This window comes from Hippopotamus amphibius, chromosome 1, assembly GCF_030028045.1.
Source record: "Hippopotamus amphibius kiboko isolate mHipAmp2 chromosome 1, mHipAmp2.hap2, whole genome shotgun sequence".
NCBI lineage: Eukaryota > Metazoa > Chordata > Mammalia > Artiodactyla > Hippopotamidae > Hippopotamus > Hippopotamus amphibius.
Genome location: NC_080186.1, coordinates 80,287,056 through 80,353,615, shown reverse-complemented (window position 1 = coordinate 80,353,615; position 66,560 = coordinate 80,287,056). Strand labels below are relative to the sequence as shown.

Sequence of the window (66,560 nt, the reverse complement as noted above, 5' to 3'; positions counted from 1 at the left end):
TTTTTGGGGGGGGGTACACCATGTTCAATCATCTGTTTTTATACACATATCCCCATATTCCCTCCCTTCCTTGACTCCCCCTCCTCGAGTCCCCCCCCCACCCTCCCCACCCCAGTCCTCTAAGGCATCTTCCATCCTCGAGTTGGACTCCCTTTGTTATACAACAACTTCCCACTGACTATTTTACAGTTGGTAGTATATATATGTCTGTGCTACTCTCTCGCTTCGTCTCAGCTTCCCCTTCACCCCCCGCCCCCCCAAACCTTGAGTTCTCCAGTCCATTCTCTGCATCTGCGTCCTTGTTCTTGTCACTGAGTTCATCAGTACCATTTTTAGATTCCGTATATGTGAGTTAGCATACAATATTTGTCTTTCTCTTTCTGACTTACTTCACTCTGTATGACAGACTAGGTCTATCCACCTCATTACATATAGCTCCATCTCATCCCTTTTTATAGCTGAGTAATATTCCATTGTATATATATGCCACATCTTCTGTATCCATTCATTTGTTGATGGGCATTTCGGTTGCTTCCATGTCCTGGCTATTGTAAATAGTGCTGCAATAAACATTATGGTACATGTTTCTTTTGGGATTATGGTTTTCTTTGGGTATATGCCCAGGAGTGGGATGACTGGATCATATGGTAGTTCTATTTTTAGTTTTTTAAGGAACCTCCAAATTGTTTTCCATAGTGGCTGTACCAACTTACATTCCCACTAACAGTGCAGGAGATTTCCCTTTTCTCCACACCCTCTCCAACATTTATTGTTTCCAGATTTTGTGATGATGGCCATTCTGATCAGTGTGAGATGATACCTCATTGTGGCTTTGACTTGCATTTCTCTGATGATTAGTGATGTTGAGCATCTTTTCATGTGTTTGCTGGCCATCTGTATGTCTTCTTTGGAGAAATGTCTATTTAGATCTTCTGCCCATTTGTGGATTGGGTTATTTGCTTTTTTGGTATTAAGCTTCATGAGCTGCTTGTATATTTTGGAGATTAATCCTTTGTCCGTTGTTTCGTAGGCAACTATTTTTTCCCATTCTGAGGGTTGCCTTCTAGTCTTGTTTATGGTTTCTTTCGCTGTGCAAAAGCTTTTAAGTTTCATGAGGTCCCATTCGTTTATTCTTGATTTTATTTCCCTGATTCTAGGAGGTGGGTCCAAAAGGATGTTGCTTTGATGGATGTCATAGAGTGTTCTGCATAGGTTTTCCTCTAGGAGTTTTATAGTGTCTGGCCTTACATGTAGGTCTTTAATCCATTTGGAGTTTATTTTTGTGTATGGTGTTAGGAAGTGTTCTAATTTCACTCTTTTACATGTTGCTGTCCAATTTTCCCAGCACCACTTATTGAAGAGGCTGTCTTTTTTCCATTGTACATTCGTGGCTCCTTTGTCAAAGATAAGGTGCCCATATGTGTTTGGGTTTACCTCTGGGTTCTCTATTCTGTTCCATTGATCTTCCTTTCTATTTTTGTGCCATTACCATACTGTCTTGATCACTATGGCCTTGTAGTATAGTTTGAAGTCAGGAAGCCTGATTCCACCAACTCCATTTTTCCTTCTCAAGATTGCTTTGGCTCTTCGGGGTCTTTTGCATTTCCATACAAATCGTAAGATTTCTTGCTCTAGTTCTGTGAAAAATGCCATTGGTAATTTGATTGGGATTGCATTGAATCTGTAAATTGCTTTGGGTAGTACAGACATTTTCACAATGTTGATTCTTCCAATCCAGGAACATGGTATGTTCCTCCATCTGTTTGTGTCGTCTTTGATTTCTTTCATCAATGTCTTAAAGTTTTCTGCATACAGATCTTTTGCCTCCTTAGGCAGGTTTATTCCTAGGTATTTTATTCTTTTTGTTGCAATGGTGAATGGGAGAGTTTCCTTAATTTCTCTTTCTGCTCTTCCGTTGTTAGTGTATAGGAATGCAAGAGATTTCTGTGCATTAATTTTGTATCCTGCTACTTTACTAAACTCATCAATTAATTAAGTACTAATTCAATTTCTTTAACTGTTATGGGACCATTCAGTTTACCTATTTCATCTTGGGTGGGGGGTAGTTGGTAGTTGTGGGTTTATGAGAAATTGTTCCATTTTATCTAAGTTGTTAAATTTATGCACAGAGTTTTTAAAAATTGTTTATGGGGTCTGTGGTGATATCCCCATTTTAGTTCCTAATGTTAGTAAAATGTCTTCTCTTTTTTTCTTTGCCACTGGCCACAAGTTTATTGATTTTATTTATCTTTTCAAAGAGCCAAGTTTTAGTTTCATTAATTTTCCCCTATTTTTATGTTTTCAATTTCATTGATACCTGCTCTTTATCCTTTTCTTCTTTCTGCTTGTCTTGGGTTTATTTGTTCTTTTTCTAGTTTGTTAAGGTAAAAGCTTAGATTATTGATTTGAGACCTTTTTATTCTAATACTAGATTTAAAAATCAATAGCTTTTCTTGTGGCTCATGCTGGTTTCTTGTATTTTGTTAATTTGTATACATGTCTATACTCTCCTATTTTAAACTCCTTGAGTACAAGGATCTTATCTTGTGTGACAAATCTGGGCCTATCTAAGTATCTTGTACTATATGTTTGGTATTTCATAGATGGCTTGAATGGAAGGATGGATGGATGAAAGGAGAGTAAGTGAAGCCGACGAACAGAAATTATTTCAAAAATATCTTCAATATTAAGAAAATATACAGCAGGAGCTACAGGAGTCAATAGTGTCAAGGGAAGGAAACAAAACAATTCACTCATGGGGAAAACTGGTAAAGCCAATCTAAGCTACTTCTGATAGGGAGTATTCAGAATCTCAGTGTGGTATACAGTACACTCACAGCATGTTGTGTTCAATTGTACATAGTGGATGAAACAGAGACTCTCTTTCCTAGACAATTCAAGAAAAATATTTCAATTTGTTACATAATTTAACAAAACAGTAATTTGAAAATAATTACCTCCATGATTTTCTCAATTCCTTATTTATTTGTGTTATACCCAATATAATTTCCTGTTGTTTATTCATTGGTAGAGCCTCAGGATAGCCTTCTTTTTCTTATTCTGTCTCTTGCTAGCCACCTGAAGTCACGCTTTAGGCCTCTAAAGAATCAGGCCATGAGTTTCTTGTCTAGACTTCTCCATAAAATTAAAGCATCTGTATTAATTTCCTACAGTTGCTGTAACAAATTACCACAAACTAAGTGGCTTAAAAAAACACAAATTCATTTTCCCCCAGTTTTGGAGGCCAGAAGTCCAAAATCAGTAATACTGAGCAAAATCAAGGTGTCATCAAGGCTGTGCTCTTTCCAGAGGTTCTAGAGGAGAAAGCATTTCTTGCCTCTTCCAGCTTTTGGTGGCTGATGGCATTCTTTGATTTGTGGCTGCATCACTCCAATGTCTGCCTTTCTGGTCTTATTGTTTTCTCCTATTCTGTAGTCAAAAGCTCCCTCCTCCTCCCTCTTATAAGGACACTTGTGATTGCATTTAGAGCCTACCTGATTAATCCAAGATAATCTCCTATCTCAAGATTCTTACTTATATCACAAAGTCCTTTTTTGCCAAAAAAGATAACATTCATGGGTATCTTTTGGGGGGGCATTATTTAGCCTACCACAGCATCTTGATCCCTTAATCAAGAACACTTGATGAAATGAGATAACAGAAGACATTCATTACCTCTTAAAAAATGTCTTTCATAACCTGTATTTTAAAAAAGCTTATCTTTTGTCATTTAAATTATTAATATTTGCATATCAAATATTCATATAAATTAATTCAGACTGATATCTTTTACAGTAGATTCCAAAAATGAATTCTAAGGGAAAAGTCCAATTTATCATATATCAATCTTTTTCACATAGACCTTCATGAATAACCATTTGACGCTGAAACATGAGTTCAGAAACTATTCTTATTTTGTCAAGGAACAAACTTAATTTCAGAATTACTGACTACAAGGACTTCCCTGGTGGTCCAGTGGTTAAGAATCTACCTTCTAATGCAGGGGATGCGGGTTCGATCCTTGGTCGGGGAACTAAGATCCCACATGCCGCAGGGCAACTAAGTCCATGCACCACAACTTCTGAGCACGTGAGCCACAACTAGAGCCCTGTGTGCCACAACTACAGAACCCACACGCTCTGGAACCCATACACCAGAACTAGAGAGAAGGCCAAGTGCAGCAATGAAGATCCCACATGCCACAACTAAGACCCAATCAGCCAAAAATAAAATAAATAAATAAATAAATAATTTTTTTTAAAAAGAGGATATCACTGACTATAGATATCCATTAACTTTTATTCAAATAAGTTTTAAGCACCTGAATAACTTACAGATGCAAATAGGATATTAAATGGTTTTATATCACTTATACATGAGGGAACAAGTCATTTCAGCAAATTATAAGTAGATCAAAATTTAACAATGAACTAAATCTACAGCCACAAAGAACCTATGTTTTAGGCTTAATAAAAGAACAAAAATGACATTTTCAGTGTTGTTCAGTATTAATTTGTATGGAGATATGGCATCATCAATTAATTATTTGACAAATACAAATAATTGAAAATTCTTGTAGAAGATTATCTACAACTTACCTATTCAATCAGATTTCCCAGAATTGAGAGAGCTCCTTATAGGCCTAGTAGACTTCTTGGGTAGGAGAGAGATCTGGGTGACCATTCTAGGCCAAAACTGGAGACCATTCCAATATTCCTCAATATAGACTGTTCTGCTATCACTTGACACCACCAGATAAGAAGTTGAGTGTACACAAATAATGAGTTGTGTTTTGTTTTAACAATATGATACATGTTTTTATTGTATGTCATATAGGGTCTTTCTAAGGCCTTGTCTACATATTGTTAATGAATTACTTTTGTTTTTTATTTTGATAATCAGTTTCTGTATAAGCCACATAACTTGTGTTAAATAGCTAATGCCACCTCACCATCCAAAGTTTCTGTTATAAATTCCATATGCATATTATTTGCAATTTGTTGAAGTCATCAAAGATTGATATCCTATGGAAAACACATTCCTTTAAATTATTATAGTTGGAATGCAAATGATGATTTGTGAAGGGTAAAGGTAAAGCTGCTTTAATGAACACTGTATTTGGAAATGGGATTTGACCAAGCATTATACACTTATCTAGCAATGATTTAACCTACCTCCCATTTATACACACTTGTATATGTAGACAGGGAAATCATTCAACTCTTTCACAGAATTGCCAACTGCTTGTTCCTAGATCAAACCTAAAAAAATTCCAGATAATTTGGTTTATAGGAAGGCTCCTAAATAGCATATTAATAACTTACTTAAGAAGTAAATCTTCCTTGCCTTTGAATGTAACCTAGTAGGTTTGAACTTGGGTTTATGGAAGGCTGGATAACACGTAAAAGAAACACACCTAAATCTTCCTGCTGGGTTGATATTCGTAAAGAAGTTCTTTTTAAAAGGTAGAAAAGCCTAACTTTTTCACACCGCAGTTCTTGGCCTTTAAAGCCTGGAGTTTCTCAGAGCTTGGTGTTGGACTCTCTCTTTTTTCTGTACTCTCTATTCTCTCCCTGGATGATCTCATTCACTCTCATGTTTTCAAACGCCATCTATATGCTAATGTGTTATAAATTCATATCAGCTGGCCAAGTCTCTTCTAAGCTCTAGACCTCTATATCTAACAGCTTATTGTATAACTCCTCTTGGATGCATGACAGACACCTCAGACCTTACATGCCTAAAACAGAATTCATGATTATACCATACTACCCTCCAACCCCACATTTTTTATAATAGTCCCAGTCCCAGATTGCCAGGAGACACCACTACTCCTTTTCACTTACTCTAGACATATAGTCTATCAGCAAGTTCTGTCGACTCTACTTTCTGAAAATATCTTGAGTCTATTCACTCCTATGCATCTCCGTTGACTTCAACCTAGTACAATCCACAGCAGTTTTCCACTTGCCCATTTGGTTTCATTTCATCCACTTCCATTCATTCATTCACATAGCAGCCAGAGTGATCTCTTAAAAACGCTGCTACGATCATTGTATGCCTCTGCTTACAACCCTTTTGGCATGCTACAGCAGGGATGAACTTCAAAGACATTACGCTAAGTGAAATAAGCCAGACACAAAAGGACAAGTATGGTAATGGTTCCACTTATATAAGAATAGAATAGTCAGATTCATAGAGACAAAGTAAAATGGTGGTTCCCAAGTGCTGAGAGAGGGAGGAATGAGAGGTTATTATTTAATGGGTACAGTGTTTCAGTTTGGGGTAATGAAAAGGTTCTGGAGATATTGGTAATGGTTGCACAATGAATGTATTTAATGCCACTGCATGTGCTTAAAAATGGTTAAAGTGGTAATTTTCATAATATGTATATTCTACCACAATTTTTAAAAAAATCCTTTTGGTTGCTCATTGCTATTATGGTAAAGATCCTAATGTCTGACACCATCTGGAAGGCCTGACATGATCAGGCCCTCTACCCCTCAGTTTCTATGCTACAGTTACACTGATTGCCTTTTAAATCCTTGATGACACAAAATTTCCTTACTTCAAACCTGCCCCCTTAACATTCCCTCTCATGGAACGAAATGCTCTTTCCTCCCTTTTCACCTGGCCAACTACTACTCATCCTTCCAGTCCTCAGCTAATACGTCACCTCTCCCAGGATATTTTCCCTGAGTCCCTCCAATGATAGATCCTCCTATTTATGTTTTAAAGCACTGCACTTTTCCCAATTATTCACTTTTCACAAGTATTTGTAGCACTTATCACAATTATGATTTGTTATTCAGTATTTGTCTCCTCTAACATTTTACAAGCTCTTTGGGACCAGAGACCATTCTGACTTGTTCCCCTAACACCTTTTAAAGAGCTGGTGCTTAGTATCAGTTCAAAACATATTTGTAGAATGCATGAATCAATACATGAATGAATGAGTGCCATCTAAAGCAAAAAGGATAATTCAATGAAATAACATGAGAATTACCACTTAAAAGAGGTAATAAAAAGAAAAAAATGTATTTTTATTATTATAAAAACAATACAAATTCCCTATTCAAAGCATGGAAAACCCAGATAAAGCATAAAGAAAAATATAAGAATTACCCTATCCCACAATCCAGAAGTAATCACTGTTATGTATGTTGCTCTATTTCCTTCTAATCCTTTGCGTGTATGTATTTCTAAAAGAAAGAAATTAAAACACTCAAGTAGGATAACACTATATATACAATTTTGTTTCTTTTATGTTATACTATTTACTTAAGCCCATAATATAAGTACTTCTGAATTAGAATATCTTTTGATAAATCTTTAACAGCATCTTGGATTTTTATTAGAATTAATGAAAGTAGATATACTCTATAAACATGAAAAAATATGAATCAGAAAAAAGATGAAAGGGGCACATATCTCACCATAATCTAACTACAAGGAAGACAACTTACTTTTTCCATAACAACTTATTATTTTCAAAACTCCATTCTGCTCAGGTGGCAGAGACTTTTAGATTTCTATGAGTAGATACAAATCTCAGTCCACAGAGTTAGGTGTTCAGGAAATAATATTTATTTTTCTAGAATTCATCTTGATTTCTATTTCATTTGCCTGAGATAACCCATCTGGGTTATCATTAGGTACAGTTAGCTTATATAGAACCAAACATTGGGGAGAATACTTGGCCTCTGATACCAAATGTCTCTGGAGGCACACAATCATCCTGTCAAATTCTTGGCCATTGGTCCACACTGCCAAGAACTCTCATTTCTATTTGTATGGGCACTTCAGGTCCAATGGCTTTTTTTCCTACTTCAGTTACCACCCAGGAGGGAACAGGAATCCTTCTGCTGTTTTTCTCAATACTACAACTTGGAAATCTCTGTAAGTCAGTTTTTGAGTGCAGGTAGAACATTTGAATATGATGGGGTAAAACTTCCATGATTGTTATGTTATGTGGCAAAAGGGAGATTATCCAGGTATGTCAGATCTAATCACACACGCCCTTTACAAAGTAGGGGTTTTCTCTGACTGATGGTGGGGGAGGCAGTCAGAGACTGCAGCTGTGAGAAGGGCTCACTGAGGCAACCTCTAGGAACAGAGAGTGGAGGAAACAGCCTGCAAGGAAACAAGGACCTCAGACCTACAACTGCAAGGAAATGGACCCTGCCAACAACTTGAATAAACTTCAAAGCAGATTCTTCCCAGAGCTTCCAGGTAAGAGTGCAGCCTAGCCAGTATCTCAATTTCAGCCTCATTCTACATGTATTATGAACATTCAACCCAGCCAAACCTGCCCAGACATCTGACCTATAGAACTGTGATAATAAATGGGCATTGTTTTAAGGCGCTGACTCTGTGGTAATGTGTTACACAACAAGAAAAATAATATAAAGGGATTACATAAAGTCATGATTACCAGGAGGTGAGGATTGTGGGGACCACCTGCTTGCAGGAACCCAGTCAAGATCAGCAGAGTCCTGCCCAGATCCGCAGAACCACCCAGTTAACTCGTAAAATCATGGGCAATAATAATAAATGGTGAATGTCTAAATTTAAGAGTGGTTTGTTACATAGTTAAAGCTAATTGTTACAACTTCTGAGGTGAGAGAAATATGGAACAATTCCTCTTAAATGAAGAGCCCCATCCTAGCTCCAAAGATAGGTAAGAATAGAGAAAGAGCATGAGATCTGAAGCTGAGCCCACCACTTTATAATAATGAGTTACCATTTATTGAGTAGGTATTAGTACTGTGCAAGGAGCTCTATATGCAGTATGTCATTTAATCATACAACTCTGAGAGGTAGGCATTTCTAAGACTCAGTGATTCTGTGTTATCTTTTCATTTTGTGGAGTCTGGTAACCTTGATTACATTCACCATTCTATTCTCAATCCTCTATAAAATGAGGTTGATTATACTACTTAATTCACAAGATCATACTACTCTGTAAGCTTTATGAACTTCTGTGTAAATATTAGAAATCATTACCAGCTGTCTGGATTTCAGTTTTCACATGTTATTTACCCCAGAAGTTTATCTGTAATGACTGTATCAAAACCCGTATCTATATCCACATAACACCTATATCAACATGAATGTGAACAGTTAATTTCTGAGAATCAGTAGTCATTTGCATCATTCAACTTCCCTGCTGGATCAAAATATACCAATTAACCATTAAATGGCCATGAATATAATCAAATTCACAGGTTAATGATAAGCTCTGGCTTTGGAATTGGGGAAAGGGAGTTAATATTTTTTGACCTTTATGTTTGGGCCTCTGTGTTTCTGGCATCATGCCACCTGATTTACTTACACCAGGTGGTTATGATTGAATATGTTTGGGCCAGAACATGGGTAGTTTCTAAAGTGTCTCAGGTGAGTCTACTGTGTATCCATGACTGAGAACAACTGACATACAAAACCCCATTAATTGTTGTAGAAATTCTTTAAGATAGGTTTTGTGTCCATTTTATAGTAAAGAAACATATGCACACAGATATTAACTAGCTTCCCCTGGTTAACACATCTTGTAAATGATACATTTTTCAATCAGAGGAGACAATCACTCTCATCAAATCAAGGGAGATGCCAAACCTACAAGAAAGACTGAAGGTTCCTACTTAACAATCAAGCCTCTTTCATTGACTCTGTATCCTCCAATCCTTTGTGACCACCTCAGTTCTTCTTGACCTCTTCACCAATTTTCTGCTATATGAATAACTGGTGGTAATAATACTCAGCCTTACCTTGTATTTGCATATACATTTATAAAGCCTTCCCTGTACATTTACTAGTTAAACCTAGTGACATGCAGGAAAATCACTGTTAAGAGTCCTGGTTTTGGAGCCACACCCACCTGAATTGGCCTCCTGCAAGTACTTATCTCTGTGGCCTTGACTAGTCATTTTAATATTTGCATCTCAGTTTTGTGAGCATAAAATAGGGGAAAAAAATAAAACCTGTACTTTAGAAACATTATATTCAATAAACACTATATTCAATAAATTTTACCTATTGGTATACCCACCCTAACCAATGGAAGTGTGTGGCCCATTAGTAAACAGGTGGAAAGCAGTAGGTTGAATTAGACCCTTGGAGTTGACTCCTTTTTCTAACACAAATACCCTAATATTTCGAGAGAGAACAGAAAAAATGAGTCAAAATCTAGCTAAAGCTGACATTTCCATCCCTCAGAACATGTTTCCAGAAAGTTATTTACACATGAAACTCCAGCTTGGCCACAGAATGATGTACAGATCGTCCTCCACTTATCATGGGGTTACCTCCTGATATACCCATTGTAAGTTGAAAATATTTAAGGGGAAAACTCATTTAATACACCTAACCTAGCAAACACTGTAGCTTAGCCTAGCATACCTTAAAGAGTACTTACTGTAGCCTGCAGTTGGGCAAATTCGTCTAACACAAAGCCTATATAATAATAAAGTGTTGAATGTCTCATCTAATTTATTGAATACTGTAGTGAAAGGGAAACACAGTATGGTTGTATGGATACAGATTTGTTCTACGTGTGTTGGTTGTTTACCCTCCTGATCAGGCTGACTGGGAGCTGGGGCTGGGTTCGCTGTCACAGCTCAGCATCGCCAGAGCACAGAGTACCTACTGCATATTGCTAGTCTGGGAAAAGATCAAAAATCAAAATTAGGAGTACGGCTTCTAGTGCGTGCTTACTGCTTTCAAGCCATCATAAAGCGTTAAAATCCTACGTGGAATCTTCCCAGGTCTTCTAAGTCCGGCTGTCCCTACTTCTGTTTTTCCCACTCTGCCTCAAGTCTTTGCCCTGTGACTCGGTCCCTACCCCTAGCTCTGCTCTTCCACTTAGGGGAGGGGCCATGGATTTCACTTTACACTGGATTGGTTTACGAGGGGAGGGTAAATCAGAGAGGCTCCACCCATCCCACAGGAGGCCTGGGGCTGGGCATTCCTTATTCCCCCTCCTCTCGGACCTGCTAGGAGGTGGGCTGGCCGCGAAGGGAGGGCCCCGTCCGCTGTGCCTTTAAGGAGGCGGGACGAGCGCTGCCCAGACAGCCGGCGTTGCCCGAGCCCGTCCGCGCCCTCGCCCCAGAGCAGCTGCAGCCACAGCCTCAGCCGCGGCCGCCCCTCGCTCAGCAGAGTCCGCTCCGGCCCCAGGAAGCAAGTCGCCACCATGGTGAAGATCGTCACGGTTAAGACCAAGGCGTACCAAGACCAGAAGCCGGGCACGAGCGGGCTGCGGAAGCGGGTGAAGGTGTTTCAGAGCAGTGCCAACTATGCCGAGAATTTCATCCAGAGTATCATCTCCACCGTGGAGCCGGCGCAGCGGCAGGAGGCCACCCTGGTGGTGGGCGGGGACGGCAGGTTCTACATGAAGGAGGCCATCCGGCTCATCGTCCGCATCGCCGCCGCCAACGGGGTAAGGGACGGGCCCGCTCGGCAGGCGCCCTCGCCGCCCGCCCGCCTCCTGCCGCGCTGCCGCGGGGCCACTTCCGCGCACGCCGCCGCAGTCTCCACCCTCACGCTCCTCTGCGCTCCCGCTTCCCGGCCCGGGGGCCGCGCGGAGGTCGCCCTGGGCCAAGCAGTGGCTACGCGGCGCCGCCGAGCTGCTCTTCTGCCCGCTCCTCCTATCCCTACCCCCACCTCCCCCGGATGGGCAGGAGGCGGGGAGGTGCGGAGCAGGGCTTGACCTTGGGAGGCCCGACCCTCCGCCCCCTGCCCTTCCCTTCCCTGTCCTCCTCCCCCGTCCCCTCCCCGGCCGCCGTCCAGGCCTCTGACATTTACATGAACCTTTTCTGCCGGTGAAGATACAGTTACCGAGCGGAGCGCAGTCGCCTTAACCGGCAAAGGTTAGAGGCCGCCGCCTTGCTCAGGACTCCTTTGCATCCCGCCGCGTTGCCTGCTATTCTCGTCTGGGACTGGCGCCTCCCGCTGGCTGCGAGCCCCGAGGCCTTGGGTACCCGCCCCCCTGCAGTGGTCAAGCGCCGCAGATCCGAGGCGGCGGCCGCAAAGTCCCTTTCCCCATCCCTTAGTTTGCGCGGACGGAGCTTCTGCCCTCTGCCCTGGCGCGGCCCGGTTGCTGGGGCACAGGCTTTTGAAAAGGCTCGTCTTTGCTCGGTGTTGCTTCTGGATCTGTTCCACCGAGCGGGCTGGAGCTGAATTTTCATTAGAACAGAAACTACCTACCCAAGGGCGCTCTTATGTAAGCAGTCCTGGCCAGCCAGGAAATTAGCGCAACACCTCGATTCCGCCCACACAGCTAAGGAACGTTAACTGACTTAATTGGGCAGGTCCACTCAGGTGAAACTTTGAGGTCGATTTTTCAGTAAACCTGCTACGCATGCGAAAAATGTGGATTTATAAGATAGGTAAATCGGGGCTGATTGTTCACTCACTCTTATAAAAAAAGTTATCTAACGAGTTTTTTTTTTTTTTTTTAAGGTTTCTTTCTATATTTAAGATGAGATTTGACTTATACTCACCTCTTCTGGAATTCATTCCCTTTAGTAATATTTTTATCCATTTTAGCAGTGGTTTATTTCTCTTATTAACAAATTGAGTGCCATTTTGCCAGGCTCTGTGGAAAGTACTTCACTTGCAGTATCTCATTTATCCTCCTGTAGCCTTATGAGGTAGATGCTATTACGGGCATCTTCAAGATGCCAGTGAGAAAACCGAAGCTTGGGCAGGTTAACCAGGAACTCTAATGGCAGCACTGAGAATCGAGTACAGATTTCCTGCCGATTTCAAGGACTTGAACAGTTTCTGGGAATGAAGAGACCCTTGAGTCTAAAAAGATCTATTTTCCAGTTGTCCCTCAAATCTAAACTGGGAACAATCTGCATCTGCCTCTCTGGGTCGAATAGTTATAAGCATCAGTGAGGGAAGATTGTCTGGATTTGTTTTCTTTATGCTCCTGAGTTTTCAGACAATCTCAGATTCCCTTGAAAGAGGAATGACAGAAGAATAAACAAGAGCTGTATCCCAGTATAGCTCTTGTTCATTTCCCTGTTATCACCTGTGTTGAATTGCATTTCTTCAACAAATACTGAGCCTATACTCTGTCCAGAGGAATGGGTGGAATAAAAAGATGATTTAGAAGCAAGACTTGTCCCTGAGGGGCTTACAGCATAGTGGGAATTTAAGGGGTCCAACTGGAAAACTTGGGAGTAGTGTAGGATGGAAGAAAAGAATTACTTAAGACTAAAAATATATGTTCTTAAAACCTCGTCACCCTTTTGCTACTACCTTATTGCTCTTCCCCCCTTTTAGCCAAGCTTTGTAAAAGTTGTCTGCATTCACCATCACAGATTTCTCACCTCCCATTCTCTCACCACCTCACTGCAGTCTGGCTTCTGTTTCTTCCACCACTCCATTGACATTGTTCTTGCCAAGGTTGCTGATGACCTTCTGGTTGCTAAATCCATTGAACCCTGTTTAGGCCTCATCTTATTCGACCTTCCTGTTGCATTTGGCACTCCTGACTTTGTACTCTTTTAAAGTTTTCACTCCCTTGTCTTGATCACTCTCTCCTGATTCTACTCACACTTTTTGAGAGTTCTTACATGGACTGCTCACCCCACTGACACACTAGTTATTCCCTAGGTTTCCATCCTTAGCTCACTGCTCTCTGATTTTATTCTCTCTCTCTCTCCTCACCAGGGATTTAAATATGCTAATCCTTCTCTTCTGGTGCAATTCAGATAGCATTTTCAGAAAGTTTTCCCCAGCAGCCCCTCTCTGCCACTCTCCTCCCTTAACCGATCTTTCCCCATACATACCTCTAGAATAGATGAAATTGTTTATGTGTGATACTGCATTGTACCCAGGACAATGCAGCATTCAATGAATCCTTGTTCTATTGCCCTGAATTATGAATTGTGAAGTATATGGAAACTACTTCAAGTATATCCCAGCACTTAAAGCCAGCAAATAGTTTACAGCCAATACATTTATTCTCATTAAACATTTATTATGTGCTAACTGCTTATCAGTTATTGTGCTAAGTACTTGGGATAGAATATATTCCTGCCCTCAGTAAATACATAGTCTAGGAGGAGACAGGAGTAAGCAGACAGCACACAGCACAGCACGTGTTAGGTGTTGTGAGGGAGTTATGTGCCAGATGCTGAAGGGGCAGGAGCATGGCGGGCTGTACTTGGGAGCGGAAGGGGAAACGAAAAAGTCTTCAAGAGGGGTGGTAGCGGGATTGAGGCTTCAAGGATGAGTTGGCGTTTCTAAGGTGGATGTGTTGGGGGAGGAATTCTAGGCAGGAAGAATAAAAATCATAAGGGTTGGGGACAGTTCTCTTGGGCAAGTTATTCAGTTTCTGATCCTTTCTCCCCCTTGTCTGTGAGACTAGGAATGATGATACACACCCAGCAAGCCTCTTGCAAGGATTAAATGAAACAACATAGTTAAAAGTACCTGGCAGCCCCTTCTCACCTGGACACTGTTTGAATGACACTTGTAGGGAAACCTCAGGATGAGTTTGAGGGAGGACTTTCTGTTGTCAGTGTTCTGCTGATATGGGGACACTAAGTTAATCATACCCAACCTGATATTAATGCCCCCACCCCCACCCCGATCTCAGTGTCGTCTGCTACCATCCTCTGACTCTCAATGGCCCCAATCAAAATAGAGGGATGCCTTGTTAGTCAGACCTCAATTGGGTACAAGCAACAAAAGCTTAGATTAGCCCAAGCAAAAAAGGAGGGAATTGGGGGTACCTTCCAAATGCTCATTTATTGCTTAAATCTTTCCCCAGACTGAAAGTGTCCTCAGCCACTCCCAGTAGGAGTCTAGTATTTGGAGCACAGTCCTGGGGTATTAAACAACTTCCTTCTGTTTACCGTCTCTTGCATTCCAGGAACAGAGGGGGCAGTGCCCAGTCTCTTTTCCTGACTTTGTGACTGTGGGCCAGGGACACTTGAAATATTTGCTGTAGTGAGAAAGTAAAGCCATATGTGCAGAAGTATCTTGTAAAATATAAAAGATGAGGTGTGTTTTTAGTGTGGTTGCTTCCTGTAGAGTGTGAAACAACAGAGTTGGAGGGTGGGGCTGTCTCCAACCTACCTCTTCAACATGCTCTGCTCTCTCATACCTGGTTCCACCTGGAGCATTCTTCTCTCCCCTTCCCCTTCAGGTCTGGGTTTAGTTGTCACTTCTCTGCTCCCAATCCCTGAGTCAGGGGCACTGCTTTTCTGCTCTCATAGCCTGTCTCGCCCACCCCCATAATAGCACTGGCTGCATCTTATAGTGGTTGTTGGTTTGCTTGTCTGTAACCCACCTGGCCTCCAACACAAACCGTTTTTGTTTTTTTTTTTTTCATTTAAAATCACTATTTACTAAGCTACTTAAGCATAAAAACCTTCTTGACTGTAGGTCTCAAGTAGATGAAGACTGGGCTTGTCTTCTTCTCTGCTTTATCCCACGAGACCACTGAGATTAACTTCGAGTTCATCTTGAGCTCCCCGCCAGTGTCTGTGATCCTCACACTGGCTGGTTTGGTCCCAAAGTGGTTACTCACCCCGCTGATTCAGCCCATTGAACTCACACAATGTAGTGACAATTTCAGCTCACTCTTTAGCAACACAGGTGTTTGTAAGCATATTAGAGTTCCATATAAGAGACTAATATTTCTTCAGAATCAAATCCTTACTCCCAGATCATACCATGTGGTGACTCAGGAGGAAAGTCACTTACCGCAAATCCTACCCCCAAATCCTACCAGGTGGGGACCTGGGAGGAAAGCACTCCTTGGGCAGAATCATTCACACTCATCAGCAGGCAAAAACAAATTCATCTATCAATTGCCAAAATGAGCTGTATGATATAATCGATAGGAAAACAGGATCTCACCCTCCCTGTATGCCATTAACAACGGTTTAAAAGGAAGAAGCCAAACTTAACCCTGGGAACATTTTTATAACATATGGATACTCGTATCAACCCTGGGCTGGTGGAAACTGGTATTTCCCAGTTTCATTCTGGGGTCCTCTTGCAATCTCACATGACTCACTTGTATATTAAAAGCTCTGGAAGTCCTACTTAACATTGCCCAATCCAGTTTCCCCAAACTTTTAACTAGGATATTATAACAATCCCTGAAACTACTTGCTTTGGGATATACTTATTGATGGAAAAAATCAACTGAATGAAGTATCAGAAGATCAGAGTCCTGGTTCCAACTCCGCCATTTCTAGCAGGTTAGACAAGTCAGCCAAATCATTCTGTACCACCACCTACCTGTACCATTTCTTCTTTTGAGAAACACTTTGGGGTACTGGAAGAGGAAAAGGAAAGAAATTGTTTCCAATACAAAAACATAGTGTTCACAGTGTTTCAGACTCATTGGCCTGACTTGATTGGCAGTCATCGTTGTATTTACTCAGGGCTTCACTCACCTTTTCTATTTTGTGCCTCAGGGACTCACCTGAGTGGTGATTCGGGTAAGCATTGGGAAGGGGGACCTCCAACAGTTGAAGTTAAAAATGCAACAAAACCCCAAGGAAAAGGCACCCCCTTTTCACCCTTTCCAAACATCCCCCCCTCCCCACCCCAGGGCTACTCCTTTGTGGCCTGTCCCCTTTGAGGACACCAGGTAAGAAAAGTCTTCTCCAAATTCTCGCAACTGAAGGCAGGCCCTCAGTTACTTGGCACACTCAGTAATCATTTTGAAAAGGTGATTCCCCACTTTGAGCACAGCTCCAATGGCCACAGAATGACTGGGTATGTCTTTGTCAAGTTCAAGGAAATTTAAGGGAGAATGAATGGATCATTGAAACTTGCCTGCTTAACTTTCTTAGGTGTGTAGCCCACTCACATCTTCCTTCTGAAAGCTCTTCTAAAGTCTGAAAGGGTCCAAAATATGTCACTGTGGTATTAAAAACTATTTTGAGCTGAAGGCATTTGAGAATAGGCATTTTTCTGAACTCCTTTCTCTGCTTAAAAGCAGAGGCTCCTCAAATGCCATAAATCCCCTCCCTGGGGGAGAGTTTCTGGAAACCAGGGAAAATTGACTCAGTGCCACACCTAAACAGACATTATCACAAAATTATAATATCCCCTACCCATTCCTTAAAGGCCCCATTTATCTTTCTGGAAAGTCATTTGTTTTTCCAATTCCGATAACCACAGTGAGAGTTCTCATCTAGATAGAGTTTTGAAGGCTGGAAACATTAGCTTTTATTTATTGGCCTCTATGCTTTGTCCCTCCCCTTATTTCTCCATCAGCTGGTGGGCACTTTAAGACAGTAGGAAAAGCTAGCCTGGGTAAGAAGGCAGTATGCTTAATGGGTTATTTGCTGGTAGGCTCATTCCCACCATCTGGCAGAGAATCCCAGGAAAGATTTGAGGCCACAGCCTTTTTTTTTTTTTTTTGCTATGTCTCCTGCTTCCTGGGTAGCTGTTTTAGCTTGGGTACAGCAATGGTCTTCATCTCAGCTCTGTAGTGCACAAATTACTGAACTTGGGCAACATGGTATACAAGCCACAGTCAAAGAAAACTTTCTCTAGCAGAACTGTAACCTCCATTTCTACCTGCAGACTGGCTGGTCCTTGCCTGAGCTCCTCTCTGTATTGTGGCAAGAAGCAGCCAACAAATACTCCTGTTCTGAATTTCTCTAACCATGTGTGTAGAGCTACAGGTTTGGTTGGCCCGTGGTCTGCCTTCCAAAGTAGCAGTGGTAAAAATTTTACCACGGCCATAAAAAGTATACCTATTTTAGATTCTATTTTGCTACAGAACACCAAATTTTATCATTAGTTGAAAACGTAGGTTTTGGCTGCTAGAGCAGAGTTCTAAAATAAGTTGCTTAACATAAAAGTTCATGGTAATAGAAGCCTTTCTGTAATAGACAGGGTGCGGGCAGTCCAGGGCTGGCGTGGTGGCTCCCCTGTGCCAGAGGATGCCCGGTTCTTTCCTGTTGCTGCTCAGCCTCCCCTCGTGAGTTGCCCTTAGCTACATAGTCCAGCATGGCCGCCTACCACTATGTGGTCATTCCAGCCAACAGGAAGGGGAGGAGGAGGGAGGGAGGCACATCTTTCTCCCAGGCTGCATGGAATCAATTTCATTCCTGTCCCATTGGCTGAAACATAGGCGAAGGCCTCCTCTCGCAGCACGGGAGGCTGGGAAATACAGGCACACCTCATTTTATTGCACTTTGCTTTATTGCACTTCGCAGCTACTGCGTTTTTTGCAAGTTGAAGATTTGTGGCAACCCTGCGATGAGTGTTTCCAACACCATTTGCTCATTTCGTGTCTCTGTGTCAAGTTTTGGTAATTCTCACAGTATTTCAAACTTTTTCCTCATTATTATATTTATTATGTGATCTTTGAAGTTACTATTGCAAAAAGATAACTCACCGAAGGCTCAGATGATGATTAGCATTTTTTTTACCAATAAAGTAAATTAAGGCATATGCATTTTTTTAGACATAATGCTATTGCACACTAAATAGACTTCAGAATAATGTAAACATAACTTTTGTATGCACTGAGAAGCCAAAAAGTTCCTATGACTTGCTTTATTGCGATATGCACTTTATTGCAGTGGTCTGGAACAGAACCCGCAGTATCTCTGAGGTATGCCTATAGCGATGTTATTCTGGGTGCTATGTGTGAGGCTAAATATTGGGGGTGTCATTCTGAATGAAAGGGAGAGTTGATGTGGAGGAACACCCCACCGCCCTCATCATCCTAAACATGCTTTCCACATTTAGCGAAAACCACTCAGTCATTTTCAAGTGATAGAGTTACAGAGGGAATGTAGAAACTGAATTTGATATCACTAACTAGATTTTTTGGAAAGACCTTGACTATCATGTATTCCAACGACAAGCCTAGAGAGGAAGCTAGGCACAATCATTCTCATTGTGGAGGACTTTTAAAATACAATGACTTTACGGAGATATAATTCACACACCACACAGTTCATCCATTTGAAGTGTAAAACTCAGTATTTTTTAGTGTATTTACAGAGTTATACCACCATCACCACAATCTAATTTTAAAATATTTCCATCACCCTAAAAGAAGCCCTGTGCATGAGCAGTCAATCCCCCTTGCTTCCCTACACCTTCAGTCCTGAGCAACCATTGCTGTACCTTAGGCCTCTATAAATTTGTATGAGTAGATTTTACACAGACTGACTGTCCAGTTTTGGTTGCCAGGCAGAAGAAGTTATATCTGCCAGGTGAAGCCCTGGGAACGTGAGAAGCAAAGGCAAAGAGTCCACATTAAGAACATGAGTTAGTGTCCTATGCTTCTGTACACACTGTCCTAGCATTGAAGATAACAGAGTCAGAGAGAATGTCCTCATCCTCGAGGAGCCTCCAGTTGAAGGAGAAAGACTGACACAAAAACAGATAATCACCAATAAGTTTTATAAGAGCTAATACCTGAGGAAAAAGAGATGGCTGAGGATGTTCAGGGCAGGGACGCCTGTCCCAGCTTGAGGAGGGATGTGTGTTTGGGGTGGGGGTGGGGGGGGTGGGTAGTGTGTCCAGCAAAGGCTTTCTGCAGGAGACGAGTCTGATTTTTCTCAGCGGACTCCTTGTCCAAAGCCGACCAGGCTGTCAAAGAAAGGAGGAGAAATTTCTCCAGGAGAATAGCTTCTTCATTTTCATGAGTATAAGCAATCAGATTTCTTTTTTTTTAACAAACATATTTGAACTTATATATCCAAATTAGTATCGTGCTCTGCCAGATCACCGCTCTGGGAACCGTACACTTATCCCAGTGATGCATCTAGTGCGCAAAGCATTTTGAAACTCCTCTATGGGAATTATTTTTCAGCGAGTCGGTTTATGGGTCACCTAGGGAAACCAGTCACATTATTTTATAGTCATGCCTCATTTTTCACCTAAAACGATGTAACAAGATTTGATCACCCACTTTATTCATTAGACATGGCTCCAACCAATTTTCGTCTCTTTCCAAAGTTCACAGATATTCTCAAAGGATGAAATTTGTTATGACTGAAGACTTGCAAAGAAAGTGCCACAGACTGTAAAGACGGTTGCCCGAAAAAAAGAGTTCCAGAAATGTTAGTGCAATGTCAGCATTGTTTGGATACGCATGTTGCTTCCCAGGGTGCTTGTTTTGAAGGAGAAATATTAATTTAGATAAAACTACTCTGGTGTAACTGTTGAAAATGAGTTACGTTTTATACTGTTCAAGCACACTGCCCTGTCCAGAAGGTTTTAGAAGACAGTTCATGCTGAGGGAGATTCTGGCGTTCTACTTTCCTTCTGCAGTTTACCGCCGTGGCCTGGGGATCCAGTTCTCATCCATCCTGGTAAACAGCTCAACATGCTTTGGTGCATTTAGAAGTTGTACACGATAGGAAGGTTTGTGAAAGCCCAAGTAGACAAAATGATAGTGAGCCTGGAAGGGAGTCCTGTCAGCTCAAAGTCACAAAAACCACAAACCTAGATGTTAAGCCTGTGCCCACCTCAACTCTGAGAGATGATCCCATGATTGCAAGGAGGCCAGAAAATGGAGCTGGGATGGCATAACTGGGTTGGGGTGGGGAAAGAAAGACCTTTTGCTTTGGTAATAAAACTATTATGTTATGCTGCCCCCATGGGGACTTCGAAGAAATGCATTCCGTGGAGTCAAATGAAATCCATTTAAAAAATGAAGCAAAAGGGAAATAAGTGTAGGAAACTCGGATGGGATTGGGAATAAGGTTGGCTCCTGTCACAAAAGCCAGCTGCCTCTCGGACCTGAGCCGTGCAGTTGGTGCCAAGTGCTCTGAGGTCAAATTCATGAGAAACATGCTTATCACACAGTTCACCATAGCCTTGTACCCAGTAAGCAGATTTGGTACAAAGAGAGTAAAAATATCTGCCTTAAAGATTAATGTGAGGATAAAGTAAAATTTGTGAAGCAGTCATCACAGTGTCTGACGCTGGAAGTATGTCGCAAACAGAAGATTCTGATGATTCTAAGGATTATTGTGATCATTCCAAGCTCTGAAGCCAGTGGAGGGGCACGTGGGAGGGACTTCTGTGTCTGCCATCACCTCCACCGTCTACAGGTCCTGTCCTGTCTCTCTCTGTACATGATCCCTTGAGTTTGATCTGTGAGGCAGAGGTTCACGGTTGCTCTAAGTGTCATTCACAAGCCCATTGATCTGAGGCCTTCACCTCACTGGAGTCGTGAGCTAGCAGTGAGTAGTTGAGGATGGATCTGTGGAATGGTTACCTGTCCCAGGCCAATGTCATGCTACAGATGGGAAACTGCAAGAGATGGATGCTGTCATTTCTGTGAACCTCCTGGACCACATGGATTTTCTCATTCAACAAGCACTGCTGAGCACTCTTTATGTGCGAGGCACTGTGTGAGATGGCTGCAGGTACAGAGATGAATAAGACAGAATCTTCGTTCTCAGGACTCATGCTAGTAGAGGAGAATCCATAAGCAGTTACAAAAATATGGTGTGAATACTAGTGTATTAGTTTCCTCTTGCTGCTGTGACAAATGACTCCAAACTGGATAGCTTAAAACTACAGAAATTTATTTTCTTACCGTTCTGGAGAACAGAAGTCTGAAATCAAGGTGTTGGCAGGGTTGCACTCCCTCTGAATTTCCAGGGGAGAAGTTCAGGGAATCAAAGAAACACAGAGTCACTCAACCCCATCTTGAAGGGAAAGGGAAGAAGGAGGATGTCTTCTCTTCCCAGACAAGGTGATCTTTGAGGCAAGTGCAGGATGATAAAGAGGAATCAGGGAGACCTTAGTTGAGAGTGAAGTCAGGGTGGAGGCAGGGCACAATCACTGGTTTGATGCATATACCTAATACCGTTGTTGTTGTTGTTGTTTTTAAAAGTATACTAATGGTAATAATTGATGAGAGGCACTCCAAAATCCACCATGCTTCTGTAGACTCCTGACATAATGTCAAACAGAAGACAGGCTCTTGGTGGCTCCCTGGATCTTACCAGATAACTTTAGTTCATAGTGATGGGTTGGAATTGAAGATTTTGGTTTAAATCTCAGTTGTACAATTTACTGTACAATATCATGGATTATGTTTAACTGATCTAAAGCTCAGTTTTTGCACTTGTAAAATGGGATCAATTCTAGTATCTGCCCTGTTGGAGAGTTTTATGAGAATTAATGTAAATAATGGGCATACAAAGGTTTGGGGAACTCTAAGATGCAACTCAGATGTGAGTTATTATGGTTGTTTTGAAATTCCACTATTGCTTCAGGAAAGTCACCCCACGGTGACTTCTGATTTAAGCCTCCTGCCAAAACAAATGTCAACACACAATTTTATGTAGAATCAAAGTCCAAAACTCAGATATGCTAAAGAGTAACCAAGAAGTAAATATATCATGCCATTTTGAGGATCTTAGTGGAATATTAAAATTACCTCTTTTACATTAGAATTTTGTTGCATTATAACTTTTTTTGTTTTATAAATTTATTTATTTATTTATTTTACTTATTTATTGGCTGTGCTGGGTCTTCGTTGCTGCACACGGGCTTTCTCTAGTTGCTGAGAGCTGGGGCTACTCTTCATTGTGGTGCGCAGGCTCCTCATTGTAGTGGCTTTTCTTGTTGTGGAGCACATGGGCCCTAGGTGCGTGGGCTTCAATAGTTGCAGCACATGGGCTCAGTAGTTGTGGCTCACGGGCTCTAGAGCACAGGCTCAATAGTTGTGGCGCATGGGCTTAGTTGCTCCGTGGCATGTGGAATCTTCCCAGGGCAGGGCTCGAACCCGTGTCCCCTGCATTGGCAGGCGGATTCTTTAGCACTGCGCCACCTAGGAAGTCCGCATTATAACTTTTGATGCCAGACAGACTTGAGTTTGATGCCTGGATATGTTATTTATTAGCTGTTTAATCTTAAGCAAACTGCTTGAAGTCTCTTTTCCTTTACACATTTGTAAAATTAAAATAATATGTCATAGAGGTGTCTTTAGAAAATAATAAGGTAATGTGTAGGAAGTTACCTGGCATAGTGCCTCACACATAGCCCTGATGAGCAGGTTGCTCCACTGGGCAGTAGGGATTTTGATGGGAAATACAGACGCTTTAAACTTCTCTTTGCTAATAGTCCCCCAGGCAGCTCCCACCTTCTCAGTTTCACTTCTCTTCTTCCATTTGACCAATAACCTATCAAGATGCTCTACACCTGTTAGCCTGTAAATTTCAGGACAGAAATAGCTTTCTTACAGAAAGTGCTTCATACACAGGGCCTGGGGTGCGGTGGGGGATGTGTTCTACATAATTGTAGGTTTCTGAAATATATGATCAGCCTGATACCCAGTTATGTCAAAAGAGCACAGCGCCAGCCCCCAAATAAGCAAAATTGTCCCAGAGTGGCTTCCGTACTAGTCACAGTGTTAGGTATCCACACACCAGGTCTACCTATTAGGGTTTTAGGGCCGTGATTCTAGTAAAGGTTGGTTGAGTCCGCTTGCTCCAGCTACTTCTCTTGAACATTTGAGCGGGTGCTTTCACCCCGCCAACACTTGCTGAGCGTTTTCTCATTGCTCAGTATCGACCTGTGTGTTTGGGGCATACACAAATGCATAAGCAGTCTCCAGCTCCCTGGGGAGCCTGTCATCCAGTGGGCATTTCAGGTCAGCGTGACAGTGCCTCCATAGGGTGTCCCTGGGAGCCCAGGGAGGGGAGCGTGGAGAGGTGATCGGAGGAAGCTTCCAGGGGAGGTGTATCCGAGCCAAGTCCTGAAGGATGTTGAAAAGGAAGCCAGGAAAAAGTGGATACAGTCTACGCAGGGGCAGCAGCGGGAGCAAAACAAGGAGGCCATTGTGGAAAGCAAGTCCACGGGCTTCGACTCAAAATAGAACGCATCTTAATGCCTGCAGAGCAGGGAGGGAGGAGGGCGGCAGGGCAGCCAGAGATGAGTTGTCACCATACAGGTCCTTAACCCAGAGGCTTTCTGTTATACACAGGCCAACCTAAGACCCTGTCTGAGAATCATGATCCCGGTGGGAGTTGGGAATCTTGGTGACATAGGTTAACAAAGAAAAAGCTGTTTATAAGGGGGCCAGGGTATTTGTCCAGTAACACAGTGTTTGTTCAGTAACATATGAAGGCTCTGTTTGCTGAGCCTGTCTTTAACCAGTAGATTACATGGCATATAACCGTCTGTATGTGACCTGACGTTTTCATCAGGGCAAGTCTTTTAAGTTGGGTTAGTTGATCTCAATACACATTGTAGAATGAATGATGCACAGTTCACTAAGTTAAATCACACATTTATTTACCAAAAAAAAAGAAGTACAGTGAGGCTGTGCTATTTCCCATAGATCTCACTCCCATGTTAGCGAAGGGGCTGAGACACTGGGTCGGCCATGACCTTCTTTTTCTCTTGTTACTTTAGTCTCTGTCACTCTCTAACTCTTCACTCACGGGTTTTCTCCTCCACACTGAAGTTCACTTTCTGGAACAAACACCATGAAGACCTCTCCGCCTCTGCCTGCAATTATCCAGTGCTCCCCGCAGGGAAGCAGCTTAAGCTTTTGGCCTCAAACACACAGACTAACCAGCTCTACTTCCTTCGCTATTGCAACTTCTAGTTCTGTTCCTAATGGTTACTGTACAAGTCCGTGTGCTGTAGAAACTACCTGAAATGCCAGTTCTCAGGCAGAGGGTGCTCTGTTGTGGATGCCTGTGCTTTGGGAAGTCGTCTGTGATGGTGGGAGTAATTTTATAGTTCAGGTTGGTCTCAGGAAGGGGGACTGGTTACTTGACTACTGCCTGGAAAAATTCACCTCTGTTCATCAGAAACCCTAGTCACAGAGGTCCTTGAACTCTCACTCTGACAGTTTAGCTACTCGAACATTTGTTAACTATCCACCATACTTCATACCAGGTTACAGATGAACAAGGTGCCGTCTTTTTCCTTACCGCTGAGCAAAGAAGGAGGCTTGTTTGCATAACCAAGTCGTGGCGTGTACCGTGCTATTTAGTGCTCAGAACCAACACTCTGGGGCAAAGAAGAGACGTGTGGGGAGGGTCCACCTGAGGGCCTCTCTCTCACAGCAGCTGCCCAGCTGCAAAGCGGTCAGCTGTCCCTGGAGTTGGGTTAGATGAGTGGGGATTCAAACCCAGACTTCCGCTATGCTGAATTCCTCAAGGCAGACATTTTTAATAGAGTTATCTAGAGCTCTAGTCTAGGGGTTTCCCAGATCGTTTATGTTGTGGTACAACTTTTGATTTTCCTGAAGCTTTGTTCTCACTTAAATCTTAAAACCCAGTGAGAATGTCCTGCCTCTGCCCACTAAGCTACTGTTCGTCCCAGGAATTCCCATAAATGGTGTAGAGTGGAGAAAATGACATTTCTTTAGATCTCTGTTGTTGTTTTTTTAAGCTCTTTATTGGAATATAATTGCTTTACACTCTTGTACCAGTTTTTGAGGTACACCAAAGTGAATCAACTGTATTTATACATATATCCCCATATCCCCTCCCTCCCGTGACTCCCTCCCACCCTCCCTATCCTGGCCCTCTAAGTCATCACCCATCATCGAGTTGTAGATCGCTGTTTTAAAAGCTATTGCTTATTGAGTATTTCCGTTCACATGGCCACATATTACAACAAGAGGCAACACGGTATGATGATTAAGAGTATGGGCTGTGGAGCCAGATTGCCTGGGTTCAAAACCCATCTCCACAATTTCCAAGCTATTTGACCTTGGGCAGATGACATAACCTCTGTATCCCCCAACGGTCTCATCCCTAAGGTAGGGGCTGAGAATAATATTATTGATCTCATAGGGTTGTTGTGACGATTGAGTTAATGCTTGTAAATCTCTTGGAACACTGCCCAGCACATCGTGACCTACTGCAATTATCTCCTACTGCCTTTAAAGCGGTGTCATTGTCCCTGTTTTACAGATAAGAAAACTGAGACCAGAAAGGCCATACACAGCCAGAAGCTGGCAAAGGCAGGATTCAGACCCAGGCCTGTCTGACTCAAAGTCCTCGGGTTAGAGCAGGGACTATAGATTCCCCTTCCTCCACCTTTTCCCTGGTCCATTGTAGGTGTTTAATCTATCCCACAGACTGCCCCATAGCACTGATTCTCTCCTGCCTGGGCCCACGTACTTTAGAGATCAGGGGATGTGTTAGACGGATGGGATCAGCCTTTCGCACTCTCTGTTTTGATAGTTTGTATAGCATTTATTGAGTGGCTCCTCTACGGCCAGGCATCGTGATAAGCAGTTTACACGCTTTTCCTCATTTGATGTCAGAACCTTTAAAGGAAGTTTTACTATCCCCATTTTTCAGAATCTCAGACTCACAAAGACCCCATAGAAAAAGATGTCCCCTCTTTGTGTCTACGTTCATTCAGTTTCTTTACAGCTGGACGTTCTAGTTTGGCCAGGCCACGTAACTGGAAAAATCCTTAGTGATGAGACAGACAATAATCTCACCATTCCTCTCTTCTTCTTATAATAAACGTCAAGAAATCCATCACGTTTTAATTATTTGATAGAGGGCCAATCACTGTCTACCACAGAACTCCAGGGGGCGTGATGCCTGTTGTACCCCAGGTGGATGGTCCCCGCTAGAGCTGTTAATGCTGCTAGAGCCAGTCAGCCCACCCCTTCTGAGGCTGTAGGAAGTCTTGCTTGTGTTTCCATTTTCTACCACAAGAGGGAAACATAACCATGGGTGATTTGAAAATAAAGCGATTCTTTAGATAGGCCTATTTTTACCAAAGGATTTTAATACATAGTTCCTGGTAATCGCCAGAATATGGGAAAATATTGTCAGCTCCAAATGAATATTCTTCAGGGATTTAAATGAAAAAAAATTTTAGGCTGCCCCAAAAAGGAAATAAGATAAAAATACATATAAAAATATTATATGAACCATATTCATTGTTGTTTTTATAGGTCAGAATGGTTGAATATTGGTGATTTCTAATTAAATGAGTCCGCTTGACATGTGCATTTTGTATTAAAGTAATTCCTAAGCCCTGAGCATCTTCAAATTGGGGAGATTGTTTTTAGATTTAACCACACAAATAAAGAATTACATTCGTGGAGTGGGGAGTGCCTTCTAAAAATTCTCTCCTCTGAATGCTCAGAACACCCTTGTGAGCTCTCAGATTTTAATCCTTTTTAAAACGGCATGTTGACTTATTTATCTCTCCTTTTATTGATTTTTATTTTTGTTTGTGCCATGTGGCATGCGGGATCCTAGTTCCCCAACCAGGGATCAAACCCATGCCTCCTGCATTGGAAGTGCAGAGTCCTAACCACTGGACACCAGAGAATTCCCTTTGTCTCCTTTTAGATCAGAAGTTTGACAACTTGAGTCTGTCATCTTCCTGTGGTGCACACTGGCTGATGATATGAGTGGAAAAAGTCAGTTTACATAGTAACTGTTGAACACACGGGTGGGTAAGCAGAGGGGCTACAGACTGGCGGATGCTGAAGGACGTACACACTCCCAGGCAGCGGTGTTCTGAACCTGGGATTGTGTACAGCTCTGAGCAAGCCATCTGGTCCTTGTAATCCTTGTGGCCTTGTACCTTTAGAGTTTAATGTAGTTTCTCCTTTTCTTTAAAGGACAGTTCCTAACTCTATTAAAACATATATACTCATAGATAGGTATTAAACGCAGCTGCATATTTTCAGATTAGTTCAGGGCAGTGTCTTCATGTTGGAGGAAAATAACCTAACAGGGCCCAAACTGGCCAAGGACTCGAAGTTGAAGTTCTGTGTAAGAGGAGCAGCTCTGGACAGGATCACAGAGTCCAGAATCCTCAGAGCCCCCTCAGCTGCAGAGGGAATCTTTTTTGCAAGCCTTGGTCCATCTTTTTTCCAGGCTCTGCTTCTCCAAGCTGTTTGATGCGTCCACTTTCCAAAAAACAGAAGGTTGTGTTCCTCCTCACTTAAAGATGTCCATAGCTTCTGGTGCCTACAAAATAAACTCTGTTGTGATTCATGAGACTCTATAATCTTGTCCCAGCTACTTCTCACCCTATCATTGCAACCTCTCAAGAGCCATGGCTGTGTCCATGCACCTCTGGGACAGAACCAAGGCCACCAGGCTGTGATGGCTCCTCTGACATGAACTTCTTAAGAACAAAGGTCCATTCACCATTTTTTTCCTATCCTTACAACCCCTCAGAATGTGAGAATAATTCATATCTTTACATAATTTTCTAGTTCACAAAGGCTTTCATAGAGATTCAGTGAGGTTATTGTCGCCAAAATCTTGTATGGCAGTATCATCCCATTTTAGAGATGAGGACACTGAGGATGGAAGGGTGCTGACATTTACTGATAATCTGCTGTATGCCAGACACAGGTACTCAGTGTTTTCATACGTGTTACCTGATTCAATTCTCAGAACAACCTTGACAGCTCTCCCCATCTTACAGGATCAGGGCAGTTAAGTAACTTGCTCAAGATTGTACCTCTCATACATTTTATTTTATTTATTTTTATCTATTTATGTATAGATTTATTTATTTATTTATTTATTTATTTGCTTGTTTATGGCTGTGTTGGGTCTTCGTTGCTGTGTAAGGGCTTTCCCTAGTTGTGGCGAGCAGGGGCTACTCCTCGTTGTGGTGCTTGGGTTTCTCATTGTGGTAGCTTCTCCTGTTGTGGAGCACATGCTCTAGGCATGTGGGCTTCAGTAGTTGTGGCTCATGGGCTCAGTAGTTGTGGCTCACAGGCTTCGTTGCTCTGTGGCATGTGGGATCTTCCCGGACCAGGGCTGGAACCCATGTCTCCTGCATTGGCAGGTGGATTCTCAACCACTGAGCCACCAGAGAACTCCCTCTCATACATTTTAGAGTCCAAGATTTGAGACCTGGTTGCTGGCTTCTGAACCTGTGGTCTCTGCATTATCCTTCAGTGCCTCTCCTGGGGCTGGCATTCATTACATGCTTACTTACTGTTGGTTGGAGAAATGAATGACTTTTCCTAGCTTATGCTTCCTGTCACTGGGGCCAAACACCCTAAGCACTTAGGCACCTGCAGCTGTCACAAGCACAGGGCTTTGGGCTGGGGGTCTGATGATCCCTGCTGCTTTTAGCCCAGTAGCTTTCTTTCTAGTGCTTGTGCTGAGAGACAGGGTTATCAGTTCTATCCCCTATGCCCACTCCTGGGGCATTTTCTAAAGAATAATTCTTGGTGTGAAGAGGTGAATGTTTTTAGGCCGTGGGTCCAGCCTTCCCATGAGCCCTGGGACAAAGCAGTTAGCAACCCAGTAAATATTTGTCAATGGGAAAAAGAAAGGAAAGTTAGAATGAATAAAGGATTGGCAAGTTCAGTTTCTGCTGTGTTCTACTAGGAAGGCATCATTGCTGGTCAGAGCGGGAGCTGGAGCTTTGGGAGGCCAGGGGCGAAGGGGTTCATAACTCTGCCATTGTGAAATTGATTGGACCCAAGACCAGTATGAAAGTTCCTTGTCTGAAGGGAATAATCCTTAAATCCTCTGTATGGTTTAAATGTAATTTGTGTCATTGTGAAGGAGTACTGGCAAGGCAGGCGAATTCATTAGGCCAAATTGGGTTCGCTATGCTCGACAGTAACGTTTCCGAAGATGAAGTTCAACCTTTGCTGGAGAGCTCAAACAAATGAGTTTCTTAATAGCTGCCCCACTTAGTCTGAGCGCCTTCGGAAGCTTAATGCTTTTAATGCTTCTTCTTTTTTACCACACTTCACAGTCCATCTAACATGGCTGCTTCTGGTAATATTTTTATATGGGGTTGAGTTCTATAGTGTCCATAAAATTATGACTCAGGCCCATCTTTAGAACAGAAGCTTTTCTAGGGCAAAGCTTATATCTTTTTTGGTTTAGCTTTGCATGTTGACAAACACCATGCTGACACACGTAGTTGATGAAAACATTGCTGTTCATTTTGGGGTACAGAACTTTCTCCCCTGGAGCCTTGGATTTGATGTGCACTTAAACTGCTGGATATTCGTTGGCACGTACAAGAGCCATGAGCAATGGGAGTCTTTTCCAGTCCATGCCTCGCTGTAAAGCTGGCTCACATGCAGTGAAGTAAAAAAGCATATGTGCCCACACGGACATTCCCATCCAGGAGGGGGGCGCTGGTTCACCTAGTGACCTGATTCCCCAGGTTTCACAGCTAGGACTTCTCGATGCTCAAACACTGCTGTCTGTTTCCATTTGTGTTAAATAATGTTTTAAAAATGAAGATGCTCCACTGGGGAAGAATATTTAAAAAGCTTGAAAGTGAGAGGCCATCAGATAATGAACCCCAAAGTGGCATATCAGCTATTTGGAGAGTTAGGACTGGAAGAGCACCAGCATTATTAAGTTTGCAATGATTCTTTTGAACTAGTTTAGAATATGTATATTTTTAACCTTTAAGAATCAGAAGAGTTACATTTGGAGTACTTTCTGTATCAGTTTTTAGGTAGTTAGAAACTGGTACTAGGCCTAAGAACAGTCTTAATTCTGGAGAAGTGTAGCTTTTACAACAGTTTCAATGTGAAAAAATATTTTTAGAAACAAATTTTGGTTCATATGAAAACACATTGATAAGTTGAGGTGTTCTAGTATCTGATGTGGCCACTGTCTTCAAAAAAAAAAAAAAAAAAGCAAGCATTTGCTGCCCTTTGAAATAACACTTGTTGGATCCTATACTGCAGACAAACCCACTTGGATGCTTGTGGGTTTTCTGTGTTGAACATCTGTCGATTTTGAATTTTCATAATGGTGCCTGGATCCTTCATCATTTCTCATTTTATGGAATTGATTTGCATTGACCATAAACTATAAATACAATAAGTAAATGTGTGGGAAAATCTCCCAACAAAACATTACTCTCTCAGTTCTGGCTTTAGCAAGAGCTTCGAGAGAGCCGCTGAGCACCTGCAGAGAACATTCTGGAATGTGTGGGCAGAGAAGCTTTGGTGGGGATATTGGAGCCCCCTTGCAACCAAGTGTCCCTGAGTCTACGCTGGGCTCTCAAGACCTTGTTAAGGAAACCACCAATTACATGGTTGGTTGCTCTGTTATTCCCAATGAAAAGATTGTTGAGTTGATATTTCATAAATATGGATTTATTATTAAATATGTCAAGACACATAGACTGGTTTAATTTGCGCGCCTATCTAAAACCAGAGAAAACTTGCCGCTGAACTTAAAAAATATGAATTAAAAAAATGCATTTGTAGGAAGTTGAAAAACATTGGGTATGTAAACTACTGTTCATAAAGCAAGCTTACTTCATAAGAATTTTAGTTTTAAAAATGAAGTGAGGCAAAAATAAGCTATAAAAAGCAAATGTCAAAAAAAAAAAGCAAATGTCTTTTGGTCAACTGGTTTTCAGCTTAAGAGACGTGTCCCGTGAATTGTTTTAATGTTTTGTCTCAAGGTCCTCCCTGCAGATGGGCCAGCCTTGTTTGCCATTTGAAGGAGGCTAGGCTTCCATGGTAGTGGCCTGCGTTCTGCTCATGGGCCCATTAGTTCTCCTGGTCCAGTGCAAGTAGCCCCTGGAACCCAGAGACATTCTTGCCTCACAGAGGGCAATTTCCTGCTCCCAGGGCCTGTCTGCTTTTTGACTTGGCTTGAGAAGTTAGTAGAAGAAGATCCAGATTTTGTTTCTCAAGGGATTACTACTTTTCCCTTGAAAGCCTGACTTTCATGTGCACATCAGACTCCCCAGACATGTGGCGTCACTAGTCCTGATTTACTTTTTAAACCTCCTTAGCAAGTTCACCAAAACCTTGACAGTGGAGCTTCGCAATTGACAGCTTTTGCTGAGCCAGATGAAGAACACACATGTATGTACTGAAATGGATTATTAATAAAACCTCAGGGGTCAAATGGGATCAGGTAGAACGTTTTTAAATATCTTAGGTTCTTCAAATGCAAAGGAATTAAACTGCTTCACTGAAAATGTTTTCTTAAAAGTCAAGTCTACTTAAAACTGAGAATATTAATATACAAAATTTCATCTTATGTTCATGTTATTTTTCCACGTAACTTGATCAAGCCTCATGCATTCAGAAAAACTAACCCCCTACCCACCCCAAGTATTCTGCTTTTGTTTTCAAGGATTTGTTGACTCTTCATCCTTACTTTTCGGTAAGTTCAAGAGAATGACCAAGCTGTTGGTCACTCAGGGCATATTTGTGATCTCTATTCTTCTAGAACTAAATAGTGTTTTGTTAAATCTTTGGTGGCCAGTGAATAAATCTGTTCTGATAAATAAACAAATCTAATGCTTTTTTTTTTTCCTTGTGACTGGATTGCATGTGGGAAGTAAAACAAATCCCTTGAGTATCAAATACTTGAGTATCAAAATGATGGTGATGAAAAGAAATCAGAGGTAACTGAGATCCCTCACTTCCATTTTAAGACTGACCTTTAACTTGTGAGATGGCATGGAACAACTTTAGCTACAGATGGCCTTCTCAGTGATGACTGCCCAGAGAGGCTCTGGTTTAAGGCGTGTCCATAGCAGCTGGAGCCACACCAGGGTATCTTGTTCATGAACCTGCTTCTTAGGACTGCACTTGCTCCATCTTTGCCTGGCTCTGAGAGTGGAGTCTGGAAGCCACTTGGTGTTTGTAACTGAAGTCTGCTGCGTGCAACACCCTCTGGACCTATCTCCACCCTAACAGGGAAACGAGGCAAAAATAATTGAAGGGTATTTGGCTTGATTATGTGGGCAGACTGTCTTCACGAAAGCAGCTTTGAAGAGCTGCTTTGTGTGTGGGTGTGGGTGAGTGTTTGGTCCTTAACTTTTTCACAAGGGGTGACGACAACAGGAATTAACCCCGCTTCCTCACTGAGAGTGATCTTCCAGGCAAGACCTCTGTTTTAGTTATTTGGGTGACACCGTTGCAGCTTCAGGTTGGACAGAATTTTTTGGGGACGCTTGACTGCTTTCTGGACACCCTCGCTGAGCCAAGTGGTGGAATGAAAGATGAGTGATTTTGATGAATGGATTTCTGGGAAATACAGAAAAATGGAAGAAGGTCCTCTCCCTCTGTTGACTTTTGCTACAGCTCCCTACTACGACCAGAAACCGGGAACTAGTGGATTACGGAAGAAAACCTATTATTTCGAGGCAAAGCCATGCTATCTGGAGAATTTCATCCAGAGTATTTTCTTTTCCATAGACCTAAAAGATCGCCAGGGATCCTCACTGGTGGTTGGTGGAGATGGGCGGTATTTTAATAAATCGGCAATAGAGACAATAGTGCAGATGGCAGCTGCCAATGGGGTTGGTATACGATAAGTATTGCTATGCTTTTGGCTCTCCACATAACCTCTTGATTTTGCAGAAATAGACACAAGTGCAAAGATTTGTATGTTGTAAACACCTCAGTGCTACTAACATCCAATTAAGTTTCATTGTGACTTCAGAGATTGCATATTGTGATATTACCCCTGAAATTACATTAATCACATTGGGATGTGGGAACGTAAACTCAGTTTCTTACATTGTGCTCTGTGCCTGTTGCTTGAAAAAGTACCTGTTGCTTTTAGACATTTAAAGCATACCCCAGCCTTAGGCTGTCTTATCTACATTCTAACTAGTCTTGAGGGGCACTCTGTCCTGTGTATGAGGCTTAATGAGCAGAGGAGAGAAGAAGATTTTGTTTTCTTTCAATGGCTTCCTTGTTGAAGTTCAGTCACTTGTCAAACAGGAAAACAAAAGCCAGGGCAAGCTGTTATTTGTGGGTCCCGGTAGTCGTGCAGAAATGCTAGGAGGGAATTGGAAAATGTTAGGTGTGAGCTTTCCAAGAGGACCTGTTACAGGGGACCCACTTATAATGACCTTGAACACAAAGAAGCCCTGTGTGTGGTGAATTTGTGCAGCAGGGTAGAGATAATAACTCCTGTGAGACCATAAGGAGGATCTGCTAAAACTCTGCATCGTGAAAAACTGGGTCGGCTGAATTAACCAAATCAGAAGGAATCTTTCACCAGGAAGCACTGATCTTGATAATCTAACAATTTGCACAGTCTTACTGATTTACAGGAAGGCAGGTATGAGGACATTGCTGTTTTTGCTCTGCAAATTCCTCTGTGGGACCAAAAATATATTTTTAGTGTTTTAGATTACACTTAGCAATAATTTGGAGCACACAGTCCTTCAGTACTTATAAATTTTAAAAATCTGTTTTATTTCTCTTCTGGAAGTGATTTTGATTCTGAGAACATAAAATTTAGCATTGTAGCCAAATGCTTTGGGCATTCATTTTCAGTCTATTTTAACAACACACTAAACAGGTGTGGCTGTAAAAGCCAAATTAAAAAAAATCATGTTACCAAATTATATTTAGAAGAGTTTGTAGATCCTATTGTTTATTATAATGTGAGGTTTCCTTTATAAATCCAGTTTCAGAATCCTAATGCCTCTCATGTAAAATTTGCTGATAAAGCACTCAAATATGAAATTGACACACACACATTTTTAAGATAAAATGTGACACGCTGTAAATTTCATCTTTGAGGAGAGCTGCAAAGGGAACGGTATTAAGATGCTTTTAATCTGTTGGGAGAGAACAAATGGAACATTATTTCTCCAAATATATCTAGATTGTCGAGTGGATCTGGTACACTGTCCCCTTTGCTGTGATATATTTGGCTTCATTTCCTTTTTGTGCAAAGCAGAAGGATGTGGAAGAGGTGGTAGGAATGTGTAATTCAGCTAGATCCTATAGACTTTCTCAGATTTACAATCTGAAGTTTTGCTAAATAATGCATTTAAGTGATAATAATTGACTAAATATGGTAACTGCCTATTTGTTAGAGCTGTGGCAGCCCCAGCAATATTTTCAAGTCTTTTCAAGGACATTCCTCGTTAAAAATAGTGTTGCATTTAAAAGTCACGCTACTCAGCTGAATTATGTAAAACATTTAGTGATAAAGCACTTTCATCTGATAAAACCTATCAAATCCTGTATAGTTTGATTTCTTTTTCTAACATGTCCTAAATTCTGACTATATGAACATCCCTTTGATTGTGGGCAGAACTTTAGGGAGGCAATCTAAAGGAAAGATAATTTATTTCGCAGATTTTGGTAGAAGTCAATGTTCCTTCCTCAGCTTTGTCAATATTCACTCCACCCATGAGCCGATTCTAGGAGAGCTTTTCAGTCTGGTGAGCTACATGAAGATCATTTCATTTCTCCCCTTTACTACACTTTTATCTGGTACATTTATGGATAATAGAATACACACTGCCTTTGTTTTTATTTGCACAGAGCTGTCTGCATTTACAGGCAATGTTAATGTACACAATAAAGCATTGGTGGGGCCCCGTTTATAGTACTGGTATCTCATTCAGTCCCCAGAGCTTTAAACCTGGAGATAATTTTAGAAATGAGAATAGAACCTGTGTGTATCACTGGCAGAGCAAAGAAAATGGAACTTGTTTTTTTGTTTTGTTTCTTTGCAGTTTGTTTTTTTTTTTTTCCTGTGAAACATAAGAAAACACCAGGCCCTATTTTCAATTAAAAGGAATATTTTAAAGTTTGCTCCCTGTCATGGTTAACTATAAAAGGTGTGTGGGGGGTCGGGGGCAGTGAGGTATCCAGCTTGGCAGCAGGATGTGAGTTATACGGAAGGGAGTAGTGGGCGAGGAGGAAGGGCAGGAAAGACTGCTTGGTATAGGGCTCTCAGTGGAGGGCTAAGGTATCTCTAAGTCTGTAGACACTTGGGACCCAGGGAAGGGTTTGTTAAAAAAAGTTTTTCTTTTTTGTGATAAAGTATACCTAACATAAAATTTGCTGTCTTAACCATCTTTTTTTTTTTTTTTTTTTTTCCAGCATTGGTATGGACCAACAGCTGCTGGTCTTTTTTTTTTTTTTTTTTTTTTTTTTTTTACTATTTTTGGGGGGTACAGCAAGTTCAATCATCTGTTTTTATACACATAACCCCGTATTCCCTCCCTCCCTCAACTCCCCCCCACCCTCCCTCGAGTCCCCCCCACTCTCCCCGTCCCAGTCCTCTGAGGCATCATCCATCCTCGAGTTGAACTCCCTTTGTTATACAACAACTTCCCACTGGCTATCTATTTTACAGTTGGTAGTATATATATGTCTATGCTACTCTCTCGCTTCGTCTCAGCTTCCCCTTCACCCCCCACCCCCTCCCAGTCCTCGAGTTCTGCAGTCCATTCTCTGCATCTGCGTCCTTGTTCTTGTCAGTGTGTCTTAACCATCTTCAAGTGTACGATTCAGTGGTATTTATTACATTCACAATGCTCTGCAACCATCACCACTAGCTATTTCCGGAACCTTTTCATCATCTCATGCAAACTCTGTACCCACTAAACAAGAAGTCCCCATTCTCTTCTCCCCGCAACCCCTGGCAACTTTGGTTTTACTTTCTGTGAATTTGCCTGTTCTGTGTCCTTCATATAAGTGGAACCATGCAATACTTGTGTCTGGCTTATTTTACTTAGTATAATGTTTTCAAGGTACATCCATGTTGTAGCATGTATCAGAATTTCCTTCCTTTTTAAGGCTGAGTAGTATTCCATTGTATATGTATACACATTTTGTTTATCCATTCATCTTTTAATGAACATTTGGGTTGTTTCCACTTTTGGTTACTGTGAATAATGCTGTTATGAACACGAGTGTGCAAATATCTGTTTGAGGCCCTGCTTTCTTTTTGTGTCAATACCTAGAAGTGAAATTTCTGGGTCATATGGTACAGGGAAGGTTTTTGAGTAGGGGAGGGACACAGTTAGAATTATGGTTTAGAAAGATGAACTAGGTGGGCCTGAGTATTCAGCCAGGGTAGAGCAAGGGAGGCACAGGTGGGAGAGAGGCAGGAGAGATTGAGTCAGGAGCTGTTACAATGCTCCAGACATCCTTAAGGGGAGGAGGATAGTGGAGTAATATCTCCTCAATGTCAGGTTGAGGAAATATCCCAAGGATAATTCATGGGAAAGAGTCTGCTCTGGAAGGGAATATTTTAGCCAGCTGTACCTATTCTTGGGCTCAAGAGAAAGAACCTACCTTGGACTTCCCTTGCTTCTCTTGACTTTCTCTTACTCTTACCTCCTGGTGTAATCCTCTCAGTCACAGACCATTCCTGACTGCAGATTTCACCATAGGGAATGGTAGAATTAAGGGGTGACTTGGGTGGCATAGCTTAATATTCATTTATCAGTTTCCCCTTCCACATTAAGCACATACAGAATCCAAGTAAAAGTCAGTGTGCTTTGATGCGCAAACACAGTTTTCAGCTAATTCCACCAGCCACGCTGTCTGATCAAATTGCCACCTGTAAGCTTCTCTCATCGAAATTATGGAACTGCTCAACCATAGGCTTTTATTTTCATCAGAACCACACCCAGAAACTACTGGAAGGATTAGATGTTACCATTCCCACTGTATTGAGTCAAGGAGTTACCACTTCCTGAGGGAGGCAGAATGTAAGAAATATACTAGAATAACAGAAATTGTTCAGAGAGAGACATATGAGAGCCAAGAGGTACCTGGAATGAAGTGGCTGCTTCCTGAGAGGTGGTTGGTAGTGGAGAGGTTCAATTATAAGACAGTCAAGCTGTTAGTGACCTACTGGAAGGTGGCAAGGCTAACAGTCCCAGAAAAACTTCCCCAGGGAATCCAGGTATCTCACTGCTATTTTCAACATTAGAAATGCATCTTCCACCATCAAGTCATTTCTGCAACCATGTTTATCTTGGGTGGGGCAAGAAGAAATAACAACTTGAAAACTTAGAAACATCCCTGTCCCTTCCTTCTCTCAGAGGGGAGGATAGAGGAAGGGCACAAACGCTTCGCTTTTTACATCTTTTCATGTAGCGGTCACGTCTTCTCTAGTCAGAGGAACTGACAGAACTTCTTCCTTCTTTTCCGACTTGCATCATGTTGAAACAGATAGAAATTACTGTCATTTTAGCAAAGGCGCTGTGCTGATACCATCTGTGAGAGATACGGGAAGGTGAGTTAAGAACGCAACAGAAGTACCACCTGTGCTCTTTCATGTAGGTGGTCCTGGCTGGTTTACCTAGTGACGCTCCCAGCATTCCCTGCCTTAGGTCCAGGAGGTAGCCCAGGTACACCCTAGGGTGGGTAGGTGTGTCCTGCTTTGAGGAACCCACTGTATCAAAATCCAAGCTTGACTGGAAGCATAAATTTATGAAATACATTTTGTAACATTTCTTCATATAAAGTTTGCCCTTTTTACTTTTTCAGTATTTTAGTTTACAGAAGCCTTCTCTTTGGGTTAGAATTCCTTAAACTAATTAAACTTATATTCTCTCTCCCAGTGTGGGTTGAAAGTATGATTGAAGTCGATAAAAATGTGGTTTTTCTCACAATTTTTAATGTATCCAAATTATGAACCTGGTCTGGAAAGGCTCTGTTTTGTGTTCTTGCCAGAGCCTTATAGCATCCCTGGATCGTACACGATAAAGACCCAAAAAACTATCTGAAGGAATGGCTTTGTTCAGCAATGCTGATTCTACTTCAATAATACTACTACTCAGCAACAACAATAAACTACTTCAATATAATAATACTATTAACCCAAGCTGTTAGATGTTCATTAAAGGACATCTTTTCTGGTCCAGTAGAGTACTTCTTTGTCCATCTGGCTGTTCTGGCGTTTCTGTGCGGTAGCTCTGGGTTTATTGATGTTAAAGTGCGTATTCTGGTTTTCTTCTCCTAGATTGGTCGTTTGGTTATTGGACAGAATGGAATCCTCTCCACGCCTGCTGTATCCTGCATCATTAGAAAGATCAAAGCCATTGGTGGGATCATTCTGACAGCCAGTCACAACCCGGGAGGACCCAATGGAGATTTTGGAATCAAATTCAATATTTCCAATGGAGGTGAGTTTGCTGTCCTTTTGAGGATAGCCAGTTTTACGTTCTGTAGGACAAACCAATAACCTAGGCCTTGGGAAGTCAGGGTTCTGGTTCTGATCCTTCGCAAGGGAGCTTTTTGTTTCCTTTGGGTGAAAATGAGACGCTTCTCATGTTGCTATACCTGAATATGAGGAGGCATGCATGAATGATCATTAACATAATCTTAATATTTTCTTTCAGAAAATTCTCCTGGTTTGCTGCCTGAATGATGGCACGGCAGATGTGCTAGTGAAGAGGGATTGATGAGCTTTGTGTTCTTTGTATTTCCATGTCAGCTGTACAGAATGACCAACTGTATGCTGTTTGATTTCTAGGTCCTGCCCCGGAAGCAATAACTGATAAAATTTTCCAAATCAGCAAAACAATTGAAGAATATGCAATTTGTCCTGACCTGCAAATAGACCTTGGGGTTCTGGGGAAGCAGCAGTTTGACCTGGAGAACAAGTTCAAACCCTTCACAGGCATGTTTACTCTCTTCCTCTCTTGCCCACTCCTCGTTCCAACTTGAGGGATTTGCCTTCCAAGGTTTTAGTAACACGGGTCTTTATCTTTGGAAAGATTGTGGTCACCAAGCTTCGCATGTATTAATTAGCAGGTCTGGAACTGAGTCTGGGAGTCTAGAGACCTGAGCTCTCTGGGCCCTGCTGAGGATTAGCTGTGTGACCTTGGGTGAGTTGTTTCCAAATCTCTCAGCCTGAGTTTCTTACCTATAAAGTGAACGGCCTTGACGAGAAGACATGTAAGATCGTCTTCACAGCTATCTTTTATTGAGCTTTTATTACGTGCCAAGCTCTTCACATGCATTATCTCATTTTATTCTTACAGTAGCTCTGTGAGGGCAGCACTGTCAGTACTCACTTTTTCCAGACGAGGAAACAAAGGCTGAGAGAGCTTAAGTAACAGGCTCAAGGTCACATAGTCAGTGAGTGGTAAACCAGGATTCAGATGCAGGTGTGAATGATTCCAAAGCCCACGCTTTGATTTTGTTGTCAGTAAAATCAACTTAGACCATTTTGAGGGCTAAATTGAAACTCTCTGTGTAGCAGCTGCGGTAAATATTTTGTTGCTGAACTCCAAATTATTATGACAATGATTGATGGAATAAATGTTTATAAAATTACTCATATTAATAAACGAGGATGAGATGGTTAGCAGTGTGACTCGCATTTCGACCTTGCTCTGACATGTATTCCTTCCTCTGGACTGCAAGTTTGTGGGATGCATTTTTTGTTTGAACCTGCCCACAAGGTGCCCACAGTTGCATCCCAACAAAGAAGAAAGGGTGCTTTGGTGTATCTTGAAGACATTCTTCAGGTTTAGAAAACACCAGTGAGAATTTCTTAAATAAACACTTCATGTTTTGAAAATGTTCAGACCTCTGGAAATTCAACAAATAGAACAATACTTAGGTCCTATATTTGTTTTATTCCTTTAGCAGTGCATGTGAAAAGTGACTCATTAAAATTTTTTTTCTCTGCTTTTTACCATTATGTCTTGATGGCAGTGGGCCTGGAAAAAGGAGAGTAAAGTAGGTGTTACATTTTCTGTTATTCTTTGACACCAAAATACACTTCTCATGGAGATGGATAGGGAATCAATGTGGTAATAGAGCAGAATTTACCGTCCGGCAAACCTCCTTCAAAATTCCCCTGTGTGCCCCATCCCAGCTGTGCAGGCAAGTTACTTAATCTTTCAGAGCTTGAACTTGCTCGTCTATAAAACAGAGCTGATAACATTTACCTCTCAGGAAATTTGTTAGTATTGAATCAGAGATCATGTAACGGCCCTGGCACATTGGAACTGCTCCATAGATGTCCTTTTAAAATAGTGATTGCACGTTGACAGCAATATAATCATTTCAGAGGATAATATTTCTAAATGTGTTTAGTTCCTTCATCTTTTAATGTTACTTGTCCTCACAGTGGAAATTGTGGATTCGGTAGAAGCTTATGCTACGATGCTGAGAAACATCTTTGATTTCAATGCACTGAAAGAACTGCTTTCTGGTCCAAACCGACTAAAGATCCGTATAGATGCCATGCATGGAGGTATGGAGCCATTTCTCTTCCATTCCCTTCACTCAAAGATATGAAGCAGCTCTCGACTTTGTGTATCATGATGCTTTAACAACGTTTTCTTAAGACTCTCTCTGTTTGACAGTTTTTACACAGTTACTTTGCAACCATTTCAGACTAATATTCACGCAGATAAAAATCTAACTGTTATGCAGCAAAAATTCCTCATGGTAAGGTAGTGTGAAGGTCAGTGTTTCCAATTAAGCGTCAGGTTTTGAGTAACATGCAGCTATTTTCGTGGACTCTCCATCACCCTCCGAAGATGCCTTATTTTCTTCCTAAACACCCCCATCTATTTCCGAGGGGGCCTGTGATTTGCTAGATGTGATAGACACTCTCCTGAGCCCCACACCCCCCTTGCCTGCTTCCACATGTGCCTTTTCTTAGAAGATGACGGGAGTAAGCTGAGGATTAGATTCAGGAATAGCAGGATGTGTTTCTCTCCCTCTTCTTCCTCTGTGGGTTGTGTGGTCAGGTCAGTAGAGAGAGCAGCTGTCACCGAACCAGAACCATGAAGTTCTCTTGCATGTAGGGAATTCCTGAGCACTTGAGTTGTCTATTTGTTTTGTAATAATTTACAATTTTAGAACCTTTGAGTGGCAAGGATTTTCCCTGGTGTTGGAATCCATCTGCCTTCCTGGTTAGGGAAGACTTTCTGCCTGTGCTTAAACCCCTTCCATGATGCTGTCAGGGCCTCCTGTTACACTGCAAAACCATGGATAGAACACTTCTCCTGGTGGGCTGAAATCTTCTGTCTCTGGAACTTCTCCCCTTGGGTCCTGACTTGCCTCTGGAGTCCCATAGAATGGGTCTCCTTCTTTATTCAAAGACTATTCTGACTTTTCAAAGCATTCAACAGACATGTATTGAGTAGCTACTATGTGTACGCCTGGAGGATAGGCAGGGACTCGGTAGAGACTTCCTTCAAAGAGCTTGTGATGCTTGGGGAAATGATGTGGGTAAGAAACCAACTATTGCCAGGCCAACAAAAAGAGAGTTAGATAGAATTTCAGGTATTCTCCTTGGGGTGTGGAAGAAAGGGTCGTTTGACTAGAGGTATCAAGAAAGGTTTCCTGGAAGAAGTGGCAACCAACACACCTTTTATGAAAGAAGGATGTAGGGTGGTGGAAAGTCAAGTGATGGTCATGCCCAGCTGAGACAGTGGCTGTAGCAAGTGCACGAAAGCTTAAAAATGGACGTCACATTAGGGGAATGAGCAAAAGCCTGGGCTGGCTCTGGCATGGGGCTTGTGATGGGGTATTTGCTAGGAGGAGCTGGTCGCGAAACTGACTTCTTCCTCCAGGCCTTTCAGTTGTTCCTCAAAAGCCTCAGTTTCTACGCCCCTCGCAGCCCTGGGTGCCTCGGCCTCATCCTGTGGTGTGTCAGTCGCCCCCTTAACAGGAGGCCTCTAATGGGAGACACGTATTCTACCCCGTCCTGACCTTTGTTGCATGTATTGCTGTCCGTACCTTCCTTGGTGAAAATACTTTTTGAGTATTTTAGAGATGAACGTTCTTGTGCGTTGTAAGTGTCACTGTAAAGTATGTGACTGGTTTTTCCTGTTGTTTATTGTTACTGCTTTTTGTTTGTTTGTCTGTATTCTTTTAATCAGTTTGTTGGATAGCTTGATAGAGGAGAAAGATTAGGGCTCTGAATCCTAGCTCCCTCTCCTACTATCTAAGTTTGGGCAAATAGCTTCATCTCAGAATGTCAGTTTTCTTATCTATAAATTGGATGTGATAATCATAACACAAAATTTATAAAATGTGGCCTGGTACTGCTCTCAGTGCCTCATATCTATTAACTCACTTAATTCTCACATCCACCCTGGTAGGTAGCTATTATCAGTATCCTCATTTTTGCAGGCAGGGTAGACGGAGGCACAGCAGAGAGATTAAATAGCTTTCCCTAAATGGCACAGCCAGTAATTGGCAGAGCTGTGATTTGAACCCAGACACTCTGATTCCAGAGTCCAGGCTCTTAAGCACTAAGCTGTACCATCTGGTGGGCTTTTTCTGAAGGACTGAGTGAGAAAGCGGTTGAGAAGCACCTGGCGCAGGTGTGCAGCAGGGCCTTCATAATGGCTTGCTCCCTTCCCTTCCCCCACTCTTTCCTTCATCAACAGGCCCCACTTTTTCCAACCTAATCTCTCAATATTCCTATTTGTAGAAATTTTACCCCAGACTTATTTCCCCACAAGCCCTTGAAAACAGTTTGCACGTTCTCTTTGCTATTCATGCCATTCTCCCTAGAATGCCTCCACTTGGTCCCCAGTCCTCACCTCCTGTAATAAGTTTTATTTTCTGGTTCCTCATTTCATGCTCTGAATAGTTGTGGGACCGTATGTGAAGAAGATCCTCTGTGAAGAACTCGGCGCTCCCGCAAACTCAGCAGTTAACTGTGTTCCCCTGGAGGACTTTGGAGGCCACCACCCTGACCCCAACCTCACCTACGCAGCTGACCTGGTGGAGACTATGAAGACAGGAGAGCATGATTTTGGGGCTGCCTTTGATGGAGATGGGGTGGGTATAAGTGTATTTAAGTGAACTCTGATGGAGGTCAGGCCTGATCCTAAAGACTGGGGGGTAGTTGGAGCCTGGTTATGATATCATGACTGGTGCTTCATGAACTAGTTGGGTTCTTGGTACCCATCCTGAGGTAGGCTTTTGCTCTAAACCAGCAGCTGGCTACTTAATCTCTGGAAAGGGTCTTAGCCTTATATTATACCCATCTGTTCATTGACATTAGCTGAAAGATGAAAATATAGTAAGAGAATTAACATTTTATTCTTTAGCTACAATTAATATTTTAAATAAACACACTTTTATTTACAGTGGTGCGTGTATAACAGACAAGGAAGGAAAGTGTCTTAGGTTTGTACACTTGATGTGTCAGAGATTGTAAACATTATCCGTGTTTACTTAGTTGACAATATATTTTGGTGGCTGCTGTTTTTCTTTAACATCAGCTAGGATTCATTGTTTCCTAAAAAATAGTTTTTGCAATATCAAAATTTGGGGAAATTAAAAGGGTCCCTAGCAGACATCATTTGCAGTGCATCTTTCTGTTGCAGTGCATGATGGGAGTTTCCCCCTCCTTTCTCTCTGTTACTTGAGTATTTCCTACATGTCAGCCACCAAGCGAGCAGTGAGGTGACAGCATGTTTTGTTGGGTCCTGTACCAAATGGAGGGGCCGGCATTTAGAAGCCTTTTCTTGAGGAAATCTGCTTTGTTTCTTGCAGGATGACTGGTGGACCTACCAAACTCTAAATAGCCCATCTGTCCTCTCATTGTGGTCTCTCCTCTCTTCTGGGAGAGAAGAGAGGTGATTGGTTCCAGAGTTTGGAAAAGGTCAGGGAGGTTACAGTCAGCGGGCCTCTGGAGGGAGAACAAAGGATTCGGCCCAGAAGGAGTTTGTGCTTGCACTGTAATTTAAACCAGTTTTAGCTCCTTTAGGTGCCGTTGGCCCAGTGGTACTGTACACATCCATTAGGAATAAAATCCAGTATTTAGAAGCGAGTATGAAGAAATGTATCATAGTGTTAAATTTTATAAAACCTCCATGTAAGACAGTGTGGTTTCTTCAGCACTTTGATTAAAAAATCTTCCTTTGAATCCCCCTTCTCCCAAAGGATCGAAACATGATTCTGGGCAAGCATGGGTTCTTTGTGAACCCTTCGGACTCTGTGGCTGTCATTGCTGCCAACATCTTCAGCATTCCGTATTTCCAGCAAACCGGGGTCCGCGGCTTTGCACGCAGCATGCCCACCAGCGGCGCCCTGGACCGGTAGGTCTCTCCGTTCCCTGGGCTCCCACCAGGCCCCTCACAGGGCTGGGAACAGCCTTCCTCCCCTTTCAGGTAGAGCAGCGGAGGCATCGTATGGACTATGTCAGGATGTATTTTATGAAGGAACGGGTGAAGTTTTTTCCTGAATTGGATGTCCCCGCTCTGTGCTGCCTCAGCACCCTGCATGTCTTCCATTCCAGCACTTATCACACTGTGTTCTGATAGCCTGTTTACTTGACTATCTGCCCTGTTAGACTAGAAATTTCTACAGAGAAAAGAATGTCTTTGTTTACCATCCTAAATTCTGCCTGATCACAGTGTGCCTGGCATACAGTAGGACACATACACACACATTTTAAGAAATGAATGATTGCATGTTAATGAATGAATGTGCGAATGGCACTTCTGTTGTAGTCAAGACATCATTCTAGAGACTCACTTACCCTTAGCAGTGTGCACAGTGTGGGTGAAAGAGCGGTTTGGTGTAAGGTCAGTGTTTCAACAGAACTTTCTAAAAAACATTCCTCATGCAACCTCCATCAGATGCCCATACACACACAAGCATAGTAAATGTTCATTTATCCAAAATCTGAGTAAACATAAAGCTAAAATAGTTACAAAAAGTACATTCGGTTTTTGAGAAAGAAGGGACCCGGTGACAGTGAACAGTTGATATCTCTGACTTGTTTGTTTATTTATTTATTGTATTTCATCTCATTTGCAAAGGCTTTAGGATAGCTTATGAGATCACACCAAAAACATATGAAAAATATAAGTCATAAATGAGGACAAACCAGGAAGAATATTAATTAGATCATGTTAGGTGTCCAATAAATGTTTCCTGGATGAATGGATAAAGAACAAGTGAATGAATAAAAGGCCGAGGTCAGGGAGGAAAGCAGAATGTATATATCTAGGCTCTTACAATCATAATTAATATTTATTGAACAGTACCTTGTGCTAGACACGAAGTACTTGATATGTTTTAAGTCATTTAATTCTCAGACCAACCCCATGAAGTAAATGCTATGTTTAACTCCTCTTTACATGTGGGAAAACAAAAGGCAAAGAAATTAATTTGCCCAAGGTCACGCAGCTAGTAAATGAGCAAGCAGGATTTGAACCTAGAAACTTCGCTCCCAATCGCTAGGCTATACAGTAGTTTTCTATTTCATGTGTGTGTGTGTGTGTGTGTGTTATAGAACTAGTGCTGACTTCACTTCCACTGACAGAGTAATGACTAATATTCATATAGTAGTTTGTAGTTGACACAGTGCGTTTTTTACATTCACCATCTCCATGGATCCTCATAGCAGTCCTTATTGTAAGGAGCAGGAAACCAAAAGAGTATAGTTAGCAGCCTTGCCCAGGACCTCACAGTTACATCAGAGCTAGAATTAAGAAGCTGGTACTTCTGCCTCCACATCCTCCATCTGAAGTTGTGAGCTGGTCTGTGGCCACGCCCCTCTACATTAGACTGATCAGGTCCTGAAATACCTTCTGTATAATTCGAGAACAGTTTAATTCCAGTTTTTGAAAAACTTGATATTTTACATATAGAATCACAATGGAAAATACCTCATTACCCAGAAAAAAACTTTATTGTACTTTCACAGTTTTCAAAACCATAGATTTAGTTTTCCTCAAATATTAGAATTGAAATGTGACATTGTTTTGCTAGTGATAAGACAAGCATTTTGGGAAGCAAATCTCACTAAAAGAATAATTGAAATGTAGATAATATTTCCTGTTCAAAGAGAAAGGGATCCAGAAAAAAAAGGTGGCTCCAAGTTTTCAGATAGGCCAGCGATAACATGGGGAGCAGTAAAAGGTGTGTTGGAGGCGACCGGGGACCCTGGATCAGTGTGGATGCAGCTCGTGCAGGTGGGAGCCCCACTGTCCTTGGGGGGCCTTCCAAGGAGATGAAGGGAGCACTGACTGGGCAGCTGGATAGCAGACATTGGTCATCCTGGCTGTGTGACCTTGGCTGATAGCATTCTGGGTCCTGTTTCCTTCTCTGTAAAATACTGACCTCCCAGACCCGATACTCCATGACTCTATGATTTGTATCGAACCTCTTTTGTTCATTGTGGAATGGTTATAAATACTGTCTGTATCCAAAACATGTGGGGTTAAACATCCCCCCAAATAGCCTTGCCCATTTTGCCACTGTTGCTTCTTCTAAAATATTAAACTCAGTGACCTGAATTAATTCTTTCTTCATCCTCTTCCCCCCCTCCTCTGACTCCACATATAATAGCCCATTGTGCACAAGCTTTCTCGTATGATTTTCCACCAATCTTAGAATTATGTGTACCTCTGAGCAACGCTAAATGGGACCCTTGGTTACAATAACGGTTGCTGTTTTCCATCCCTCACATGGCTACGCCAGCAGTCCTGCTGTGATGTAACTTTGATTTCATGCCTTTGAAGGGTGGCTAATGCTACAAAGATCACTTTGTATGAGACCCCAACCGGCTGGAAGTTTTTTGGGAATCTGATGGATGCAAGCAAACTGTCCCTTTGTGGGGAGGAGAGCTTCGGGACCGGTAAGTGTGCAGTCCTGAGCCATCGTTTTCTTTCCTGTAAACGCTACTTGCAGTGAAAGCTTAGACTGCTAAAGGCAGCCCTGAAATAGCAACGGTAGCTGACGTATCCTAAATCAAGATACAGCTTATTTATAACAACCCTGATGGAGTGTACACATTTGAAAAGCAGTGAGCACGTTCTGCTAGGGAGGGCTAATTTTACTTTCAGAGGATCACATCTACCAAGGCAGCAAGTTTGATCATTGAGTCGGTGGGGATTAAACAGAGTGATAAACACATTTTTCTTCCCTCGGTGGTCAAGGAAACCTTTATAAATGTTTTCATTTCTAGGAAGAAATATGGTGGAGTGAGTCAGTTTTTCGTTTTTATTTAAGAGGACGTTTCAGCACAGCATTAAATCTTCCTCTTTAATAGAGACACATTTTCTGTAGCAACAGGTTGTGATTTATTAAGGTTAAATGGAGGGAGACCATTAGGGTGGAACTAAGTTGCTGGGTGATCAAGAAATTGACCACGGGGATCTATATGTAAATTGTGGTATGATGAAAGAGTAGATCGTGGTATGCTTTGGGGTGTTCCAAAACCCCTTAGACCCCACTTTCCATGCTCTCCCTCCTCTTCTATGCCTGTTCAGTATTGACCTGAAGTCCCACCTCCATGACCTTTCCTGTGACCCCATCCTACATCAATCTTTCTCTTCTAAACATTCATTCAGGCGTGCGGCCATTTCCCTTGTGTTGTCTCCAGCAGCCAGATTGCAAGGTGCTTCATTGGCCTATTTCCTCTCCTCCTATTGTCTCTACCCAGTATTTTAAAGTAAAAGGACCCATGTTTTTGGTCCTTCGGTGTGTTCTTCCATCCTTTAGCAAAGAAAAGATCAAATTCTAACATCTATCAGCCTTGCCATTGAGTTGCAATTCATGCTATTTAAACAGAGTAGAATGCTGATTTCTTTTCCTACAAGTCCTAGGGTAGGGTGGGTAGAATGAGCTGGTAAATCTGAGACACCCATTGACAAAATTCTTAGCAGTTTAATATCCTTGAGGGAGTAGCAGTCCTTCTTGGTAATGGATTGGCTTGATGGAATTGGAGGGTATTAAGAAAGATGGATGAGTTTGGGGGTTGAACAACATCTATAAAGAAGGCTACCCGATTTCCCAAGGGTCTAGGTCTTTGGTCAGGGATAATAAGGCTACTGCTTAGTCCTTTCCTACCTCATAAAATATGGACGGTGCCACGTCACTCCACGGGATACTAGATGAATATACACTCGACCTGTGAGGTGGTCTTCTCCCATGAAACTCCCCACCGTTATCCAGTGCAGACTTGTTATCAGTCATTCTTCCCTACGGATGAAGTTGTCTTTGAAGGCAGGCACCATGTCTAAACCTTTGGTTTCCTGACCCCACGTACCTATTTCAGTGCTGAGCCTGGTGAAAAGAGAAAAGTCTGGAACAAGGTTTCCCAAGATGTTTGGATGTGTGGAAAGATACTAGTTCCATGAAAGAGTTCTGAGTTCCATGCAGATCGGGAAACTTGGAATACACCTCTCTGTTTTGGATATTCATGATGATATTATTATTTGAAGATTCCCAAACATTCTGCTGTAAGGAATCCTGTTTGTACAGTTTTACCTAAACATAGTTAACTGCAATATCTCTTTTTTTGTGGTATATCTAGTAACATACTGCCGCACAGACCCAGGTAAGTAGCATTGGGCAAGGTGGGTCGGAGTCCTAGAGCCAAGTAGCCGTCCAGGTGTTGACTGGCTGCCAACAGGCCCGAAGACAGGACGGCCCAAGCTGCTCCTCCTCGCATGACAGGCCTTCAAGTACAAGAGGACAGTTCTCAGGTCCTCTCTTCTCTAGGCCACCCACTCCTCGTCCTCCCGTCGTCCCTCACTTCACATTGTTTATATATTCAGCACCAGTTTCTAGATGCGTCCCTGTTCCCCAGGGTCCCTTGTAGAAGATCATGTCTACAACTGAGCCCAAATCCTCCAGGGTTGATGCGACAAGTAAAGAGTAGATGGGTGACTATTTCTAAAGAACTGGACCCTGTACTTTTCTTGTTATAACTTTCATTTATGTTAGCTTTTAGGGCATTTTTATAATACTCTTTAGCCCATGTAATGTTTTAGATAATTAAGCTCCTTTAAGCTTTTACTCAAGAGTGTTTGCCATGAAAAGTCCCCATGTTACATTTGTGGAACTGATTTCTTTGAACCCAAGTATTAGACTTTAAATTATTCCTTGTGAAATCTTATTCTTGTTTATTTATTAACCCATTCATCACATACTAAGTGGCAACCATGGTTTTATCTTTCCTGGGATATCTTGTATATCAAAAGAGAGGATTCATCATGAGAAAAATCCACAAACTTGTTCTCTCTCTCTCTTTGGAAAAAAGACAATTGTTCTGTAATATTTCTGAGATAAACATCAAAATACCAGGCTGCATAGCCATGGGTCTCCACTGCTGAGTGAGTGCAACTGGACTTCTGTAGCTGGACTTCTGACCCCCTTGTTTATAGAGGAGTTAATTTCCACCTACTGTGTCCCTTGTTGGTGAATGCTTCCAGCAGTTCCTTTACAGAGCTTCTCAGGATGGACATCAGTGATACTATCCTACAAGCTTTGAAATATTTGAATTCTACAGCTTAATTGAGTACAGGTTCAACTATTTATGTATTTTTCTAGGCGAGAGCAGAGGCAGTTTCTTAGGAAAGCCTCCCTAACCTTCTGGAGTGGGTCAAATCTCCTTGTCGTTGGACCTCATGGCACCGCACGCTTCTCCTTCCTTGCATGTATTTTACAATTGTTTCTAATTACTTGATTAACATCTGTTGGTTCCACTAGATTGTAAGCTCCATGAGGACAGGAGTCACATCTGTCTTGTTCTCCGTCATATCCCCAGAGCCTCCTGTAAATCCCAGAATAGACTAGGTGCTCAGCAAACACTTGTTGAGTGGATAAGAGAACACGCTCTTCACTTGGCATCCTCCATTTAAACAAACAGAATCGCAGTGTTGAAAAGGAAAGGACTTTAAATGTTATCCGATGTAATTTTCTGTGTGTTGCTGGAGTTGTAAGTGACCAGTCAGTACTCTTCTGCTTAAACACCCACCTCATTGGAGAGTGCCCATCTCACCTCTGGCAGCAGTCTGGGATTCTTGTGGGGACTCAGCACCACTCCACTCCATAGTCCAGAGCTGAGGACCCAAGGTCTTTGTGAGACGAGATGACCTTTTATAAAAGAAAGGAGAAGTTTACTTACAAAGAGGTGCAGAGGAGTCAGACTTAAGAAGAACTGGCTCACCAAATAAAACAACCACTAGCATTTAAAAGCATAAGCCGTAATGTGACTCTTACCAAGTATACGTTAGTCTGTTCACGGTGGAGAAACAGCAGCTGTCTCACATGATTACTGTAGCCACCAAGGCTATGACGCTTCCTCAGACGTCAGCATTACAAACGCCAGGGATAAAGGTGTTTTTGTTAGGGAGCCAGAATGAGACAGGGTGAACCTGTTATTTTTGGTTGAATTCATGGTGCAGTTATTTTCCCCCCAACTGTGAATGATGATGTTTATACACAATGGTGGAGGGAAACCTTGAATTATTGGGAAAGAAATAGAAAATGAAGTCATAGAATAGAATAGACTAGAATAGAATGTCACTACTTTTGAAACTCTTCCTTGGGAAAAGGTGGGGGGGCTTGGGAAGGAGGGAGAGGAAACCAGGTTGAGGATTAACTTGGTATCATATGGAAATATGCCAGTAAATTCTGATCTGGCCAGGTCCAGAGGTTAGCAGTATTTTTCCCCCGTCCCATCTTAAAAAGGTTCTAGTGATGATATATTATATAAGAGTGATATCTTGAAGAAATACAACATTCATGCTTTGCAAATTTTGTTTAATTTTAATTTCTTATGAAAAGTTCTTCATATTTGTACCTCTTTTCCTCAACTCATTCCTCAAATGTTTATTGAGCTTTGACTTTATCCCAGATACTGAATTAGGTTCTGGGAACACAGTGGTAAGCACTGTGTCCCTGTGGAGGACTCCATGGAGGCCACATTTGGGGGAGGAAATCAGACTCCGGCCAGGTGATTACAAGTATGCAAAGTGATAGAAACTGAAGTACAGGATGCTCTGGGAACTGTATACTCAGGGCACCTAATCTGGTTCTGTGGTGTAGGGGATTAGATTTTCTATATACCTCTTTTCCTGTTCCAGTTTGCATACCTCCTGAGTACATTTTCCTGTAGGTAAAGTCCCCACAGGAAGGTTAGAGCATCCCACCTTCGGAGAGTTCCCAGACAGAATAGCCCAATAGAACTAGGCTGATACCCTAATTATAACTAACTCGGTTAAACTGTTATCTGCACATCTGTCTCCCTTATCTGTACATCTGTGCTCATCCTTGAGGGCAGGGAACGTATCTTATTCATCGTAGTATTTTCTCATATACTTGGAACATGGTGGACACTGATTCAAATTTATTGAGTATAAAATGGAGTTTGGGTTAAGCCACATTTCCTGCCTGTCAGGAGCTTACCAATTTCCTCCAAAGGAAACACAGTTCCAGGGGTGGTCATGAGGCAGGGCAAGATGAATTGCTAAATGGAAAGTTTGGGGATTGCTGAGGGAGGGCCCCCTTGAAGGCTGGAGTGGTCTGGAAAAGGCTTCCTGAGGAGCTTATCTGCCCTTTCATAGGGAAGTCATTTGTGAAGTGGAAACCAAAGAGGACAGCACTGTGGACAGGGCAGGTGTGCTGGACCTCTCAGCCAGTAAGCTGGGGTCCGGTCATTCTTTGGAAAAACGCTTATTGAGAGCAGACCACATGCCAGTCATGAGCTGGGGGATATGATTCTTAGTGCAGGTTGGGGTAAGAACAGACAGGGTGTGATAGAATAAGGGTAAGGACAGAGGGTAACAAGGAAGGCATACTGGATAAGGAGGAAGTTGCAAGTAGTTGCAGGAGATGATAGCCAGGCTAATAGGTATATGTGGGGAGAAATTTCCAGGCAGTGAGAACAGCATGTTTAGGAGATTGAAGGAGAGAGAGAGATGGCCAGAGAAAGACAGAGAGACAGAGGCAGACAGATACCTGCTAAGGTTTTCAGAGAACTCTGTGGAACTCTTTTTCAGCTGCCATGGCCCATCCACAGGCCTTCGCCTGGCAGAGGCAGGAGCCCAGGAACTCCTGAGATGCTTGTACTGGTAAATGAAACCTAATCCCTAAACTGTTGGCTCTTAGCTCCCTCAGCAAAGGTTGACATTTTTCTTGGCTAAGACCCAGAGTGTGCCCTGACTGAGCAGAGTTTATACATATCACAAGGTGCTGATTAGGCCAAAGTCAAGTGACAGGTGTTTGAAGATGCTGAAAGGACAGAATCCCCATGGGCTTAGTTGGTCCATGACTTGGACCAAGTATGAAGAGACCTGACACAAAACTCCTGTCAGCTAGGACCAGTGGTACTTGCTGATAGTGTTTCCTGTTCCTTATACTTAAGTGGGATTGGCTTCTTTGTTTTTAATTTAAAAAATGATACCAGTAATTCACATTCATAATAGGAAAAAATTAGATAAGGAAGAAGAGAAAAGCACTGTGATCCAGTAAAAAAAGAGCATATTGGGTTATATTTCACTTTCTTTTTTCCACTGCCCAGAAAAAAAGAGCATATTGCATTATATTTCATTTTCTTCCCCAATATATATATATATAGTTAAGGGATGTTATTTTTGAAAGCTTTATAAGGTAGTGGAAAGCATTAATTAAGTTTTTAATTTTTCCCTTATTAATAATGGTATCTTGCATTTATATTGTACTTAACAATTTATAAAATATTTCCACTCTATCACAGTAAAGTCTTAAAATTGTATGAGAAAGGTGGCATTATCCCCATTTTACAGTTGAAGAAACTGAGGCTCAGAAAAGTTAAGTGACTTGTCCACATTCAAGCAGCTTATAAGTAAGTTTCAGATTCAGGTTTTCTGACTCTTAAGTATAAAGCACTTTCCATTGAATCACAACTGCCACAACTGCAAAAACAACAGTAGCTTGAGAAACATATCCACACGCCATCGCCTTTTTTTCACTGGTAACTTGTCATCGTGCATTAGAACCCTAAAGCAAATGAAATTTACCCGGACTTCCTGAGTATTAGAGTTACCTAGAGTTTCAATACATCCAAGGTGATTAGTGAGATTAATGAGAATTTTCAAAAGAGACTGGGGATCGTGTAAATGGAATAGAATGTTTATGTTATACAAGATAGATGCTGTGTTTATAATATTAGATGTGTGATTTAGTTATCTCCAAGTAACTTGGTCAGAGTTGGGTAAGATTTTTAGATTTTATTGTCATTTCTACATAAAGGAAAAAGCCAATCCTTTACTTAGAACAGGAAAAGCACAAAGAAATACTGCCTCCTACGCTGTCAGTCTAGCCATGCCCCCCCCCCCCCAAAAAAAGAAAAAAGAAAACAAAAAGGAAGGACAGAATAAAAAAAAAAAAATCTAGGGGCTCAGAGATGAATAATTCCAAGCTGTACACTTCTGTCATGAATTCTCAAATATTGGGGAAGCTGCCAGGATCTTACAGCTCCAGGTAAACTATTGCCAGAACATATCATCATTTGCAAAAGCTGTAGGAGCCAGAGAGCTAACTTTCTATTCCTTGAAATAGCAGCAAAGTCAAATGAAAGTCCATAGCTAATAAAATTAGATAAACATTTCTAAAATTTGTTATATAAAGTGCTAAAAGTATTGCTTAATATCTCTAGTTTTGCCAGCATGCAGGTTTTGAGAACTGCTATTTCTAAAATTGGTGTCTTACTGAAGAGAGACTCTTTTGATTTCAGTTATTTTGTTATCCATTGCTGTTTGTTTGTTCTTTAGTTCTTCTGAGTTCTTATGAACTGTTTCTTGTACTTTCTCTATTTTGTTATCGAGATTTTATATCATTTTTACTATCATTACTCTGAATTCGTTTTCAGGCATTTTTCCTATTTCCTCTTTTACTGAAGAGAGACTCTTTTGGGGGAAAAAAATTGTGTATTTTTATGAACCAAAAAGAGAAAGAGAAGATGTTGAAGTAGATTAATTAATTGATTAATTCATTCATGCACTCCTTCACAATTAATTATTTAGTGTATTCCATGTGCTGTGCTAGTCAGCAGACCTAGTTAAAAGGATAAATAAGAGAGGCCTCCAAGAAATACATGGATAGTGGGGTGAAAGGCTCATAAGTAGATGACTGAGGCTCAAGGAGCATGGCACCACACCACAAGACGAACAAGTAGCTCATCACTGTCCAGGGAAGCTGGCAGCTAGTCTCAGATAGGAGGGGACATTTGAGCTGGGTCTAAAAAGATGAAGAGGGGAAGGAGACAAACTTACTTCGTACCTCATCATCAGCATTGTACTAGATACCCTCACAGTTCTAAGAAGAATAAGACCCAATATGGGGGACTTCCCTGGAGGCCCAGTGACTAAGAATTCCTTGCAGGGGACACAGGTTCGATCTTTGGTTGGGGAATTAAGATCTCACATGCCACCCAGTGCAGCCAAAAGAAAAAGAAAAAAAGACCCAGTTGGAAGTCAAGAAGGACAGAGAGGCATACAAGGCATACAGAAGAATACAAGGCATGATAATATGCAAAACATTGTTAGATTGTATGGAGATTCTATTCTGTGTGATTCTATTCAGAAATCAGAAGTAGGGCTCTATATTGTCTGCTTTTTTTTAGAATAAGGAAGTTAAAGGCAAAAAAATGAGAGTTCTATTCCACTTCAGGCTCTTGGGAAAGGGTCTCCATACATATAAGCACATCCAAAGAAGCCAATTTGTTATTTTTGGTAAAGATTTTAGCAAGGACCTTAGCAGCAGACAGACGTTCCATAGTTTATTTAACCAAACCCCTTTTGGTTAAAGAAAGATGTCCTAGAATTGGAGTTCCTGGATCCACAAGTAGGTCTATTTTTAAGGCTTTTATACTTTTTGCCAAATTGTTCTCTGCAAGGACTGTATCCTTTCCGGCAACAGCATGTTGGAATCCCATTTTTCTTAGACCTCCTCTGATGCTGGGTGTTCTCATTTTTAAATCTGTGGCCATTTGTCAAACAAGTAGAAGGTTTTTTTGTTTTGTTTTGTTTTAATTGTGGCTTTAACTTAAATTTGTCTTCTTAAAAATAATGCCAGCTTTTTATTATGTTAATCAGGTGCCTATATTTATTCTTTGGGGAATTGCCTGTTTATATCCTTGGCCTATTTTTCAGTTGAGGTTTTGCTTTTTTCTTATTAATATCTAAGAACTTTTTCTATATTGAGTGTATTAAACATCTACTTTATATTGCAAATATGTTTTTTGTTTTTCATATTTTTAGGTTGCCATGGTCTTTTAATTTTATCTGTAGTAGCTTTGCTGGTAGAAATGGTAATTTTTAAGTAGACAAATATATAGGTTTTTTTCCTTTATGAATTCTGAATTTATATGTATTTGCCGTCTCTAAGATGAAAAACAATTATATGTATCTTCTAGTATTTAAGCGTTTTCAGTTTTTATATTTGAATGTGTAATTCATCTGGGATTCTTTTTGGTATGGTGTTTTATAGGGGAAAAAACAGATTTTTCCCCAACTGTTTAGCTAGTTATCCAAATACTACTTAAAAAGTAATCCATTCTTTCCTATAGCCTTGAAGTGACACCTTTATCATTTATTCAAGTCTTGTATGTGTTTGGGTCTCTTTCTGGCTGCTGTCTTTTGTTCCATTAAGCTACCAGACTAATTATTAAAAATTCACAATAGTCATGTTCCTTTGTTTTTTCCACTCACATTCATACTTCATAATCAGTATATCAAGTTTCACCAAATTACTCCACTGACATTTTTATTGGCATTTGCCTTAAATTTCTAAATTATTTTGGGAAGCATCGACTTCTTTTCAATAGTATGTGGCTTTAATCAGTATGTGGTTCCTTCCATGTATTCAAGTTCCTCAGTAAAGTTTTATGACTTTTTTGGTTGGGTTATGTTTACTGTTGAGGAGTTTATTCCCAAGTATTTTGGAGAAATCACTTTTCTCACAGCTGCTTGCTGTCCTCCCACCAGGTTCTGACCACATCCGTGAGAAAGACGGACTCTGGGCTGTCCTTGCTTGGCTCTCCATCCTAGCCACCCGCAAACAGAGTGTGGAGGACATTCTCAAAGATCACTGGCAAAAGTATGGCCGGAATTTCTTCACCAGGTAAGCCACAGCCTGGCTGGGTACAGAGGTAGCGTGGGAAAGTGGGCAGAGAGAATTCTCATGCATACAAATTCTTTCCTGTCTTAAGTGATAATAAAACCTCAGTTCATTCAGCTTCTGTCAGTTGGGGATTTTTAAAGTAGTTCAGTCAGGGTCGAGATAAAGTCCACTTTTATGTTAGCTATAAAGTACGAGGCTTAAAATTTTTAGTTAACATATTCAAAAGAATGAATGTTTTGTCAGCCTTTTAAATGTACCTATCAGGTGGATATGATAATAGCATTGGATATGAATTCAGAAGAATGGATTCGAATTTTATTTCTGCCCCCTAGTAGATTGGGATGTCATTTAGCCTCTTTCTGTACTCAGTTTTCTCATTTGTAGAAATGGAAATAGTCTAGCTATTAGGTGGATTAAATGAAATATGAGTCTGAAAGTGTTTTATAAACTCTGGGACACTGAAAATATGGGAACTTTTTCTGAAATTATGGAAACAATTATGCTTAATCCAAATCAACTTTCCTCACTCATTAAAATAGGTCCTCCAAGGCTGTGTAGTTGTCAGTGCTTCATTCCTTGATTCAATAAATATTGACTTTGTACCTACTCTCTGCCAGGCAGTAGGGATTCAGCAGTGGACAAAATACTTAGAATAGTTAGTAAGTCTTCTTTACCATACATACTTCTATTTTTAAGAAGCATTAGCACTTTGTTCCAGTTGTGCTTTTCACTAATTTCCATTTGCCTTTCCCCTGGTAAGTGTAAAAATCTAATAATTTTTTTCCTGGACCTCACTGTCTAATATGGAAAAGAAATATGAAGAAAAGCATATTAAATAAATTATTTATGTAAGAAATACAAAAATATTTTTCTGAACCTCAGTGGCTTTCTCTTTAAAATGGTATTAGACTAGAGAATTTTGAAAATATATCGCAGATTGAATGGCCTGTGACTATCCAGAGATGAACTAAGGATTCCGTTAATCAGAATCCTTTTATCAACTTTGGACACGTTCATTGCTATCTTCCTCCCTCAAGTTATTCTTTTGTGGAAGGTATAAGTAATATCTGCTACATGGTACCACAGAGTAGCCCTGGGAACCAAGGCAAGAATCTCTACTAAGAACCAGAAAAATCTGGTAATTCAGAACAGCAGTCGTGAACTCTCTAGAGCCTAAAGGAACATGAAGGCAGGGCCATTTCTGCTTCTGTGATCCGTGGTATCACCAAGCACCTAATTTGTAGTGACATTGTGTAAATATGCTTTGAATAGGTAAATGAATGAGTTACCACGTGAACAGTAGCCGAAGTGGAATAAGCTTAGGAGGGTTTGTTCAGAGACAGGGTCACTCATGAATCAGTCAGGAGTCTCCATCTAAAAACTACCTTAACATATTTTTATTAATTTCAAATAACTTGCTAACCAAGTTTCAATACTTGCTAACCAAGTATTACAAATAAAGTCCTCAGAACCTGCATTTATGGTTAGTTAAGACACCATTATACCCTCTATTTATTTAACAAAGGTGCTTTTTTGCATGCATTGTTTCACATCAGCTTCAAAACAGTTATTGATCAGACAACTGAGATTCTGAGAGATGGAGCGGCTTGCCCATGGTTGCACAGTTAGTAACCAATAAAGGCTGGATTCATAGCTCGTTCTGTCTGATTCCAAAGCCCAGATTCTTTCCAGTATACCCCTCTGTGCCTAGGATTTATAGAACATTTCCCTCAAACACCCAAAGGTCACAGATGTGAGCACAAACACCTGGTTGTAATTTCTTGCTGTTTATCATTTTAACTGGGAGAAAGAGCTGACTTCAGGATTAAGGGGACTGCTGTCCTTGATTCATAGAATCCTGGAGCCAGAAGAATTGGCCTTAAGTCCCTGGTATTTCTCATGTCTCAGAGGTGTCATCTTGCACATATCATATTTGTTTCACTATTGCAAATAAATATAGGCTCTGCTTCTTGAGCCTTTAAAAAATAACTCCCTCAAGAGGACAAGAAGAGCCACCTGTAACTGTCTGTAACCTCATAAGAAAGAAGTCAAGAGCAATTCTTGGAGGAAAGATAACAGTCATAGAATTTCATTTGTGGTGCACTTTTTTTTTTTTCTTGGCCCTCTTGCATCCACACCAGGCCTCCTCTGTCAGGGTGAATGCTGTGGACCAGAATCTACTCTCACTGAGAGGAGGGAGGTGTTTCAGGCATAAAGAGTTAGGGCTTTAAAAAAAAAGAAAAAGAGCTTGCCTCCATCATTTGGTCAGCGAAAACTTGGCCTTACTTGAGGAAGCTCCTGTGGAGACTGAAACTCTCCTTAGCCAAAATCTCAGCAGCCTCAGGCAGGTCCCAGACTGGGAGCCTTCGCAGCATTTACCCCAAAGAAATTCCCACAGTTTGGAGGAGCAGTGCCTGAGTCATGTGTGCCGTTATGCAGCATTCTCTAGAGAGAACATTGCTTTTGTTCCTGCGTCCTCAGGAAGTGGTGATTAATTGTTAGATAGTATCTCTCAAAAGCCTTTGAAGCTTCTAAGAGCTTTATTCTGTAGAATAGCCAAGAGGGGAGTTTTCTGCTTACTCAGAAGCTCCTAACCCTTTCCTGAAACCCTTCAAACCCTTCCTTTCATCCCTGGCCTGCTGCATCCCCAGAGAATGACAAGCTCATATTTTTGCCAGCTTCTTCTGAAGTTAGATGATTTGGGGGGAGGGCCACACAAACGATGTAGAAAGTGCTGATATATGTTGGTGTGATCTGAAGTCAGCCCAGGGGCCTCAACTTCGTGATTTCTTCCAGGTATGATTACGAGGAGGTGGAAGCCGAGGGCGCAAACAAAATGATGAAGGACTTGGAGGCCCTGATCTCTGATCGCTCCTTCGTGGGGAAACAGTTCCCAGTGGGGGATAAAGTTTACACTGTGGAGAAAATTGATAACTTTGAATACAGTGATCCGGTGGATGGAAGCGTTTCAAGAAATCAGGTAGGAACAGATGTATGTGTATGTGGGAGAGAGGCCTTGGAGCTTTTCTCTGAAATCTGAAGAGAAAAAAGAAAAAGGCTTCTTGGTCATTCGTCCTTTGCAATGCCCCGTTTTCTCAGGTGGCTTTCTGCTGAGTCACACATGATTCGCACAGGTACTTGTAGGGAAAATGGTTTTTGCCCTGATTCTACACATACCCCAATGCCCTCCTTCTGGGATTCTTAGTCTAGACTGCAGAAGGACTTTTACATTTTCCAGAATTCTATGCAAGAGATCATGTTGAATGTGTGTGCAGAAAAGAGCCCTAGAATCTTAAAAAGATGGAGAGCTGGTGCCTTAGACCTCAACCTCCTACTTCTTTCTCCAGAGCTTGTCGCAGAATGCCAGTGTGGCATAAGAGTGGCCTCTTCACAGATGTCTCTGTGATATGTTCTGGTTTTTAAAAAAGAAGGAAAAAACAGACAAGCCATTTGCAGACTTAGAAACATTCACTGTTATTGACTGCAGCGCGTGACTTGCAGCCGGCCCTAACACAGCAACATGTAGGAGGGCACAGTTGAGACCCTGGACCATGTCTGGATAGAGACAGAGCTGTTAGGGTTTCCCTCACTGGGCGCCAGGCACCTAGGGCTGTAGGCTGGGTCAGCCCTTCTCCAGGCTTCTCTCAAACACCAGGGCCCAGGCTCCTCTCTCGTCTGGTTCTGTTGTTGTTGTCACAGAATAGACTCATAAATTTTTTTTTTTTTTTTTTTTGGCCACACCATGTGGCGTTCAGGATCTTAGTTCCCTGATCAGGAATCAAACCCGTGCCTCCTGCGTTGGGAGCGTGGAGTCTTAACCACTGGACCGCCAGGGCAGTCCCCTGGACTCATAATTTAGAAACAGAGATAATAAAGAGGGAGATAAGATTCTGCTCTAGCTTTCCAATTAGCTTTTTTTCTGATCTGACCTGGTCCCTCTCAAGGCATCCAGTAGGCATTGAAGGAGCTGGGCTGCAGGATTTATTTACAGCCTCTCTTTAGAGAGCAGGTAGTGGACGGGTGGATGAAGTACGGCCACAGTGACCCTCAGTGCCCGGAGTCTCCCTTTCTCAAAATTCTGGCCCCGTGGCTTTTCTTCCTTATGCCTTTTCACCATCTTTGAGGACTTTGGGTCCAGTATGCATGATTGTAAATGACGTGTGATATAATTAGAAAAAGGAGGCCTGGGGTGGGGGAGAGGCTAGGTGTAGGAAAGGGGAGTGTGGGGCCTGGGGTTGGCAGAGCAGAGCAGAAGTTTTTGTGGTGAAGCCTTCGAAGAGAGAGAACAGACCTTTAGGAAAGGTAAACCCCAACTCTGTGCCGCACGTAGCACCTACCAGGAAGGAGAGGGGGATGCTGAGGTACACGTGGGAGGCCATCGGCATGAGCACGGGCACAGCTCTTTGCTCTCTGAGGAAGAATCGGCAGCTCCACGTTTATAATCAGAAAGACCAGGGATTACGGAAAGTCTTCTGAAGTAGATATAGCACCTACAGTCAAGTGGAAAGAATTTAGAAGCTTCAGGCTGAGGCCGTCGGAGAAGGAGGCTAACCCTGGTGTGTGTCTAGAAAGCAGGAAGTGGTGAACGAATGTGAACTGTGTCCTCCCCACGTTGACTAACCTGGAATGCACTCTGTGTATGTCACCTGCTGTCTTCATAACTGAGTGGTGTGATTAAACGCTGCATTGGGTCTGCTGGCAAATAGTAGACAAGACGTAGTATCTTTCCTTTTGGTTGGTCATCAACTTTATGCAGAGTTCTTTTTATGGGAGAATTGATAGACACATCGGGACTGAAGGGTCTGCCGATACGTCTTGCCCAGCCTCCTGACCTCGAGAGTCCCCAGGCTTTTTCCCTGAATCAAGATTATTGAGGACAAGAGATGTGGCCCGAGAGGGAAGGGAAGAGGCAGGAGAGAGAGGGGCTGGGCTTGGCACTGCAACTGCACGGACCCTGCTTTGAGTCATCAGGCGTTGGCGGAGACTGACCGCTGGATCCTGCTCCATAGGTCGGAATAGCTGGCCTCCGCCATTTGGGGCTTGCGGCCCCCTGTTCTCTTTTTGAGGCTCTCAAAGTGTTTTGCAAAGAGTTCTTCCTCTGTTCTGCCTGAAACCTCCTCTGCCTGGTTTCAGCCCATCTGTCCATGTTTCCCTCCTGATCTGGAAATCAGATTTCTGCATCTAGCAGCTTATTTCTTTATTAACGTATTTATTAAATGTGAAACTGGACATGGTTAGTCCCTAAATCACAGGGAAGCGGGATGGAGAGGGCAGGTCTTGTGTCAGCAGCCTCCCCAGAATCCAGTCTCCCACCTGACTCTGGGGATGCTTCTCCCCGGTGAGCCCAGCCCCCACTGGCTGGATGCAGTGACAGGCTGACCGGGGCTTAACTGTGGCCGTTTCTCAAGGGTCTAATCCTCCGATTGATCAAGTATGGGTGCAATTAGATCTCCAGATGGACCCCTCATAATCTGCCAGCCTTCAATCTCCCTTCCAGCATGTGAGGAAAAACCTCTGTTATCTCTCCCAGGGCTTGCGGCTCATTTTTGCAGATGGTTCTCGCATCATCTTTCGACTGAGCGGCACCGGCAGTGCGGGCGCCACCATTCGACTGTACATCGACAGCTATGAGAAGGACGTCGCCAAGATCTACCAGGACCCCCAGGTAATACCCAGGCCCTGTGCCCTGGCTAGTTACTTCTCTCGGAGGGAAGGGTAGTAGTTCCACTGAGCCAGTGTCATCACAGCCCATTGCTCAAATGATCTAACAGGTGGGCTCCCTTTCCTCTGTGTCCCCTTCAGTACATCCAAAAACAATAATAGCTAACAGTTATCTGAGCATATTCTATTCACCAAGCTCTGTTCCAAACCCATTACCCAAGTGGATATACGCATTTCATTCTCAAATCTATTGTTGTTATCTATTACTATCCCTACTACAGATAAGGTAACTGAGGCTCGGAAAGGTTAAGCCATAGTTAATAGGTTCACATGCCTGGTAAGCGGGAGATTCAAGAGAACTAATCTTTAAATCAGCCCCTGATCTGGTGTTCTGGTCTGTCACTGGTCTGATTATTTGCCACTTTGCTTGGTCTCATCACCTGCCCTGGCAGAACACACACCCACTCTAGATTTGGTTTGGAGTAGGAAGTAGGGAGGGAGAGACTGTTTCATGACCCAGAAAGAAAGATCTTTATGGGAGAGTCTTCTGACTTGCAGTTTGTGTTTTGGGTTCCCAGTCCCACCCAGAGTGTCTCCAGAAGTATGTTGGGGTGAGGAGGGACCCTGGGAGCCAGGGGTGGAACAGAGACCTTGGAGGACAGCCACCCAAGTGGGGAGGAAGGGACACACGGGGAAATTTCCCTACATGTGTTCCTTGTCTTGGGAGCTGCTCCCCAGCCAGAGCTCCAGAGCCAAAACCAGTTTAGGAAGCGTTGCGGTACGTTAGCCCCTTCTTGGAAGCTCACAATACGCACCACGCCTTAAAGCTCGGAGCAGACTTGCGGTACAGACGCCGGTTTAAGTAGTGTTCGCCACGCCTATTTTCCCCCAAAGCCTTTTTCCTTCTAACACCTAATTAGAATCCTGTGGAACTCATTTGGAAACCCCTGGCATAGTGATGTTGAGCACCCATTTTGGAGTTAGAGAGATCTTGTTTTAAATTCGGTTCCTGCTACTTAATAGCTGTATGTCCCTGGGTAAGTCTTTTCAGTGTTCTGAGCTTTGGTTTCTTTGTCTGTAAAATGGCAGAATGCTCCTTACCTCACAGAGTTGTTATAGGGATTTAAGGAAACGATGAAGGCAAAATCCTGAAAACTGTGCCTGACATATGGGATTAGCTTTCGAGAAAAAGTGGCTCTTAGAGTTGTTTTTATTACAAAAGGAGAGACATGAGAGGATGCTTCACTTTTACAGTTTTTCCGGTGGCCAGGCACCAGCTTCAGTTATTGCCAGATCCCTGTGGTGTTGAGACATCCCTAAAACTAAAATCAAAGGTGATGGTGTCCACATTGTAGACCCACAGAATAACAGAACAAGAGCAAAAGAGGAAGGAATTGTGTTTCTCTGTCTTAATACCTGACTCGTGGTAGATACAAGGAATGAATTAAAGTTTCACCTGAACCATAGCTCTCAGGAGATGGGAGGGCACTGAGGGATGCAGGGGGCCCGCGTGCCCAGGTGTAGCACCATTCCAGCTGGGGTCGTGCCTTCTCTTACTCTGCAGCTGCTTGGGCCTCAGCACTTCACTGTGACTGTTGGAGCCCCAGGGGGAATAGCAAGTGGTACGTCCACGTGTGCAGTGGTTCTCCAGCTTTCTTCCATGTATAACGAGTTGGTGAAGATTTAAATGAGGGAAAGCAATAGTGGGCAATAGAAAATGTACTACTCTTGGCTCTGCCCTTGAATCACTTGGTCAAATCACCTCACTTGTTTGGGTATCAGCTTCCTCATCTATAAAATGGGCAGTTCAACTAGATACATAGTTTTCCTTTCTTAATATTAAAAATATTTATTTAAGTAACAGTGGAATTCTTTTTTTCCTTTTTTTTACTTAAGTGGGTGGTAGATGGGAGGGTGGTATGTTTTGAAAAGACCTCTTTGGGTAGAGTGTGGGAAACAAATTGGAGGGTGCAGAAGTGGATGTGGAAACACCGTTGTTCCAGGTAAGAAGCAGGACTTGGTTTAGCAAGAGCTGTGACAGTGGGATGGAGAAAACTGGGTGACAGTGGGAGAGACGTGGAAGGTAAGTCACTTAGGCTGCTGGTGGGTTGGACGACAGGAATGTGAGAGAAGGTTGTCAGGAATGACTCCGAGTCATTCATTTGCTTTATGAGATAGACCACTGACTGAAGTAGGGGCTGCTGGAACTAGGGTTTTTTGTGAGGAAAGAACATGCCTTTGTTTTTAAACTTACAGAGTTTGAGGGGCCTTTGGGATATCGGAGTAGGCAATCAGACGTGGGCCTGGAGCTCAGAGGCCCAGTCAGGGCTGGAGCCATGGATCCACGCCTAGAGAACGTGATGGCAAAGGGTGCTCTCGTTGTGTCTCCCTCAGGTCATGTTGGCCCCCCTTATTTCCATTGCCCTGAAGCTGTCCCAACTACAGGAGAGGACGGGACGCACTGCACCCACTGTGATCACCTAAGAAGACGGGCCAGATGCGGTACGTCCCTCCCCCCCAGACCCTCCGAGTCACCTGATTGAAGAGCATGGACAGAAACAAAATGTATTCCCCCAGGCTTTTTAGGATTCGGTTTTTCCACGAACCAGTTGACAAATGGTGCAATTTCAAGACACTGCCAATTGATATGCCTGTCGGAGCCATGTGGGAAGAGAAAAAAAAGGACCCGGGGCTTATACTACTGTCAGTTCCTTTTTGTGTCCGCACCACTGCTGTATGGGTGTCTGTCTTCTTAGCACCAGGTCCTGTTTACACTATGGTGGAAGATGGAGGTTGAGCATCAGCTCATGAGGCCAATTTCCATCCTTAGGATCTGCCTGTGAAATGACAGTGCGACTTCCTTTCTCCTTGGTGAGCCTTTTCCCCCATTTACTGTTTACATAGAATCCAGCAAAATACAGTTTCTGGTGCCTTCTCTCCAATCAGTTCTTTCCTTAGAGTGAGACGTACTTGTCTACAGATTTCTGCCTTGTTTTGCAACGTAGTCCCATTTACACAAATACTTTGGGATATTAAAGCAAAATAAGCTACCATGTCTTGATGTCTTTTTTTTTCTTACAAAATGCTCTTTTGATTTCAGAAAGAAACCAGATATTTTTAGAGGGGGATGGTGGTATTGTATTTTGTTTGGTTGTCCCAGCTAGAAAAAAAAAAAATGTTGTCTGTGCTAGGTTTAAAATTAGACTCAAGAACTATAATTTCAAATCTTAGCAGGGTCAGCTGAGCCCTGGATGCTTCCAAGGTGGATAAATTAAGCTCGACATGGTTAACTTGGAACAAGGGAAAGGAAGATAGTTTTCAGGAGATCTTAAATAGCAAAGCACTGCCTTCTACCTTGTGGTGCTAAGATGCCACACTGCCTTTTGAGGGTACAGAGGCAGAACTTTCAAAATCTGAGAGCAGGATTTCTGACATTTGGCTGGAAATCTTGAGCCTGTTGGCATCTTATTCATCTTAGAACATTTACATTCAGCCCGCAAGTATAACTTTGTAGTTAAAGCACAGACTTGGAAGCTAACAGACCTGCATTTGAATCCCACATGAGACCTTGAGTCACCTTTGAATATCATTCTCCTCAGCTTTCAAATGGGCTTGAAAAATAGCTCTAACTTTGCAGGGTCATTGAGAACAGAAAGGAGTGGATCTGTGAAAAGCCCTGGGCATGGTATCTCATTCATGGTAGGTTACCAAACAAATGGGAGCTAGGATTATGTTTACAATATTGCTTCTAGATTTTAAAGTGTCAGAAAAACAAAAACTATAAAACAAATATTTGAAATGCATTTCACGGTTTGGAAAGCGCTTCCCACAAAGTCACCTTTGCCGTATGGACTGTTCCAGAGAGGCAGCCCAACTCTGCACCCCTCCCCCACCCAGGGTGGAATCCCCATTCCAGGTGGCAGGGTCTTTATCTGGGGTGAGATTTCCAGTGTTGCCTTTTAACAAGGGCATCCAGCCCAGCCTACAGAACTGAGCTTTGACAGTGATGAGATGAAGATGAGTATGTATGGAACATTAATCCTACACAAGACGCTGGGCTGAGTGCTTTCCATTTACTCTGTAAATGCTTCCAGTAACTCTATGAGGTCAGTACTCTGAATATTCCCATTTTACAGATGAGGTTCAGCTCATCGTCCAAGCTAACACCACCGGAGAGTGGTGGCATGCCCCCAGGCAGGGCAGCTCTAGTCCTGCATGGTTTACCAGAGCTTTGTATTGCCTCTCCTACTGACTGGCTACTTCTCAACTACTCCTGACAGGTGGAGGAAAGGTGCGCAGGTGCCTCTGTGTTTTACTTATTAAAAGGTGATACTATGTGCCTTGGGTGCCAGAGACTCTATTAGTTTTGGCA

General features: G+C 42.2%; 1 protein-coding gene across 3 annotated transcripts; it reads left to right on the top strand.

Moving 5' to 3' along the window:
- The first annotated feature begins 11,001 nt into the window (after positions 1-11,001).
- On the top strand, positions 11,002-65,241 carry PGM1 (phosphoglucomutase 1). 3 transcript variants are annotated; one of them, XM_057717454.1, is made up of 11 exons: positions 11,002-11,434; positions 38,664-38,826; positions 39,177-39,323; positions 40,785-40,910; positions 43,269-43,459; positions 44,570-44,724; positions 47,158-47,273; positions 56,392-56,527; positions 59,324-59,507; positions 62,058-62,192; positions 64,583-65,241. In XM_057717454.1, the coding sequence occupies exons 1-11, from the start codon at positions 11,189-11,191 to the stop codon at positions 64,670-64,672; spliced, it is 1,689 nt and encodes a 562-aa protein (XP_057573437.1). In that variant the 5' UTR covers positions 11,002-11,188; the 3' UTR covers positions 64,673-65,241. The 3 variants fall into 3 exon arrangements, with proteins under 3 accessions (XP_057573437.1, XP_057573444.1, XP_057573429.1); XM_057717461.1 differs by lacking the exon at positions 11,002-11,434 and adding an exon at positions 32,599-32,727; XM_057717446.1 differs by lacking the exon at positions 11,002-11,434 and adding an exon at positions 32,618-33,231.
- Positions 65,242-66,560: the final 1,319 nt, after the last annotated feature.

What these genes read in the sequence shown, in the direction of transcription:
- PGM1 (XM_057717446.1), top strand. Translation starts at nt 32,932, where the DNA reads ATGAGTGATTTTGATGAATGGATTTCTGGGAAATACAGAAAAATGGAA. An exon ending in AGATGGCAGCTGCCAATGGG is followed by an intron (nt 33,232 to 38,663) that starts GTTGGTATACGA and finishes TTCTTCTCCTAG; the next exon opens with ATTGGTCGTTTGGTTATTGG. An exon ending in GGCCGGAATTTCTTCACCAG is followed by an intron (nt 56,528 to 59,323) that starts GTAAGCCACAGC and finishes GATTTCTTCCAG; the next exon opens with GTATGATTACGAGGAGGTGG.